Raw genomic sequence first — 71,844 nt, 5'->3', positions numbered from 1 at the left:
GTTGCTGCTGTCTTCCTTATGCCCCACATGCTGATAACCACAGAAGTTCTTAAGGCAATAAGAGCCATCATTCACTACAGAACAGGCATAGCACATTGCCGTGTAAAGTATAGTAGAGAACAGTTGCCTACATACTTGGGTTCTAAGCCCAGATGTTTCTTCCTAGGTGTTTGACCTAAAGTCGGTTCCTTCCTCTCCCTCTCAACTTGGGCCAGGGGTCAGATGGTTAACGAGGGTCTCCAGGGTTATCTGGAGAATTACAGACTTTAGTGTAAATTGTTCTAGCCCAGCGCTTGGCTCAAGATCCTCAGTAAAGAGTAGTTACTGTTGTTAGTAGTATGAAGGAAAATTCCAGAATGCACCCATTCTATTTGATCTGGAGGATACATGACATGTTCAGAAGCCTGCTGTATGCAATGATGATGAGGAAACCGATGCCGGATGGTGACAAGTCGAGGCTGGATGGCAGTAAGAGGCTGCCATAGTTATCTTCATTCTCCTGCTTCCATTCCAGACCCTCAAGGGACATCACAGAGCAGAGGAGAAAGCAGTGCCTGCAATTCCGATTCAGGATGTGCAGCTCGTGGCTATGCAGCCTGGACAGGAACGAACAGAGGTCTGACTCCAGACACGCAGGATAATCTGGCTTCTGCGAGTCCCGGCATTCCTGGGAATCTAGACAAAGCTGTAGCCTGGTGGTCAGCGAGCGTCAACGCTTCAGAACGCTCCAGCTACCTTTCCATTTTCTTAAGTCAATGACCCACTCTTCTTCCTAATTATTTTCGTAGTTTTTAATGACCGCTGACCAAAAGCAATGTATTTTGTGGCACAGTGTTCTCTGCAACTTGCAAAAGAACCAAAGCCACGTCTGCATTATGCAAAAATAGACCTATCATTGGATGTGTTATAAAAGCTACTGTAGCCCTGAGCTGTGTGCCAGTCATTCCCTTCAAGTCAACAACTCACGCTGTAATCTTTATCTCAGGAAGACACATATATGCAAATATGTATATGTATTATTTTTTTATTTTTCTTTTCGGTCTTAATGGCCTTTATGCGGTCTTTATTTTGTTGGTCTACCCTTTTAATCACAAAATTTCCTTCCGTCTCTCTAAACGTCTCCTGGATCCTGGGTCAGGCTGTGCGCACTTTGTCGTATGACTTTTGTTTGGATGTTTCAGTAACCGTGGTGTGCGTGGCATCGTTTTACCCCCATAATGAAATAAGAAAATTATAATGGAGGGTTTTCCGAAACTCGTGGCAGCACTTCTGGTTCTGCCTGACCCTTCCTCTGTGCTACCATGGTCACCAAAAAATAAAATACAACTCCGGGAGGCTGCCATGGCACACGAGCATAATTCACCCCGTCCTTAGCTTTGCCGGTGCGTTTATTGTGATTTCGGCTCTAGCGTGACTCATTCTATAGGCATGCGAAAAGAGCTTTTGTGGGCTTTTGGTACAAGTGCAAGCTTTCGTGGGCTCCACCCTTAGCACTAAAGCCGCTCCCCAAGCCCGGACGAGCCCAGCTTGCTTTATTTATCCTGGAAAGTCGGATGACAGCTTGCGGTTGTCTTGCCAGGGCTAGGACCATATGAAGAGCGATGAAACTTTTAGGCTAATGCGAACGGGGCTCACCTCGTTGACCATCAACCCTGTGTGATCATGGAACCTGTACCTGCTGGGTCTTCCCTCCCTTGTTGGCATCCGGGTTTTGCAGAGGAGACATGTGATTCTTCCCCGCCCCACCATTTTTCTCTTGCTGGTTTCTGTGGTTGCAAGCCGTAGCCGCGGAGAGTCTGAATCACTGTTCTGGGCCGAGAGGCAAGTCTGGGTCCCACTGTTGCCTTCGAATCTCTGCAGTTCTTTCTTGCAGACACCTGGGCGGGGAAGGCTCGGTTTCCGGGCATCCTCTTGATGCCCCAGGGCCCTCCAGGCGACCACAAGTGCAACAAATCACCCCGGGTGCTCGGTTTTCCAGCACACAGCTTTGCAAGCCAGCTGGACCTCTGCCTCTGGCCCACGTTAGTCCAAGTGGACTTTACCGGCCTTTGTATCAATAGCCAGGTTTTCTTGGTTGGTGCTTTATTGCCTTAACGTGGGCCAACAACTGTAGGTTTTACAGGAGGCTAATAAACGTTCAGAAATCTGTAATCAGCACATGCTTGGGGTTATGATGATGAGATCTTGAAATCAAAATCAAAACCCCCCAGTTTTACCTCCTGGTAAAAACAATGTGTATCCACATTGTATTTGCGGATACACAATATCCCAAGATACTTGCCCCATACTTACACCTTCTTTCTCTTTGTATCTTTGGCTCAGAGCATATTAATGAATATCTAACTACCCAAAAAAGTTACTTTAAAATAGAAGTATCAGTAAAAAAAAAAATTGTAACGTAATTTTTTTCTGAGTCTGTTGATCTTAAATGGATATCGTGTCATTTCTAAATATCTGCTCAATACCTCCAGTTCACCATCTGGAAGAAAGCTTCCAATGGAGCAGCGTCCAAGTAGGAAACTTTCCACTGTCTTACTCTCATTGAAGGAGATACATTACTGTTAGTCCCTCAGATCCAAAGATTTTTTTCTTTGATATTGGTATTTCTTCCTTTCCATGCATACAATCACCAAATCCTTGCGAATCTTTCTCTCTGATACGTCTCAATTATCTTCAGTCCGTTCTATTTTTGCTCAGATGGTGTTAAACCAAACCTTCATTAATCCTAATCTAAATTATGGCAATTGCTTCCTAACTAATTGTACTGACAGCCCAGTTAATTTTCCCCAATGGGAATCCGTTGAAGTCTCCATTTTTTTTTTTAATTGCTTAATGGTCAAATCGTCCATGGTTGGTGGTTTAAAACAAGCAAAGCAAAAAACCTTACAACCGTTCCTTGTTGACTATGCAGTCCGTCCCAATATGGAGCAGACCTCACAACACAGCACAAGGGGAGGTCTCCGGCATTCTTTGGTACCCACACTCGATGAAATCCACGTGCAAGCTAAACTGAACCTCTCCCTGATTCCCAAAGCACCAGGACCCCACATCCTTCCCTTCCATCTGTTTGACTGAATCTTAAGCACTCTTGAGTGACTGTCTTCCTGAGTCCCCTTTTCTCATCCAAGATTATTCCCCATATGTAACTCACCTAATCCTAGCAATGAGCATTTAGTAGGTGGCCTACACTGTCCTTGGGGTCACTGGGATATCTGACTTTTTGTCTCCACCAAATAGTGACTTCTCAATAGCAGGTGTTCACTAAATATGGGGATATGTGAATGAACAAAACACATATATATCACTGAACTAGCCTGCCTCTCTAGCTTAAGAGCTCCGTGCAAGGTGGGCCAACCTTGGAACCCTGTACTGAGAATAAAGGTTTGATCTCAAAAGGAAACTCACTCTGCAAGCATGTGAGCCTGATATTTCACCAGCTATTACAATAGCAAAAAGAATAAAAACGGCACCTTTGTCACATAAACGCTTGATAGACTAAAACTGGTTGCTGCCTTGAGTTGCTTACAAACACAAGACAGAGTCCGGGAAAGGAAAAAAAAAAACCTATGTTTCCAAGAGGTTAAATGCACACACACATGCAGAATTTGAGTGGGAAGTGAAAGAATATGAATTATTCCAAGGTACGATTTTATTTTGTTCCTTTTTCAAACCGTTTGGGACGCCTTCATTGTCTTTTCCATAGAGCACTCTGGTCCGAAAAGAGAATGATTTATCTGGAAAGCAAAAGGGCCAGAGCTGGAGGTAAGTGGTCTTCTGAGGTGGTGAATGTGTGCAGCTTCAACGAGAAAAGGCTTCAGGGTGAGATGATGGGCACTGACGATCACCTGTGAATTCCGCTATAAATGTTCGACCCTGTCCCTTTGATCCCAGATCTCGCTCAGAGTAGTAAACCTTTATTACTCGATTCTGTGGCTTGGATATGCTTACTGAAGGAGGTTCTGTTTATTGTGCTTGAAGCTTTTTAAGACAGAGGGAGGAGCCTTTCTGTCTTTGATGTAGATACTCCGGTCAGGAAAGAGTTGCTTATATATTTGTGGGGTGGATAGAAAGTCTTGGGAAGTGACGAGGTCCAAGCCGATGCATCATTTCCTCAGGGAAACCTGGGAGCTCCTGGTCTGGCGATTTATGTGTGTTACAAACTCTGAGAGCGTCTTCCTCTGCATAATACCTATGGCAACTGTGTGCATCAACTGATTGCTGCTGAATCTTTGCCCCCACTATTAAAATTTTTATCTTTTCTTTTTCAACTTGTTGGGCACATAGAATATGCTCCAAAAATACTTACTGAATGAATGCATGAATGAGATATCCTTGATAGTAAGTGGCAGGCTAAGCAAACCAACTCTCCAACACACACACTCTGATTTGTAGAATTTGCCCATTTCTGTGGTGTAAACACTCCAGTGCGGTTGATTCCAAGCTACCTGTGGTTGAACACATGTCTCGCAGGATTCCTGGATGGTCTACCCCTGGCTCCTCAGAGCCATGGCGAGCTTCTCCAGCATGCAGCTCATGCACAGCTATGCGAGAAAGGTCTTTGGTTTATTCAATACCCCTTCTCAACCAAAGAACACACTTTGTAATTCAGAGTCCGAAAGATTATTCTTAGATGTTGTGGACTTTTGCTTCAGGCTGCCTGGTGCACAGTTGCTTGAGTAGAACAGCCCCCGTTTGTTTGGAGAGCATCTGGCAGAACCAGAACCTGACTTCAAAGCAGAGTTCTGAGGGTGACCTGGGAAAAGCTGTTCCTTAGACCTTTTCCTTCTGCAAGAGCCAGGAGCGTTGCCAACTGTTGCGACGGAACCTGTAGCCAGTGCACCATAACAAGAACAATAAGTAAGAGGCACCACTGTGGAGAGGGGAATACATTCTAAGTGTGCACAGACGATACAATCTGTTAAATAGCTCAAAATTAGGTAGATAACAAAATACCTCCACAAGATATGTAGCAAAAGGGTTCAAGATGTCTATGCAGACAAGATTACACCACTTCTTTCTTTCTTTAATGCTTATTTATTTGTTTGTTTTGAGAGAGACAGAGAGAGAGAGCACAAATGGGGAAGGGGCAGGGAGAGAGGGAGAGAGGGAGAGAGAGAATCCCAACAGGCTCCACACTGTCAGTGCAGAGCCCCGTGCGGGGCTCAGTCCCAAGAACCGTGAGATCATGACCTGAGCCAAAGCCACGAGTTGGACGCTTAACCAATTGAGCCAGTCAGGTGCCCCTAAGATCAGACCATTTCTGATCGGATGATCAGAAAGATGCTTATTAAAAGGGGCACAACTCATGACCTTGCATGGGAAGACACAATCTTTTATTAATATACAGTATATAATAACACCTAAAAAAAATCTGTAACATACTGCAAACGTTCATCTGTTTAAGACATTCCAGTTGAAATCTAATGACCTTTTTTTAATGAAAAATTCTAATGAAATGTATCTCAAGACAAAAGTGGGTAAGAATGCACATGATAGTCAGAAAAAAGTTTAAGAAAGTTGCACTGTCATATGAAAACGTGTTCTAAAACACTCTACAATAGGTCCCACATGTTTACGATCTTAATGTTTAGAAATGGAAAGTAGGGGCACCTTGGTGGTGCAGTTGGTTGAGCATTTGACTCCTGATCTCAGATCACGTTGTGATCTCACAGTTCATGAGTTCGAGCCCCACACTGGGCTCTTCATTGATAGTATGGAGCCTGCTTTCGACTCTGTCTCTGCTTCTCTCTCTCTCTCTCTCTCAAAATAAATGAATAAACTTAAAACAATTTTAAAAAATCTAAAAAGTATAAAAGAAGGTAGGGCAATATCTAATCTCAGAATGAAGAAAGGCTTTCTAAGCAAGGGTGAAAACAGGAGAACATGGGAAATACAGCTACTAACAAATTTTAAAACTTGTCTTCGAAAAAATGCAGTTCTGTAAACAAATTTGAGGGGAAAAGAATGACTACCAAAATGTAACAAAACACTTGCTCTATTTAGGACCTTAATGCCTCATAGAGCATTTGCTATATTTAAGATGTGTTAATGCCTTGTGATGTAAATTATTGTTACTGAAAAAGCAAGTCTAAACAGCTCAACAGAAATGTGGGGACAGGCTGATAAATGCTGCCTTTATGAAATTGCCAAGTTATGCAGTTTGTTCGTTAATATGCATGAAAGATAGAAAACACACACTTCTCTCTAAGTACCAAATTAGGAGTTATTAACATGATAGGAAATCTTGGGCATAAAGTGTGGGGAAATAGTACTGTCATATGCTAGATGGGAGCTGTAGAAATTGGAAACCCGTTTTAAAACATCTTTTAACGTTTATTTATTTTTGAGACAGAGAGAGACAGAGCATGAACAGGGGAGGGTCAGAGAAAGAGGAAGACACAGAATCTGAAACAGGCTCCAGGCTCTGAGCTGTCAGCACAGAGCCCGACGCGGGGCTCGAACCCACAGACCGCAAGATCATGACCTGAGCCCAAGTCGGACGCCTAACCGACTGAGCCACCCAAGCGCCCCTGGAAACCCGTTTTAGAGGGTACTTCCAAATGTTTGGCAACAACCTCACATACATTCACATTCTTTACTGGAGCAATCCTGTGCCATAGGATTTCGGAGTTTCATGGGAGACTGTGCAAAGTATGAAACAATCCAGACGTCCACCAAGAAATGGTTGAACACTTAATGGTGCATCCAAATCATGGGATATTAGTCCCACTGATGGCATTGGAGTATTAAAATCATAGATTGTTATGGGAAATAAATGAACCTTAAACCACATGGTTTGTCATACAAACAGAACTGAAATTACATATATAACTGATTTTCGTTTGTGTATACACTTAGCCAAGTCTGAGTATGTTCCGTGTATGTTGAGTAATGCAATTGTGAGTAAGGTTTATTTATTCCTTTTCTTCTATATTGCGATATCTTACCTATAACATTTATAATATGAAATAAAGGCTTTACAGAAACTCACTGTAGTATAAGCTTTATGTGTGGAAACTAGGAACTTGGTCTTTCTCTCCCAGATGGCCCCGGATCTGCCTTCCTTCTGGCCAATTCCTTTTGGCCCTCCAGAAACCTGGCCACATGGTGGGTGGCCTTTGGTGCACTTTTCTGGTTTCTGCCGGAAAGCTGTCAAGAAAGATTATTTTCCCCCATTTGAAATGTACTAAACCCAGTATTTTCTGTAGGAAAAAAAAAATCTCTGCGGTTACTTTTTTTTTTATTAGTTTCAATCCTGGCTTGACAAAAGTCTCATTTTCCAGGATCAACAAGAAGAAAATGAAACTGTAGTGGGTACTAATCCTGTCCTCTGAAACTTGTGTTTTTAATCTTTCTTTAACTATTTATTTAAAATAGACCTTGACCTCCTCCCATCATCCAGAAAGAAAAATAGAAAAAAAAAAGCTTTTACACATAATCTATTTTTATACTCATTGAGAGCCAAATCGTAAGGAATGGCATAAAACCCACTATCTCATTCAAAGTACCATTGAATTATTTTGACATATCGTACAAAAGCCTATACAACCTAAAATAATAAAAGGGACTTTGTGACTCTTCATGTTATATGTGAAATCCGTTAAAGATTTTGCTTATTTACTTTTTATCATTGTTTTAAAATTCACGTTGCCAGACATTAATGGAAAAGAGCCTGGTTTCTTCCTTCCCAAAGCACTGTGTCTACATTCTCTTTTTCATAACAGAAAAGTTGAATTCAGTTTCACTAACAACGCATTCCTGCTCTCAAGCCACTTTATGTATTTTTTTAAATGAAAATATACTTTTCTCTTTCTATTTCTTAAACAATCAGGAGGGGAAACCTCAGAGTCTGGTTGTTTTGACAAAACCGTTGTAGGAAATTTTAATGTATGCCATATTTACAAATCCAGCTGAAATATTGGCCTGGACTGCAGGCAGTGGTTCTCTACGGCTCACAGATGGGAGAAATTTGGGATCTCATGGGCCCTAGTTCCTTGCTCTAGAATAAATAATTAATACCAAAAGTCTTATCATGCATTTTAAATCGCAGCATATGAGAGATTTCGAAAATCACAACTCGTGTACAAATTTGAGTTATACAATCCATCCACAAAGATCATTGTAATAATGATAAAAGAAGTAGCCACTGGTTTTCCCCCACATTTCTAAAGAAAGCTCTTCCCAAGTATTATTTAAACATCACAGTGTTCTTATGGCTCATGGTCTTACGTGGGACTATGCTATGGGCAAAATAAATGGTTTAAGGTCTTATATGGGACCATCCTATGGGTAGAATAAACCTCAGACTTGCAAAGTCATAACCCAATAAGCATGAGTGTCTACTTGCCAGGGGGAGTGTGCTTCCCAAGAGTTATGGCGGCCATAAGAGGAAGGGTTTCAGAGCACGGTAGCATAACAGAGAGTCCACATGGCAGGCCCTGCTTTCTGAAAAGCCCCGGGGCTATTCAGAAACTCAGGCTCTTCCTATCTGCAGCCCCTCCGTCCTCTAGCACCTTATAATTTCTATATCCATCATTTTAGCCTGGAAGGAAGTCACCTGTTTGGTGAGAATTGATCACATGACGCCATCTAGAAGCAAGGGAGCCTGGGAAATGTAGTCTCAGCCTGCCTGGGAAGATGGACCTCACCAATATTCTGCAATGTGTCAGGAGATGCTTCAGGCTTCAAGGATAGCTAATCACCTTGGTGTTAGGGAAATGGCATTGCTGTCGACATTCTAGCAGGGGAAAAAACTCCGAGACTTAGTAACTGGACACCAGATCTACATCCAGGCTACAGTATGTGGTAGGGTAGCCTTTTAAAAATGTTTTCTAGGGGCACCTGGGTGGCTCAGTCGGTTAACCCTCTGACTCTTGATTTTGGCTCAGGTCATGGTCTCACAGTTGATGAGTTCGAGCCCTGCCATGCGTCGATGGCACCCTTGATGTCATGGAGCCTACTGGAGATTCTGTCTCTCCCTCCCTCTGCCCCTCCCCCACTCTCTTTCTCTCTCAAAATAAATAAACTTCAATAAAAATAAAAATAAAAGTGTTTTCTATGTAGTCAAATGGGAATAGGTACCAAAGAAAATAGTACCAAGATTTTTTAAATTTCATTTTTTAGGGTTGAAAGTGCTTCCCAAGTTATATTTTCCCTGCTATGTGTGACTTCTGCAATTCTCCAGCTTTAGCCTTGGAATCCCACCTGTTCATTTTTCTGTCTCTTCTTACCTAACTTTTAAAATAAGAAATAATTATTAAGACTTGTGTTAAGATGTGTGGGAAGGTCTGGATACTATTCAGGATTGTGGCATTTTGCTTTATGAATGGAAGACGTTTCATAGACCGATGAGAGTTATCTGCTCACATGATGTACAGTCACTGGGGCAAACGGATCCTGCAAGGTGCTAGGGATGATCATTTTATGGTGTGTCAAACGGGCAGCCAGGGCATAGTGTGCACAATGTGAGGTTTACGTAGACATTTTGGATACTGAAAGATTCAGCAGGAAATGTAAACGTTGATTTAATAGTCGGCTCAACTATGGTTTCTTGAATCTTGAATCCCAATATTCATACATATGTAATTTTATATTGATTTGTAAATATTTTATATATTGTGTACCATATCTATCTGTCTATCCATCTATCATCTATTATCTATCCATCTATCTATCTATCTATCTATCTATCATTTATCTATCATCTATCTATCATCTATCTATCTATCTATCTATCATCTATCTATCTATCATCTATCCATCATATCTATGTATCTACCTATCTATCCACCCATATCTATCTATCTATCTATCATCTATCTATACATCATATCTATCTAACCACCCATATTTATCTATCATCTATCTTTTTATCTATCATCTATCTATCTATCTGTCTATCTATCTATCATCTATCTATCCATCATATCTATCTATCTATGTATCTACCTATCTATCTACCTCTATCTATCTATCTATCTATCTATCTATCTATCATCTATCTTTCTATCTATCCATCATATCTATCTATCTATCTATCTATCTATCTATCTATCTATCATCTATCTATCTATATATCTATCTATCACTTATCTATCTATCTACCCCTCTCTCTTTCCTCTATTTTTCTGTTTGCGGCCCCTCACTTCTTTGCTCTCACACCTCAACATGTTTCTGAGAGTCCAAACTGGGGCTGGACTTTCTTTTCACATAATCAAAAGGTGTTGTAGAGTTTCTAAAACAACAAAAATATGTATATTTCTCTTTCAGATGATTTATGTTACTCTAATATGTGATAGGTACAGCTGTAGGATTTTTTTTTTAAATTGGACTTTTAACCATTGTCTCACTATCTGTATGTTATCTCAGTGGATTTCCTAGTAACCCTATAAAGTGAGGAGTGTTAATGTCCTCTGACATACAAGGAAATGGAAGCTAGATCATACTTAGGTTCTCATAGCTGATAAGGGGCAGAACCTAAATTCAAGACCGCGTCTCATTGATTTCAAAGCTTTGTTGTTTTTTTTTTCTGCCATATTCTAATAAGCCTCATAGTTGAGCAGAGCCCAGCCCAGTACACAGGTTGCTTCTGCTTCTGGTTCTGGTCCTGTTACGTGGCTTCGGATGGGCGGGTCACAGCCAAAGACTCATGGCGTAGGAGCAGACTATATCATCACGAAGACTCGTCCTCAGAATTCAAGCCTTCCATGTGCCTTTGTGAAGACTGAATGGAACACAGTGTGTGAACGTGCATTGGAAGCCAGAGCTATTTTAAAAGTTTGGGAAATAAAAGGACTAAGTATGGAAATCGCAAAGCATAGGAAACACATGCAATGGGTAAGTCTCTGTTCTAAGCACATTATTTTCTATCTGAACAATGACCCTCTAAGGTGGGTGTGCAGGGAGCTTCCTCTCTCTCCCAAGTCTGCAAACAGAGCACAGGAAGTTAAATAGCACGTACCAAGGCTCTGATGTCTATACAGGCAGGGGCCCTGCAATATGGCAGAAAAGAGCACATTAGATTGCCCCACAGAGCGTTAACCCATAAGGAAATGCAGAAAGGACCATGGTATAGATTTGCCAAACCACCTGATGGATCTCAGCACTACACCAGCCACTTGTTCACCTCTACCTTGACACAGATTATAATTACAGGGCCTTCTTCTAAGATTCTGAATTAGCTAGACATATGGGTTGGTGTATTAGGTTGAATGATGGCCCCCAAAAGATATGTCCACGTCCTAAACCCTGAAACCTATGAATGGACCTTATTTAGGAAAACAAGTTTTGAAGACATAATTAGGTAAAACATCTCTGGATGAGTTCATCCTAGATTACCCAAGTAGACCCTAAATCTAATGGGAGGTGTCCTTATAAGGGACAAAAAAGGGGAGACACAGACACAGAGAACGGAGGCAGAGATGGGAGGGACGTGGCCAAAAGTCCAGGGATGCCTGGAGCCCCAGAAGCTGGAAAAGCTGGGAAGGATCTTCTCCTGGAGCCTCTGGAGGGAGCACAGCCCTGCCCTGCCTGGATCTCTGTGGTCCTGCCCCTCCTGGGTCTCAGTGGTCCTGCCCCTCCTGGGTCTCCGTGGCCCTGCCCCTCCTGGATTTCAGTGGTCCTGCCCCACGTGGACCTCAGAAATAGTTCCCCAGAACTGGGAGAGCATAAATTTCAATTCCTTTAAGCCCTACCCATCCCCCTCCCAATTTGTGGTAATTTGCTATGGCAGCCCCAGGAAATGAACACACCAGGACATGAGGAATTTTTAATCTCCCCAGGTGATCACACCACAAAGCCAAGAAGGAAAGCCAGTGACTTCTCATGATGTAACAAGTTTAAGTCTGTTAGGAAGGCTGAATAGCCGACCCGTGGGATGCAGTTTCCTTTCCCAAAATATCAGGTCCTCCCGGAACCCAGAAACTCACCACACTGCCCATCTGTGGTTTGGTCTCACGGGATAAAAAGTGCAGAAAAGTCCTCTGCAGGATGTAGCATCCTACACTTTCCATTTAGTAGCAGGAGAGAGGCTGGCCTCACCAGATCTAGAGTCCTGTCCAGCTTCATTGGAACGAGAGCTCTATTTGCAATTGGAAACCAAATTGCCCGGTTTGGGTTCTCTTTTCCAGTGGAACCCTGGGAGCAAAGAGGGACACCTGTCTGCTAGCTAAGAGTTTTGCTCGTGCACCCAGATTTACAAGCACACGTACCCAATGTTAGAAGTTCGTGGAGGGCGGGTGGGGGAGACCTTCTTTAAGTTAATGTATTATGTCGTTAATATAGTATTTACGAGTCATGAGAGAACGATATGTGGTGCCAATTAACAATCTGAAATCACACACATCCGTATTGTGGGCAAACGGACTTAAATGTGTTTACTCCTGGGGAATAAGTCCAGCCATCCCTGTTATGACTTCCCATCATAAAAATGTCACTCACCCTTCCGTCTGATGTGGCCTTTGAGTCTCCTGGGTTCTGAAAGCTCTTTGAACCACGTGTAATGGTTCTGAATGTCTCAGGCTTGTGTCAAGCTGACCTGGGCAACTGTTTTCCATCCTTTGAGAAGACTGTGCGTGGAGACCACCAAAGGCGTCTTTGTGCCGTGCTATCTTGCCTCCGGCAGGACAGGGCAAGTCCTTAAGGATGCGTGTGGAGCCCACCCGTGTGTCACCAATCTATTTATTTATCACCATCATCATCATCATCATCATCATCATCATCTTCCTCTTCATCATCTGTCCATCTATTTACCTATGTATCGTTTTCATCTTTGTCCTCCACCATATATCTGGCATCCATGGCAGTGGTTCTCAAGCAGGGGCAATCTTAGCGGGCACGTTTGCCAATGTCTGGAGCCATCTTTTGGTTGTCACGCCTGGACTGGCACGTGCTACCAGCATCTAGTGGGTGGAGAACAGGGACCCTGCTCAACACCCTACAGTGCACAGGACACCCCACGCCAGAGAGTGGTGCACAGAGGGTCTCTCGTCTGTCCCTCATTAACCCAAATGGGTGCAGAGGTCGAGAAGCCCTCCTTTGGCTGAAGACTTGTCTACGGAGCATGAACTCTTGAGGCAAGACGTGTTTCCTGCACATGTGGTTCTCTCAGGGCCTGCCCTCGTATCCCGCACATGGTAAGGGCACTGCGAATATGTGTAAGCAAATAAATGGATTAATGAGGGACAGACGAGAGACCCTCTGTGCATCCCACAGGTCATGGAGAGCCAAGCACTGTTTTGCATCAGTGACTGCCATTCATTAAAGATTGGCAGCATTTCACTTGGTGTCAACGCTGAGAGTCATGTTCTTCCCAAATACTTATCTCGAGTTTTGTTTTTCCTCTTAGGGGAAACAGAAGAATGACAGTTTGGCATATTCGAGGAAGGCTGGGACATGTGCCCCAAATGTGTCTTTCCCAAAGAGAATTTCCTGAGCGATTGCAAAGGCACCACGTCCCCACCCCCTCGCCATTGTCTTGCTTCTTTTTTTTTTTTTTTTTTTATTTCTTTAACCTTTATTCATTTCTGAGAGACAGAAAGAGAGGGAGTGTGAGCAGGGGAGGGGCAGAGAGACAGAGGGAGACACAGAATCTGAAGCAGGCTCCAGGCCCTGAGCTGTCAGCACAGAGCCAGATGTGGAGCTCAAACTCATGAACCAAGAGATCATGACCTCAGCCAAAGTCGGATAGATGGTCAACCGACTGAACCAACCAGGTGCCCCTGATTGTCTTGCTTTTTACTGAACCAGCACCCCCTGGAATGGAAGGGTCCCACCATACCTTCCTGTAAAATACATGCTTAGAGCCACTCAGTTTCCTTGCCTGTTAAACCCTTGCAGATAATAAAATAATTCCAATGTGCTGGATAAAGGCAGCTCTTTAAACACTGCTTTATGCCCAAATTCATGTGAAATGCTCTTGCCCTGGAAAATAGGACTATTATCATTGCCTAGTTATTTGGAAAATATTATTTTATTATCAAATGTACATTATATTGACCTTAAAAATACAGTAAAGCAGTCATGGGGATAACATGTCTCCTATTTTCCATGAGCACACACCGACGGGGCGTTGCATGAGGGAGACACCTTTCCGGGCTTTTCCAGGAGGCTCTGGATTCATTGTTCAGGGACACGGCTTAGCTCTCTCCTACCCTCTCCTTCCCCCTCCCCGACTTCAGCTCTCAAGATAAATCCACAAACGAGGAAATCCAATCTCCCAGCGTCCCACACTGTAGGGTTGCTGGGGAAGGTAATATAATCATGGTTACTGAATTTGCTCAAGGAGGGTTGGAGGCTATTTTTTTTCGATTGTATTTCCATGCCTGCTCTCATGTATCCAAGTCTTGTAAAGACCAATAATTTATTATTTTTAATGAGACAGAAAGTGTTCCTTTCTTTCTAGCCTCATCGTCTGATTGGAAAGAAAACATAAAAAAAGTCTTTAGGTAAGACCTTATATAAAAAGTGAGTTCCAGGGAGAAAGTGAGTCCAATATATAAAAAGTGAGTCCCATATAAAATGGTAGCCATATTGCATGAAACTTGTACATTACAAAGACATCAGTCACTGTGCTTCTAAGCCCTTCTTGGGCAAGCTGGAGTTCTAAAGTGACAGGACATAAGTGAAAGATGGGTAGTCATCGTAGAACATTCTATCATGTTAAGACTGCAGCAGGTTAACTAGGGGATGCATCTTCAACGGGGTAGCAAGGCACCGGCAATCTCTATGGTTTATTTTCAGGGAGTTCTCCTTACGTCTGCTACAGACGCCCAGTAAGGCATTGGCGTGGTGTGTGCAAGTCAGCTCCTGCGAGCACACGACATCCCATAAACATGAATGAAAGTCCCTGGAGAAGCCAAACCATGGTTCTCGTGTTTGCCCTGCTTCCTTTTGCCGACAAGCGTAGGTCAAAGTCAACATGAACCTGAAACCCAGACGGGGGCTCCCATGCACCGTGACAGATCCGTTAAGAGTCCTGACCATCTGACTGAGGCGGCTTTCCTTACAAATGAGGCTTTGTTCTAACTTGCCAAGCAGTGGCTGTGTGGAGTCCACATTCTGGGGGAGGCATTTCAGTAGATGTGGATATAAGTAGTTTTCGAGTCAGTGCCTAGGATGTTTTTTGCAGTGCACTTGTAGAAACCCGCGTCTCTGTGTGTGGCCTGCTGGATGGTTAGTGAGCCCTGGGGGTGAAGGAATCTGTTCCCATACAGACGGGCCTGCGCCCCGGCGGTCAGGTGCGACTTGTCCGGCAGGTCCCAGGTGATCTCGGCCTTGGGAATCCCCATGGCCATACAGTTTATCTTGATGGTGTTCCCGGGCCGCGTGTAGATGACGGGGGTTGGCTCACTGGTGATGCGGGGCGGGTAAGCGATCACGATAACTGGAAAGTTCATGACCGAAGGGCCATACTCCGTATCCACCTTGCACACGTAGGTTCCCCTGTCGAAGACGGAGGCGTCGCGCACCGTGAGGGTGCCATTTTCCCAGAGGGAAAAGCGCCCCCGTGTTTGGGGGCCCTCCAACAGCATGGTGTTGGGGAGCGTCCAAGAGAGGCGAGCTGACCGGCCCCCCGGAGGGGTGCAGTGCAGCTGCAAGGTCTCCCCGTTGATGATGCTCACCAGATTGTGATACTGGTTGCTGATCTCGGGTTTCAGTCCCACCTTCAGAGAGACCAGCCTCTCCGTGTAGCCGGCTGAGTTGCGGGCCACGCAGCGGTAGGCCCCCGCGTCCACGGAGGAGAGGCCACTGATGTGCAACATGCCGTCACCCTTATGGTAGAATCTCTGCAGCTGTTGGCCGCTCTGGAGCTCTGTCCCATTGGGAAGGACCCACAGCAGGGTGGGCGTCGGGGTCCCTGCGGCCGAGCAGTTGAGACTGATGGTGTGGCCAGCCATGGCCGTGATCTTCTCGCTGACCGGGTCGTGGAAGATGGGCTTCTCCACGGGGTCCAAGACCGTGAGCTGGACAATCAACCTGGCTTCCCCTCCCTCGTTGCGGCCGATGCACGCCAGCTGCACGGAGTCGCTCTTCCTGAGACTCCTGATGTCCAGCGTGCCGTTGCGATGGATGGTGATCCGGTTCCCATAGTAAGGGGCCGGCAGAACCACGCCCTCGGGAAAGGCCCACAAGACCCTCGGAGTGGGGATGCCTTCCGCCTGGCAGTCAATGAGTTTGCGACTCCCCCCGGCCGCGATCTCCCGCACCGTGGTGATGGCGTTGGGGTTCCCGTTGATGGTGGGCGACCGGACGTTGACGTGGATCCAGACCGTCTTCCGGTCCTCCCCGGCGCTGTTCCTGACCACGCAGGTGTAATTGCCGCTGTCTGAGCGCTGGGCTTTCTGGATGAGAAGAGTGCCATCCTGGTATATGTGGTACTTATCGGAGGAGGCGGGGATCAGCCTGTTGGCTGGAGAGAGCCACGTCACCCTGGGCGTGGGCTCCCCTTTGGCCTCGCACGCCACGGTGACCACGTCGCCATAGGGCACCTGAACCACGGCGTACGTCTTGTTCCGGATGGCGGCGGGCTCGGTCACCACCTTCACTCGCACCGTCATCTCATCCTTCCCAACCTGGTTTTCGGCAAAGCAGGTGTAATCCCCTTCCTCCCGCATGCCGACTTCGTTGAAGTAGAGGGTCCCGTTGTTGAAAACCACGTAGCGCTTGGTGCGGCCACCGCCGTCGTCAGACTGCATGAAGGAGTTGACCAGGCTGCCATCCGGGAGGCTCCAGGAGATCTCGGGGTTGGGAAGCCCGGTAGCCACACAGTCTACTTTCAGGTCACCCCCGTAGAAGACCTTGTGGTCATTCTCCTCCTTGTGCTCGATCTTGGCCGGTCTCATGACCACATTCACCTTGAGCACGACAAAGTCGTCGCCAACCTTATTCCGGGCAACACACAGGTAATCCCCCGCATCCTTGTCCGTGACAGACTTCACCACCAGGGTCCCGTTGGCAAACACCTTGATTCTGGTGTCAAAGCTGGCCGAGGGGGACAAAAAGGACAGGGATGTCAGTCTCCCATATGCTCTATCCTGGCTTTAGGTCACCAGAATGAAAGGAAAACATGTGGTCTGGGGAACTTTCTGGGCACACGGCCGCGGCTGCAAAATGTCACGTGGTTTTTGCAGCCGGCAGGGGACTGCGTTCACAGGCGGAGATGATTGATTTGCCACAAATAAGAACTCTGACTCGGTAGAGCCTGACCTTTGGCTGGCCTGGCCACTGATCCCAGGATGTGCAATGCAGTCAAGGACTTGTGCCCAGTTAGGCTGGGTGGGTATTCACTGCGTATTTGCAGGGAGCTCAGGGCAGAGCTTATGGTAGTGATAAAAGAAGCTACAGCCATGGAGAGAATGAATCTGTGTTAACCCAAATAAAGAGGCAGAGTTCTTCCCGAATAAAATGCTTCGGACGTAATTTCTACTCTTGACTATTCTATATTATACTATATCCCATTATGAGGCAAGGAGCTGCAAATTGGCCAGTCTATGCATTGAGTAATTGGAGGTATTCCCACAGTAACAAGTGGAAAGATCTGGGAGATTCTCCCTCAAAAAGTGTCCAGATTGAAAATTTGCAATTACACATAATTTACCATGGTGGTATCAGGAGAGGAGGGGTTGAGTTTGAACCCATAAATATATCCTAAATTTTGCATTATTCGGACAGCGTGTCTGGAACTGTGTTGTACAGTTACCAAGAAAAGAGAAGAATGGGAAAGAAGAAAAAAGAAAAGAGAAGAAAAGAAGAGAAGAGAAAAGAAAAGAAGAGAAAAGAAGAGAAAAGAAAAGAAGAGAAAACACAAAACCAAACAGAGTCTGCCTACGGTTGAGTCAACCTGACTATTGTTAATAAAATACAAACAACAACTAACAATGAGCAAATACACCGTTTGGTTGGCCGCAAGTGTGAATCAGGCCAATGTGAGTCAGTAGAGAGGAGGAGACAAACATATCTCAGTGTGCCTTAAGAGTTTAGAATCCAAAACTCTGTGCAGTACCTTATGTCTGCCAGCTTTTCGAAACTTCGGAGTGGTGATTCCTAGCCTTGGTCATAACCACAATCATCTGGGCAACCCAGAAACATATACATGCCTACGCATCACAGGGGATCGGGAGTCAAGAAAAGCTGTGATATCTGTATTTTTAAATAGTCCCAATGTGTATGCGAGCCAAAGAGCCTGCTCTTTGATAAAACTCACATGGGTAGTTTAATTACACTCTACTAAGAATGCAATTAGTCAGAGTTTCGTACTAATGAAGATGCCAAGACAGTGATTTATGATTTATAGGGACATACTAGCAGAGTGGCTCATATTCGTCCTGGGACCACATTCTTTAACTGCACGTTCATTCAGTACATCTGCCCAGCTGAGAGATAGTTCAGGGAAAACTGGGTGCATGGTATTCTGGAAGGAGAGTGCAAGGTTCACCAGGCACCACCCCGCCATCTAAAGTTCACATTCAGGCTTCAAGAAAGCGTGTTCGCCCTTTCCCTGCATTGGAAAGAAACTGCAGAGGCCAGGCACAGCTGCCCCGAGGCCCCGGGTGCTGGCTTCCCTCCTCACGTGCTGCGGTGGGACCCACGTCCACATGCATTCCTGCCTGAGCTGCTGGGCTGTGGATGCTGAGGACGCGCCGTGAGCCAGGGTTTCTAAACCACGGCACCACTGATGTTTCCTTGGTTTCATTTTGGCAACCATTGTCTCTTTGCTCTGTATCTTGAGATGCTTCCTGAAGAGACATTGGCTCTTCTGGATGTAGCCCATGGTATCTCAGACTCAGCACGGCTGACATCTGGGAGGGGTGGCTTTCTGGGGTGGGGTGTCCTGAGCACTGTAGGGTGTTGAGCTGTGTCCCTGGTCTTCACCCACCCAATGCCACTAGCAGCCTCCCCTCTAGTGTGACAACCAAATATGTCCCCAGGCATTTATGGGTGTTCCCTGGGGGAATAATCTGTCTAGCTGAAAACCACAACAGATAGCTCGTGGATGGATGGATGGATGGATGGATGGATGGATAGATAGATAAGTACATAGATGATAGACAGATAGATAGATATAGATGATAGATAGATAAATAGATACATACATACATACATACATAGCTGATGGATAGATGGATGGATGGATGGATAGATACATGGATATAGATGATAGATAGATACATACATACATAGCTGATGGATAGATGGATGGATGGATAGATAGATAGATACATGGATATAGATGATAGATACATACATACATAGCTGATGGATAGATAGATAGCTGATGGATAGATGGATGGATAGATGGATAGATAGACCAATAATAGATAGATAGATAGATAGATAGATAGATAGATGAGTGGACAGATGGATGGATGGATAGACAGATAGATACATGGATATAAATGATAGATACATATATAAGTGATGGATAGATAGATAGCTGACAGATGGATGGATGGATCAAAGATAGACAGACAGATATGATAGATATAGATGACAGATAGATATGTACATACATGCTTACATAGCTGATGGATAGACAGATAGCTGATGGATGGATGGAGAGATGGATGGATGGATAGATATATAGACGATAGATAGATAGTTGATGGATAGATAGATAGCTGATAGATGGACAGATGGATGGATAGATACAGATGATAGATATAGATGATAGAGACATACATGCATACATACCTAATCGATAGATAGCTGATGGATGGATGGATACACTGATGATAGATAGAGAGATCGATAAATAGATGATGGATAGATAGATAGGTGATGGATGGATACATCATTGATAGATGATAGATGGATGGATGGATAGATAGATAGATAGATAGATAGATATGATGGATGGATAGATAGATAGATAGATAGATAGATAGATAGATAGATAGATATGATGGATGGATAGATAGATAGATAGATAGATAGATAGATAGATAGATAGATATGATGGATGGATAGATAGATAGATAGATAGATAGATAGATAGATAGATAGGATGGATGGATAGATAGATAGATGGATGGATGGATAGATAGATAGATAGATAGATAGATAGATAGATAGATAGGATGGATGGATAGATAGATAGATAGATAGATAGATAGATAGATAGATAGATGGATGGATAGATAGATAGATAGATAGATAGATAGATAGATAGATAGGATGGATGGATGGATAGATAGATAGATAGATAGATAGATAGATAGATAGATAGATAGACGGACACATAGATGATAGAAGAATGGTCTTTCATGCTAGGTTAGTGTCTCAGCCTGGGCACTACTGAGACCTGTGGCTGGATGACTGCCTGGAATGGGGTGTCCTGGGCAGTGTAGGGTGATTACCAGTGGGATCGTCACTTCCTGATTCCTGTCAATCAAAAAGTCTGTCAATATTGTCAAATGTTCCCTGGGGCCAAAGCCACCTACAGGGGAGAACCAGTGATCTAGGTACATCTGGGAACTTAAGGCACTGGATGAGACCGTGACTCTCTTTGCAGCCAAAAGAAATGTTTGGAATATTCCAACATGGTGCCCTATTCATGTCTTTAACTTCTTCTGTGTTCACCGCCTTTCTCTTCCGCTAAGGCCACTTTCTCGTAAGACCTGAAGCTTCTTGTGTGTGTTGGGTCAAAATCGTACAACCTAGGGGACTACAGGCAATATTATCCCTGTAAATACAGTCCATATATAATCATTAAAACAGAAGTTATTGGTTCATTTTTTTTTCCCTTGGGAGGGGGGAACAGGAAAGGAGAAGGAGAAAGGCAGATGTTTCTCCCACATCCCACTTTCCAAAGACAAAAACTCACTGTGCAAAGAAAGAATTGCCCGCTCCCTGCGCGGAGCACACGCAGGGATCCAGGTGCGAGCATCTTTGTCCCGACACGGAGTCACTTCCCTCCCCATCTGACCCCAAGGAGAGGGCTCCCGCGATGGCTCCAGGGCGGATGCAGGAGGGGACCCCAGCGCCCAGAGGGGAGGCAGGGCCCCGGAGCGCAGCGGGAGGCAGGAGCGAGCACGTACCTGAACAGCGAGTCCATCATGCGCTTGGACGGCAGGCGCCAGAGGATGCGAGGCCAGGGGTCCCCGGACGCGCTGCAGTCCAGGCGGAGGGTCGCGCCGTAGCGCACGTCGGTGCTCTGCGGGGAAGTCCCGGTGATGCGCGCGTTGGCCGCCGCGCGCTGCACCGTCAGCTGCACGACCCTGCGCGCAGATCCCACCACGTTGGCGGCCACGCACTCGTAGCGGCCGCTGTCCTTGGGCGCCAGGTTGCGGATGTAGAGCGTGCCGTTGGGGAAGACGAACAGGTTCCCGTTGATGAACTGCGACGGCCGGATCTGGGTCCCGTCCCACAGCACCCAGCGCACGCTGGGCAGGGGCGCGGCCTTGGCCGTGCAGTGGATGTGGATGCTGAGCCCCGGGGGCAGCGAGATGTTCTCCAGCTTCTCCTGGTGGATGACGGGTGGCAGGGCCGCCACGTGCAGCCGGATGGCCAGGCTGTCCGCGCCCGCCGCGTTGCTGGCCACGCACTTGTAGACGCCTCTGTCCGAGAAAGAGGCCTCTTTGATGGACAGGGTCCTGTTTTCGTGCAGCGTGACCCTGCCCTCCACGGGGGACACGGTCTGCCACACCCTCCTGTCCGGGAAAATCCAGGAGATCTGGGGCGCCGGGGTTCCCTTGGCCAGACACTCCATGGCAATGGTGTCTCCCAGGTACACGGTGACGTCTTGGTAGTGGGAGGCTAGGATTTGGGGCTGCTGCACGGTGACAGACAGCAGGACCACCATCCTGTCCGCCCCGTGTAGGTTCTTGGCCGTGCACATGTACTGGCCACGGTCCTGCACCTGTACCTTCCGGATGACAAAGGTGCCGTTCTGCAAGACCTCGAACCGCTGGAGCCTGGTGTTGGGGGTCATCAGGGCACCTGGGAGTCAAAACAGGTACAATCAGGTTCCAGGCAAACGCACCCTCTCCGCACAAGCCAGGGAGGACGATTCCTCGTTAAGGAGCTGAATCAATCCTTCTCTTCATGTCCGGACCCGCAGAAGCGAAGACCAGCCCCCAGCTCCACCACGGAGACGACAGAACGTTCAGGGTCACCATTTCTGGCTCGTATGCCGACCCCAGAATCGAGGGATATGCCACCTTCCGGCGAAGAGCAGCCAGCATGGGTTTGGAGGGCTTTCTGGAAGCTTCTATGAGATCCACCCCCCCCCCCCCACACCCCACCCCTGGCACCGGGGGATTTCCTTGTCACTTCTGCTACTAGACACACAGGTGCGGAGGCTGACCCCCCCCCCCCCCCCGCCCGGCCTGCGTGTGGCCAGGCTCCCGAGTCCAACGTGAGCGACATTGAGCTGGTCCCTCTCTGCCATGTCTGACCGACTTGGGTGCTCACTCCTGCTTCCACACGGAGTCGAGAGCCCTCCCTGCACTGCAGTCTGGGGGCGTGCTTCTCTCTCTCCTCACCCTCTCCTCCCCATGGTTTTTTAAAATATTTTTTAATGTTGATTTATTTTTTGAGAGAGAGACAGAGTGCGAGCGGGGGAGGGGCAGAGAGAGAGGGAGACACAGAATCGGAAGCGGGGTCCAGACTCCGAGGTGTCAGCACAGAGCCTGACGCGGGGCTGGAACTCACAGACCGTGAGATCACGACCTGAGCTGAAATCAGGAGTCGGACAGACGCTTAACGGCCCCAACTACCTACCCAGGTGCCCCAACCAAATGGTAAAATCTCTACGAGGAAGTTTGTAAACTTTAAATTTTGCTTTCTTTCCCTTTCTTTCTTTCTTTCTTTCTTTCTTTCTTTCTTTCTTTCTTTCTCTTTCTTTCTTTCTCTTTTCCTTCCTTCCTTCCGTCCTTCCTCTTTCTCTTTCTCTCTTTCTTTCTTTCTTTCTTTCCCTTCCTTCTTTCTTTCTTTCTTTCTTTCTTTCTCTTTTCCTTCCTTCCTTCCTTCCTTTCTTCTTTCTTTCTTTCTTTCTCCTTCCTTCCTTCCTTCCTTCCTTCCTTCCTTCCTTCCTCTTTCTCTTTGTTTCTTTTTTTCCTTCCTTCCTTCCTTCCTCTTTCTTTCTTCTTTCTTTCTTTTCCTTCCTTCCTTCCTTCCTTCCTCTTTCTTTCTTTTCTTTCTTTCTTTCTTTCTTTCTTTCTTTTTTTCTTTTCCATCCTTCCTACCTTCCTCCTTCCTTCCTTCCTCTTTCTTTCTTTCTTCTCTTTTTTTAACATTTATTTATTTTTGACACAGAGTGACAGAGCACAAGCAGGGGAGGGGCAGAGAGAGGGAGACACAGAACGTGAAGCAGGCTCAAGGCTCTGAGCTGTCACCACGCTCAGGATGTGTTAGCAACTAGGCTTTTCTGATGCTTTCACATCTGGGTTTTGCTGACCCTGGAGGGACCCCAGGCCCCTCCCAGAACTAGCCAGTCCCAGAGTTAGCAAGCAATTCACCTTTTAAATGCAAACTAATAGGGGCGCCTGGGTGACTGAGTCCCTCAAGTGATGGAAATGTCGATTTCAGCTCAGGTCACGACCTCAGGGTTCATCAGTTTGAGCCCAGCCTCAGGCTCTGTGCCTGGAGCCCGCTTCGGATTCCGTGTCTCCCTCTCTCTTTGCCCCTCCCCTGCTCACACGCTCTCTCTCTCTCTCTCTCTCTCTCTGCCTGTCTGAAAAATAAAATAAATATTTTTAAAAAAGAAGTATGCATTAGAAGTAGATCACCACTCTCAAAAATAAATAAATAAACAGTAAATAAATAAATGCAGGGATGCCTGGGTGGCTCAGTCGGTTAAACGTCTGACTTTGGCTCAGGTCATGATCTCACGGTTCGTGGGTTCGAGCCCCGCGTCTGGCTCTGTGCTGACAGCTCAGAGCCTGGAGCCTGTTTCAGATTCTGTGTCTGTCTCCCTCTCTACCCCCTCCCACTCACCTCTCTCTCTCTCCCTGTCTCTCTCAAAAATAAATGAACATTAAAAAATTACAAATAAATAAAAATAAACCACCCAATCCAGAGCCCATACCCCGACCCCCTTGTGTATGGGGCTCTCCCGTTCCCAGGCCACCACTCACCTGCTGGAAGTTTCCCAGGGCGGGACCACACATTCGGGAAGCCCCTAGGCCCCAGAGCCCAATGGTGAGATTCAAGCCAGCCAGCCCTAAGCCTCCTTGCACAAACTCCAGTCAAGGCTCCCGTCCATGTTTCCCTGACCCCTTCTGCCTGCTGACGGACCCTGGCCCCTCCCTGCGTGGTCCCCTCTTATTGCAAAACACACTGTCTTTCTTCAACGGTCGTCCTTCCCTGAGGTCGTGGCCTCACGATTTCTGAAGAATACCAAATCCCATGTATACAAAACGAAAAGTCCTGGCGAGCCCTGAGTTCTGGCATTCTCCTCGCCTCCCACACAGCTGGGCTCCTGGATCCCGCCTGCACCCACGGCTCCCTGTGCGCATGTGTGTCTAGTGAGGGGGGCCCGGTCCGGGGGGTGATCTGCTCTCACGTGAGGCACGAAGATTCTACGGGTTAATACAAATACGTTTTGCCGGGAGAGAAACGCAGGCACGATGCTTTCGGGATGAAAAGCCCTCTACTTCGAGCAACATCCCTCCTTAGATCATTACGCAAACATATGACATCAGTGTTGAGCGGATCAAAGAGGTCCTTAATTCCCCTGTGCGCGGAGCCTCTGCTGAACTTCAGAAGGTTTCCAAAACGCTGGTGAGATAAACCTAAGCGAGGAATGAATAGCTCCCTCCAGTGCGATTGCCATCAGCATAAATCATTCCTGTATCATCAAAATGGACAGAGGAAGGAAAAAACCCCTCTGATCAGAATCCAGGCCTGAAGGACACAGCCGCGTTGAGAGAGAAAGACAGGGAAGGGGAAGCAGTGGGCCGTTCGTGGTGTCTCGTCAGATGTTCCTTTCCTCCGTCACCTGGAAACTGTTTTGCCGCCCAGATGAAGTGGATGCTCACCCTTGCAAAGCCGAGAGCTCTTTGGGCATCCCAGCACTCCCAGCATGCACCCTTGTGCTGGGCTGAATTGCGTCCCCTCCCCAACTTGTACGTTGAAGAAGCATCCCTAGGATCTCAGGACAGGACTGTCTGGCGATGGGGTCTTTCAGGAGATAATTATGGCAACATGAGGTCGTTGGGGTGCATTGTATTCGGGGAGGGCGTGTGTCCGAACAGGGACAGGGGATGATGAGGACACAGACCCACACAGAGGGATGACGATGTGAGGACACAGGGAGAAGACGGGGTCTACAAGCCAAGCAGACAGGACAGAGGAGGAACTAGCCTCAGCCCCGCCTGGATCTCAGCCCCCCAGCCTCAGCCCTGCCTGATCTCAGACCCCAGCCTCAGCTCTGCCTGGATGTCAGCCTCCTCGACTCCACCCTGCCTGGATCTCAGACCCCCAGCCTCACCCCACCTGGATCTCAGACTCTCAGCCACAGCCCTGCCTGGATCTCAGACCCCCAGCCACAGCCCTGCCTGAACGTCAGAGTCCCAGCCTCTAGCCCAGCCTGGAACTCACGCTCCCAGCCTCAGCCTGCCTGGATCTCTCAGACTCCCAGCCTCAGCCTTGCCTGGATCTCAGACTCCCAGCCTCAGCCCTGCCTGGACCTGAGACCCCTAACCACAGCCCTGCCTGGATCTCAGACCCCAGCCTCAGCCCTGCCTGGATGTCAGCCTCCTCGTCTCCACCCTGCCTGGATCTCAGACTCTTGGCCTCAGCCCAGCCTGGATCTCAGACTCCCAGCCTCAGCCCTGCCTGGATCTCAGACCCCCAGCCTCGCCCCTGCCTGGATCTCAGACTCCCAGCCTCAGCCCTGCCTGGACCTGAGACCCCTAACCACAGCCCTGCCTGGATCTCAGACCCCCAGCCTCGCCCCCACCTGGACGTCAGAGTCCCAGCCTCTAGCACTGCCTGGAACTCTGCCTCCCAGCCTCAGCCCTGCCTAGATCCGAGACTCCCAGCCTGAGCCCTGCCTGGACCTCAGACACCCAGCCTCAGCCCCGCCTGGATCTCAGACTCCCAGCCTCAGCCCTGCTTGGACCTCAGACCCCCAGCCTCTAGCCCTGCCTGGAACTCAGCCTCCCAGCCTCAGCCCTGCCTGGAACTCAGCCTCCCAGCCTCGGCCCTGCCTGGATCTCAGACCCCCAGCCTCAGCCTACCTGGAACTCAGCCTCCCAGCCTCAGCCCGCCTGGGTCTAAGACTCCCAGCCTCTGCCCTGCCTGGACCTCAGAGCCCTAGCCTCAGCCCTGCCTGGAACTCAGCCTCCCAGCCTCGGCCCTGCCTGGATCTCAGACCCCCAGCCTCAGCCCTGCCTGGATGTCAGACTCCCTGCCTGGGCCCTGCCTGGATCTCAGACCTCCAACCTCAGCCCTGCCTGGATCTCAGACTCCCAGCCTCAGCCCTGCCTGGACCTGAGACCCCTAACCACAGCCCTGCCTGGATCTCAGACCCCCAGCCTCGCCCCCACCTGGACGTCAGAGTCCCAGCCTCTAGCACTGCCTGGAACTCTGCCTCCCAGCCTCAGCCCTGCCTAGATCCGAGACTCCCAGCCTGAGCCCTGCCTGGACCTCAGACACCCAGCCTCAGCCCCGCCTGGATCTCAGACTCCCAGCCTCAGCCCTGCTTGGACCTCAGACCCCCAGCCTCTAGCCCTGCCTGGAACTCAGCCTCCCAGCCTCAGCCCTGCCTGGAACTCAGCCTCCCAGCCTCGGCCCTGCCTGGATCTCAGACCCCCAGCCTCAGCCTACCTGGAACTCAGCCTCCCAGCCTCAGCCCGCCTGGGTCTAAGACTCCCAGCCTCTGCCCTGCCTGGACCTCAGAGCCCTAGCCTCAGCCCTGCCTGGAACTCAGCCTCCCAGCCTCGGCCCTGCCTGGATCTCAGACCCCCAGCCTCAGCCCTGCCTGGATGTCAGACTCCCTGCCTGGGCCCTGCCTGGATCTCAGACCTCCAACCTCAGCCCTGCCTGGATCTCAGACGCCCAGCCTCAGCACTGCCTGGACCTCAGACCCTCAGCCTCAGCCCTGCCTGGATATCAGACCCCCAGCCTCAGCCCTGCCTGGATATCAGACCCCCAGCCTCAGCCCTACCTAGATCTCAGACTCCTAGCCTCAGCCCTGCCTGGACCTCAGCCTCCCATCCTCAGCCTTGCCTGGACCACAGACGCCCAGCCTCGGCCTTGCCTGGACCACAGAGCCCCAGCCTCGGCCCTGCCTGGATCTCAGACTCCCAGCCTCAGCCCTGCCTGGACCTCAGACTCCCATATTCAGCCCTGCCTGGACCACAGAGTCCCAGCCTCCACCCTGCCTGGATCTTAGACTCTCAGCCTCCGCCCTGCCTGGATCTCAGACCCCCAGCCTCAGCCCTGCCTGGACCTCAGACTCCCAGCCTCCGCCCTGCCTGGATCTTTGACTCCCAGCCTCAACCCCACGTGGACCTCAGCCTCCAAGCCTCGGCCCTGCCTGGATCTCACACTCCCAGCCTCAGCCCCGCGTGGACCTCAGACTCCTAAACTCAAGTCCTGCCTGGATCTCAGACTCCCAGCCTCAGCCCTGCCTGGATCTCAGACCCTCAGCCTCGGTCCTGCCTGGACTTCAGACCCCCAGCCTCAGCCCTGCCTGGACTTCAGACTCCCAGCCTCAGCCCTGCCTGGATCCCAGACCCCCATGCTTGGCCCTGCGTGGATCTCAGAGCCCCTGCCTCAGCCCTGCCTGCATTTCAGACCCCCAGCCTCAGCCCTGCCTGGATCTCAGTCTCCCAGCCTCCCAGACGTGGAGAGAATAAACGCCTGTCTCTAAGGCACCCTGCATGTGGTCCGCTGTTAATGGCAACCCAAAGAAATGAATAGAACCCTATGTGTAGGTACCAGTCAAAGGAATGCCTCATGCACCCCAGACGGGCTGTGCTTACACCTGCCGGCCAATGGAAGGGCAGGGGAGTCTGCTCACTCCTGTCCTCACCCTCACGGCACCCCACAAGTGGTGGAGGACTTGTGTGCTGAGTCTCTCAGGGAAACGGCAAGTGGCTCCTTTCTGAAATGTCCCTGAGCCTCAGTCATTCCTTATCCAAAGAACCTACTACATGTTTCCATGGACCCACTAAAATCTCACATACGTTAGAGCCCGAGTAGGGGTTCTGGTTCCTTACTTCCGTTCCCTCTAAAGGAATATCCTTGTATCTAGGTTCTCAGAGGTCCCCTCCTGTCCCAACCATCTGCCCTTTGCCCAGAGTCTGCAGTTTCGACGAGGGTCACACGCCCAAGTAACCCCTTCCTACACAAGCCCCAGTTAAAACGCAGACACTTGAACGCCTTACCTGTGGAAACCTTTGTCCAGGTAATGAAAGGTGTGGGTTTCCCCGTTGCCTCACATGGGAACATAGCATCTGTCTCCGCGGTGACAGACACAGTCTGAGGGGATTTGGTGATGATTTGGGGCTTTTCCCCATGCGTCCAGAATTTGGATGCGGGCGGTCCTCCAGCAGAGAACAGCTTGGAGCTGGTCTGATGGAAGCTTCTGGAAGGCTGGCCAGATGATACCACGTTGGGGACGGAGCTCCGGGTGGAGTAGACCACAGGGATGTTCTGTGCATTTGTTGAGGGCGGCCCCGTGGCCCGGGGAGGGTGCAATAATGGAGGTGCGGGGGGACCAAAGTCCATGTGGATGATGCTCTGGGAATGTAGCCTATTGTAGGGACCTGGGTTGACTTTTTTCTCTCTTACACTGGGGGCAGGGGATGTAGGCGTCTGGGGCTTGAGAGTAACTCCCAACTGTGGGAAAGAGAGAGTCCTGTTGAAAAAGAAAGGGAATCTTCCATTGGGATAATGGGGTACGCTTGAGCTTGGAAGCTTGCCACCAGGTTCTCTTAGATCTGGGATGTTGTTATTCCCAAACACTTTGGGGTTGACACTGAACCGGTCCATTCCTTGGTCAGTGAACTTACTAGGAAGGCGAGGTTTGGGCTTCTGCGGTGAAACCATGGGACTGGTCGTACTTGGTAATCTCAGAGTCGTAAAGTGCTTATTTTCTGGCAAAGCCCTTGAAGGGTATGCCGTTATTTCCGGTTTGTTGGTCAAGTGACGAGGGGGCTGGAGAGTTACAAAGTACCTAAAGGAGCCTTCTGTGGCCACATGTGGTGGCCTCACCGTTCCCCTCGGTGGGATTGGTTGGGCAGGAACTCTGGCTGGCTGGTGGAAAAGTTGGACTCGCCCAGCCTTGCCGTCGGGGCCACGTGGAAGACTGTTTTGGGCCTTTCCATCAAATGCTTCCTTTCCCAACTCTTGCTTTGGAGTTAAGTTAAATTTATTCTGGTTGGAAGAAGGGGTGGATAAATCATGTGGCCTCAATACATGCTGTGTTCCCCCGTTATTCACAGGGGCTGCTTTGGTTTCTGGGATCCCCACGTAATTCAAGAAAACGTTTTCCTTGGAATCTGTTAACGGTGGTGTCTTTGAAGAAAGAGAGGTGGGCTCCGTGATGGTCTGTGCCCAGGACACAAGAGTGGTGGCCAGGAGAGGGGATGCAGTCCCCTCCGCAGGGGCAGGAGTCGAGGCAGGATTCCAAGGTGTGATTGCAGCTGGAGTCGTTTCCCGATGATCATGAGCACCAGTGGTGGTTTCTGCCTCAGTTGAAGATGGCTCTACTTTTATGCTCAAGAGAGGGGTTGAGACACCCCCTTCTTCTGGTTGAAACAGTGTAGATGCTGTGACTGACGGAGGAAACTCGGAAGGAAAACCCATATCCTCCGACCGTTTAAGAAAGGGTGAGTTTGTAAGGGTTTCCACAGAGCTGGTAACAGGTGTGTCTGTCTGTGGCTTCCCAGGCCGGGCTGTCCCTGGGGGATTCCAGGGTGAGGTTCCGGGAAAGCTAGACGGAGCAGATTCCTCCTGAAAGTCTCCCACAGTGGAGACCTCAGAGCCGGAAGGTGATGCAGCATTACTCGAGGGGTCATCAGGGACTGGGCTGTCCGTTTTATGCTCACTGATGTTTGTGACACCATAATTCGTCATTTCCTTTCCGTCCGATATAGGTTTATAGGTGACTGGAATGGTCTCCTGGAGTTTATTGGGTGACAAGTGTCTTTTTGTGGTGGTTGTCACAGAATCTTCCATGGTAGTCCTCTCACGTGGGTCCCCAGTTGTCAGAGAAATGGTTGTAGATAAGAGTGGAGTTTCTGGACTGGGGACAATGACATTTTCATGTTTGCTTTCTGGGGAAGGGCTGGGTGTCGAGGCAGACGTGGGAAAGCTCGCTGTAGAAGTGGAATGCCAATGTTTATTTGGCCTCTTCCCATGTTTCCTTCTTGGGGTTCCTTTGGGTACTGGTTCTGCCTGCTTCTCCGTTTGCGCCTGCTTGGGGACCCCAACTGTGCGGCCAATCCAAGATGTCGGCACCGGTGAACTCTCCACGTGCTCTGGAACCTTCGCCTCAGGTACTTGAGTAGGTGGAGTAGAAAAAGTCTCCGTCGGGGCAAAAGTCGTGGGCGGGGTTTGTTTATGCCTGTGTCGGAATCTGTGGGCGCGTAATCTCTTCCTCCCGTTGGGTCTCTTTCGAGAAGGGTGAGTGGCCGGCCCCCAAGCCGAAGTGGCCTTTTTGGTTGGCATCGCTGCTGTTACCGTGGTGGGGTCCTTGTCAAAGAGAGCACCCAGTGTGGTGTCGCTGGGATGTTCCGAGGGAGTGATGCCATTCATCACTCCGGGGGCAGAGTCCAGCGGAGGGGTAGATTTGACTCGCTTTCCCATACTATTAGGATCTCCGGAGTTTGTGGGGTCTCTCTCGGGCATATCTCCTTCCTGCGGTGTCTGAGAATTCTCCTCTGTGCCCTTTTCAATCAGCGGGTTTCCCTGAGTGCTTGAAGCACCTTTCACAAGCTGGGTGTTGTCTGTTTGTCTCCGTGGATGTCCTTGTCGTTGGACAGCTGGCTCCCCTAATGCGACACTATCTAATGGCTCAGATGTCCTGGAGTCATCAACCCACACGATGGGGGTTGGCGTAAAGTGATCGAAAGTCAATTCTTTCCTGTTCTCTTCATCTGGCTGTGAGTCAGCCTCCACATCTGGGTCAACGTAGGACACAGTCTCAGACTCAGCCAAGGCGATGGCACCCAGTGGAGACTCATACCCATTTGACGTAGGCTCTGGCACGGACCCAACATCTCCTGCAGGCCAGCTCTCTGTGCCTGTGTTTTCATCGGTGGGCTCTTCGTAGACCATGTGCAGGGTCTGGAGAGTAGGAGAAGATTCATAAGGGATGGATATCAGTACATTGGCGGTAGCCCACTTTGGGTCAACTTGAGTGGGAGTTGTATCCTCAGTCTTAGAAAAGTCATGGTCAGTAAATTCTTCCAGATGCGTGCTTGTCACTTTGGGTTCAGTGACAATCACTCCATCATGTCCACTGTCCGGTCCCATCCTGGTTGAGGACACAGTGCCGGAAACCTGATCGTCCTCACCAAATGGAAATGCATCTGCCGAGGTTTCTTCAGCGCTGGTTGTGGTCCGTGCAGGACCCTCCTCCCCTACCGAGGGGGGAGGGACGGCAGGCAGGAGGGGCGTCACCTCCGGACCCACGGATGGGGGAGTGGTGGTTTTAATGACCCGGGGCATTTCGGTTCCCTTAGGGAGATTTTTCCCACGTACTCTGGCTAAAATGTCTGCCCAGTGCTCTGGATTAATCTGTTTGTTTGCCATATTTATCCTTCGTCTGGACTCAAACGCTCTGCGACCTTCTGCGATGTTCGTCTCTGGTTCTTTTTCAGAATTCTTCCAGGGTTTGAGTTTTCTTCGCCCTTTCTTGGTTTTCTGACCTCCAGCGACGGCATCGTCCTTTGTTTTGAGGAGCTCCTCTTGGTCCTTTGCATGTAGAAATCTCCTTGAAGTGCTCTCTCCGTCTCCTATGCCTGAGCCACCTTCGTCCTCTACGACATCTCCTGGCACTCTGGAAAGAGTCTTCGCAGCTGGGTGTCTGCCTTTTTTGGATGACCGGCCAGATCCTTTCCTACTCACAGTGACCCCCACAGTAAAATGATCAGCCCCTTGCCGGTTGACAGCCACACATCTGTAGTAACCGCCATCACTGACTTGGACCTTTGGGATGGAGAGAGTTCCGTTGGCCAACACGGATGCATGGGACGTGTTAGCCAGATTATTTACTATCCTTTTGTTTGGAAGGATCCAACTGAGCTGGGCTTCGGGTATGGCCAGCGCACTGCAAGGCAGCATCACAGGCTCCCCTACGTTCTTTGGAATTGTCAGTGTATGTCCGTCGGGAGGCTGAGTGGCAGGTGGTTGCACAAAGACCCTGTACACCATCTGGTCCATTTCATCCCTCACCTGGGCGATGCACTGGTACAAACCCGAGTCTGACTGCTCTGTTGATCTGATCCTCAGCCAGCCGCTGGTGACGATGGAGAACTTGCCATGCTGGTCCTCCATGGGTGCTTTCAGCACGGAGCCATTCGGGAGCACCCAGGAGATGGATGGACTCTCAGAAGCCTTCACGTTACAGCTTAGCTGGCACGGATCCCCTTCCAAGACGATCTGGGCTGTGTGCACTGCTCGGCTGGGTTCGATCATGACCCAGCTTCTGCTCCGAGACTGCCTGGCCTCTTTGGCGGGCATTGTTAACGAATAGTGGGAATGATAGGAGAGCAGCACCTTTTTGGCCGTACTCTGACGTCGGTTGAGTTGGATATCTATGGACGGCTGCATGACCCATTCTGGTTCTGCGAGAACGTGGGCTCTGACGCCCGTGTAGTAAAGGGCATCGTCATCGGCGTCTTGCCTGTACTGGTAGCTGACCTTGGGGTCTTTGCCGAGCATGAGCTCTCGGTTTAGCCTCACAGGGACCTCACTGTAATACGCGATCAGTTTCCACAGCTTCTCATAGTTTTCCCGAGTCATGGGACACTCAAAGTCCAAAGCAACCGTTGCATTTATATCAATCTCTTGGGGATCTGTCTGGTTCAGGTGGATTTTGTACACGTCCGTTGGCTTCTTGATGTCACAGACCAAGTTCACTGTGTTCCCGTGTTCGTCGGTCATATTCAAAGAGATGTTCCACGGGGGGAATTGGAACCTCTCCAGGGACAGCTGGCCGTCACCGTCTTCTTCTTGTTCCTGGTCTTCCTCACTGTTCCTGGTCATGTTCTGTCTCAGAGGGGACTCTATGGAAGGCTTGAGACAAGTAATGTCCTTCAACTTGTGAATCTCTTGCTTGTACAATCTTCGGGGACTGGAGCACGTGGCACATAGCTGACCACCTTCATAGGCTTTGTCCTTTTTGCACTTCAGAGTCCCTAAAAGGAATCAACAAGCGTGCAGTAAGTCAGGGAACCCAAGAGCAGCATGCCTTGCACATGCAGAGGATGAAGGCTTTCAGTGTACCTTTATCTCCTCAGTGCATGTACATAATGATTCAACACTCACCCACTTCTGTGACTTCACCAATGACTTGAAATCCATTTAGCACAGAATGTGGTACGGAACCCCGGTGTTTGAACTCCCTGACAAGGAGTAATGAATGCTTTTTTTTCCAAAAGTATTTCCAAGTTATTTTTTTAAAAAAGTGACTCTGTTCACACACCCGATACAACTTACCTTCTCTGAAGGTCCAGGAGAATCTACATAAACAAATGCAACCAACCCATGAAAAGAGTTCGAGGTGAAAGGTCCCACTTTTGCCATGAATCACATCGTATCTGTCTTTCATGATTTTTTTGGTTGCCATAATTTTTCTTCTTTTTTAATGTTAATTTATTTTGAGAGAGAGAGTGAGTGGGGGAAGGGCAGAGAGACAGAGAGAGAGAGAGAGAGAGAGAGAGAGAGAATCCGAAGCAGGCTCCATGCTGTCAGTGCACAGCCTGCCTCGGGGCTCAAGATCGCAAGCCACGAGATCATGACCTGAGCTGAAATCAAGAGTCAGACACTTAACCAACTGAGCCACCCAGGGGCCCCGGTAATTTTGCATTTCAGGCCACGTTTATGTTTTGGATTCCCATTCTACTCTTGTCTTCCTGGACACCAAGTGTTCCAGAATGTTGTCTGTATCTGCCTCTTTCACGGCCTTCAGCCTTCTCTGCCCATGGACTCATTCATGATGAGTGCTCCAGGACTTGGCCTAGGTGGCCTCACCTACATGTATGGTTTTCGTCACCATCCATTTTCCGATGACGGCTGGCATACGCGCTTGTCCAGTCAACACACATCGTACAAACTCCACACCCGTTTTCTACTTGACGTGCCTGTTTCCAAGTCCCAGAGTCTCCCCCAGGTGACATTTATGAGACCGAACTAGCTTGATATCTGCTCACTTCTTTCCATCCCCGCTGGGAATAAACCAGTCAAAGGGCTATCATATGACTCAGAGCACGATAAACCTCCTAACTGGTTTCACGAGATCTGGTTCTGCCTCTCTGAATGCAGTTTTCCACGTGACTTTCAGAGTAAACACCTCAACATGCAGATATAATTGTGTCGCTCCTTCACCCAACACGCACAGATACAAATATATAGATACAGTGCATGCAGACACATAGAGACACATACGCACACACAAAAGATACACAGACACACATGTAAACACATGCACACACCAAATATCCACAGACATACGTGTATGTGCGTGCACACATAACACACACACACATGTATCTCCAGAATGGCCAAGACGGCCGTCTGTGCAGGAAAACATCATATTTTCACTTCCCTGATCCAATGTTTTGCTGGTAAAGGTCTACCCAAACTGATTTTCAACCCCCTGCCACATACCCAGTGGGGTTTGGGGACTATCTCCCAGCAATGAAATATGAATGGAGGTGACGGGTGTCTTTTCTAGTTAAGAGTATTAAGAAGCAAGGGGTGCCTGGGTGGCTCCGTTTGTGGAGCGTCTGACTTCGGCCCAGGTCATGATCTCGCGGTTCGTGGGTTCGAGCCCCGTGTCGGGCTCTGTGCTGACGGCTCGGAGCCTGGAGCCTGCTTCCAGTTCTGTGTCTCCCTCTCTCTCTGCCCCTCCTCCGCTCATCCTCTCTTTCTTCCTCCCCCTCCCTCCCGTCAAAATAAATAAATAAACTTAAAAAAATCTACTTTCTTGCAACTTCTGCACAGCCCTCCTGTTTTTTGTTCTCTGGATCAGTGCAGAACATCCCTGTCACCCATTCTCAAGAGAGACGTGTCACAGCCACTGGCAGCCTTCCCTTTTCCAAGCATCTTTGAACACCTCCTCATATAACAGGAATGCAGAGAAAGTCCCACATGTCGCCGTAACCCAGGGCTGCATGGAACACTCCAGATATTCAGTTTAGGACAACCATAGTCAACCATATAAAACTGAATGATCATGGCCTCACAATTGCCTGACGGAGACAGCCGTGAGAATTATAGAACCGAGGTGCCTCAGCATCTACGCTGCAACCCTTTCCACGGGAAGCTTCCTGCCGTGCTGATTTGGTGATGTTCTCTCCACAAGACAAAGCCATGGCACCACGCTGGACGACATCAGCTCTCCAGAAGGGTGGGCACCGTGCAGGTGGGAGCCACGTTCGCCGTGCTCTCCTCTTACCTTTGGATCTGGCGTCCCATTCCAGAAACCCCTTCATGTTGCAGTCACACGACCACGGGTTCCCATGCAGGTAAAGATTCTCCAGAAGAGGCATGTTCTGAAGCATCCCCGTGGGGAGAGTCGTAATCATGTTGTCCGCTAGGTAGAGGTGTCTGATGGTGGAGACTCTGAAATAATCCAGAAACGTGAACGTGGAGAACGTGCCAGGGTGTAGCTGCTGCAACTTGTTTCCTTCTAAGTGGAGCAGCCTTAGGGAGGTTAGGCCATTGAAAGCTTGTGGGTGGATGAACTCGATCTTGTTGTGGTCAATGTGCACCCTCGTCAAGCTCCGCAGCCCCTGCAGGGTCTGAGCCGTGATCACACGCAGCTTATTGTAGCTGAACTTGAAAACCTACAAAGGCAGGGGCGGAGCGGAAAAGCCTGTTTATAACAGACAAAGCCACAAGCAGGGACAGAAACCAGAACAAAGGGCAGAGAGGGAATGACGTGAAGCTGGTTTTTAACGGGAAGAAAAAATCGGCAATGTTATTAATCGTTGGGGAGCAGGATGTCGTTTCCCCTTGCTCATTAACGGTCGTAGAAGCTGCAATTCCCGATGCTTGTAAAAGCCCGGGTTTACCTGGAGAGAGCTGAGGTCTCTTAAAGCCCCGTCGGGGATGCTGGGGATGTCGTTGCCATGAATCATAAGCAGCTCCAACTTGCTCAGTCCCGCAAATGACGTTTCTGACAAAGCCTGTATACTATTAAATCTAAAAAAAAAAAAAAAAAAAAAAGAAGAAGAGTTGGAATAAGAAACAGTGAATACTGGGGCGCCTGGGTGGCTCAGTCGGTTAAGCGGCCGACTTCGGCTCAGGTCATGATCTCGCGGTCCGTGAGTTTGAGCCCCGCGTCGGGCTCTGTGCTGACAGCTCAGAGCCTGGAGCCTGTTTCAGATTCTGTGTCTCCCTCTCTCTCTGCCCCTCCCCCGTTCATGCTCTGTCTCTCTCTGTCTCAAAAATAAACGTTAAAAAATTAAAAAAAAAAAAAAAAAAAAAAAAAAAGAAACAGTGAATACTGAAGCCCCATCTGGGAAAGATTCAGCAGTCTGCCCAGGAACCATTTACCCAATGTTGAGTCTGAGGTGTACTGGTGCCATTTCTTGCTTTGTATCCTTGTCCGTTTCTAGGGTCGAAAGGAAAATGACCTACTCTTACTGGCCTTCACTCGGTTCAGGAATATTCGCTGGATATTTTGACTAAGAATGTGCTAATGCAGCTAGAGGTGATTTCAGGGACACAAGTAGGATCTGGAGTCGAAAGGAAGCTGGTCCAATGGCCCCTTGTTGGAAACGTCCAATGGAAAGTGTGCATAATGATGGATGACACATGGGTCATTGAATGCAAAGAATGAGCATCGATGCCAGGGAACAGGCAGCTTGGAAAGGAGCTTTGCATCATGTAATGACAGGAGGAGGTACTCCAGGCTAGGAAAGACCAAATTAAAGAACGAACACTAACACCAGCTCTCTGTTTCACCAGGACCAGTGGCCATTTCTGATGGATTCTCCAAATTAGTTGTAAACATTTTGGTGTCTTTTGGTTTTCGTGTCGCGTCAACATTGGTAAAGATGTTTTCTTGGCCAGTTTGAAAATTCTTCATCTCCGGGATGCCTGGGTGACTCAGTCAGTTGAGCGTCTGATTTCGGCTCAGGTCATGATCTCGCAACGTGTGGGTTCGAGCTCAGAGCCTGGAGCCGGCTTTGGATTCTGTGTCTTCCTCTCTTTCTGCCCCTCCCCTGCTCACGCTTTGCCTGTCTCTCTCTCAACAGTAAATAAACATGAAAAAAATTTTTTAAAAAGAAAATTCCTCATTGCTACCTTACTGATGGCACAAGGGAATCCCCAGAGTCAATGCCTAGAGAAGGCATTCTAAAATGAGTGAAGAATTCTGTATTGGAGGGCAGTTGCTTTGTGCCACTGCTTCTGCTGAAATACAACACATGTAGCCTGACATTATTTATGACTTCCCCATAGCACCTAAATAAAAGGAAATAGATGTTGTAAGACAGTGAAGGTGAATGCTCATAGCTAAATACAACAGACAACGCCAATTTCTTTCCTTTTTAAAAATAAGTTTTTAATGATTATTTAATTTGGGAGAGAGAGAGAGCATGCGAGCGGGGCAGGGGGCAGAGAGAGAGAGAGAGAGAGAGAGAGAGAGAGAGAGAAAGAATCCTCAAGCAGGCTCCGCACAGCCAACACAGGGCCCGACTCGGGGCTTGAACTCACGAACCGTGAGATCATGACCGGAGTCAAAATCAAGAGTCAGACGCTTAACTGACTGAGCCACCCAGGTGCCCCATTCTTATAAACACATATGTGCCCAAACCCTGATTTCGAAGTCAAGATCTGGTTAATGACTCCTCTAAGAGCCAGCCTGAGGAAGCATCACTTTTCAGCTATAAATTCCAGGAAGAATAACCTCCAACAGCAAAACCACTCAGCTTGATCGCTTGGACGTCTACAAAGAACGACTTTAAACACTGCATTGTTTTATAAGACCAACTTAGGCAAAGGAAACACTCGATGCAATGAAATGTATCCTGTCTCGTTAGGAAAACGCAATAGGGCTTTGAAGTGATGCACGGGTAAAATACAGTAAAAAGTAATCATGGCTGCTGTTTGCATTTAACTCACAGAGTCAACGGACAATTACATAGAAAGGCTCCCCCTTCTGGATTAGACAGCATGGATATTGGACAGTGCCCAGAGAACCATTTGGGCATCACAGCTGAGTGGGGATGTGTTAGTGGCATCCAGTGGGTAGAGACCACGGGTGCTGATGAACATCCCACAATGCACAGGATGGCCGCCCACAAAGAATGGCTCAGCCCTTGATATCAAGAGTGTTGAGATTTGGAAACTGCCCAAGTGGAAGAGATGCTGACTGTTGGTCTATCTATCCATCCACCCATTATCTATGTATGTATGTATGTATCTATCTATCTACCTACCTATCTATTCACCCATGCATCCATCCATCCATCCATCATCTATCTACCTATCCATCATTCCATCAATCCATCCATCTTCTACCTATCCATCCATCATCTATCTATCTATCATCTATCTATCTATCTATTCATCCATCCATTAACCAATTCATCTGTTCATCCATCATATACCTATCCATTGATCCATCCATCCATCATCCATCTATCTATCCATCCATCCATCCATCTGTCCATGCATCATCTACCTATCCATTGATCCATCCATCCATCATCTATCTATCTATCCATCCATCCATCCATCTGTCCATCCATCATCTACCTATCCATTGATCCATCCACCCATCATCTATGTATCTATCTATCCATCCATCCATCCATCTGTCCATCCATCATCTACCTATCCATTGATCCATCCACCCATCATCTATTTATCCATCCGTCCATCCATCCATCCATCCATCTGTCCATCCATCATCCAGCTATCCGTTGATTATTGATCCATCTATCCATCCATCCATCCATTCATCTTCTATCTACCAATCCATCAATCCACAGATCCATCCATCTATCATCTATCTATCCATCTATCCATGCATCATTTATCTATATACCTGTCTACTGATCCAGCAATCCATCCATCTATTGATCCATGGATCATGTGTCTATTATCTATCTATTATCGTATATATCTATATACCTATCCATCTATCCATTCATCCATCCATGTATCCATGTATTATCTATCTATCTATCTATCTATCTATCTATCTATCCATCTATATATATATAATCTATCTATCTATGGTAGTTGTTCAAGCCCCGCGTAGGGCTCTGTGCTGACCGCTCAAGAGCCTGGAGCCTGCTTTGGATTCTGGGTCTCCCTCTCTCTCTCTGCCCTTCCCCTGCTCATGCTCTGTCTCTCTGTCTCTCTGTCTCTCTCTCTCTCTCTCTCTCTAAAATAAATAAATAAATACAAACATTTAAAATATACTTGGAAAGTAATTTTTGAAAAAGCTCTGGGGCTGTGTCCAAACAGGAAACAGCAGATCTCTGTTTCAATGCCGACTAAACACCCTGCAAAAACATCTGTGCGGGAATGGGAGAGTTCAGTAGCGCTTTGCCAACAATCCCTCATTCCTTGAGAGCATGCTGCTCCTTCCAGATGGCGAAAACACAAATCAGACCCTGAGTCCTGTCTGTATTAGACATCGCCCTTGGTTCTTCCTCCCTCCCCCCCCCAACAAAACACACAAAAACACACAATGACACTAACATCATCTCCTTGCAGACTGATTTCCCGAGACAGTGCTGGGATATAAGACTGATCTAGTGGGCACCGGGCTGGCTCAGGCAGTTAAGTGTCTCATTCTTGATTTTGGCTCAGGTTCACGATCTCCTATTTCATGGGTTCGAGCCCTGGCACTGAGCTCCACGCTGACACCATGGAGCCTGCTTGGAATTCTCTCTCTCTCTCTCTCTGCCCCTCCCTGATCATGTGTGCACTCTCTCAAAAGAAATACATAAACATTTTTTAAAAAGAGTGATTTGAAAAGTGGCATGTCGATTCCTATGACCAAGTTAGCCGGCTGGATCTTATACACTTGTGTGCAGTGAAGCCATACCTTAGCTGTTTTGTTTTTTTCTTTAATATTACAGAAAACACCCGAAAATATTATTGCCATCAACAGGGAAAGGAAGGACCTCAGTATCTATGTACCGCTCCAGTGGCAAAGCTTTTGGGACCCAGTCATTTATAGTCTTTACCATATAAAGTCAGCTTAAAATGGGGCACCTGGGTGGCTCAGTCCATTAAGCATCTGGGTCTTGATTCTGGGCTCAGGTGGTGATCTCACGGTTCATGAGTTTGAGCCCCACGTCAGTCTCTGTGCTGACAGTGTGGAGCCTGCTTGGGATTCTGTCTCTCTCTCTTTCTCTCTCTCTCTCTCTTTCAGAATAAAGAAAGCTAAACAAATAAAGTTGGTTAAAATGAAGCCACCAGAAACTATGCTCCAGCTGAGAAGCTAGGTTTCACATGTACAAAATACTTCACTGTAAAGAGGAGTAGGGGACAAAAGCCGCGGAAATCGTAACTGCGATAAACGCAGCCTGACAGGTCGTAGCCCAGTGCTGTTGTCTGTACAAAGCCACCGTGTACATCTCCCCTGCCCTGTTTTCCCACCCCACAGTCCAGAGCCCCAGTATACAGCAGGCGGCACACGCATGCCTTGTAGGCAGGAGCACAGCAGAAACCTGTCGTCCTGCTCGTCACTGTCACGCTTTCTAGGGGGCTGCACGATGCCCTGTGGGATGCCACGTCCTACTGTGTGCACTGCCAGGGGTCGGGCTGGAGGGACCAGGGGGCTAATCACAGCTGGTGGGACCATAGGCTGAGAAAGACAGCAACGGTGCGGAGACAGGAGACTTGGGCTCAGGTCATGATCTCATGGTTCGTGGGATCAAGCCCCGCGTGGGGGCTCTGTGCTGACAGCTCAGAGCCTGGAACCTACTTTGGAATCTGTGTCTCCTTCTCTCCCTGCCCTTCTCCCCGACTCGTGCTCTGTCTCTCAAGAATAAATTTTAAAACAAAATTAAAAAAAAAAAAAATTTAACCCCCTCTTCTGGCAAAGTCAAACTATTTCCCCTACTGAGTTATCATGATTCTGGTTGGATTTTCAGATACTCATATCATAAGGTCTCTCAAGATCTTACTGAGAAAATTACTCAATGGTCTACTGCCTTCGATTAGGGAACTTTCTATCTTACTGTCTTAACTTTTCATTCTCTTTTTCTGCTACAGGACTTTACAAATACAAGATTTTTTTTAAGCTTCTGCTAGAAGATGCCAAGTGCATTTACAATTATTTTGTTCATTGGCCATTGCGTTTCACTTAAAACATCCCGTCTGAGGCTAGTCACCAAAGCCTAAGTTATTTTTGTTGTTTTGTAGGTGGTAGAAAATAGCTTACATATTTTGTTGGGTAAGTCCAAATAATTGTTTATTATTTAATTTTCACATGAGTACCTGCAATTTAAGGCAACTAATATTTATGTATACAAAGCATTTATGCACATGAAACGATATTTTAAAATACAAAAACATATGTCTCTACATAAATCTATATAAATATAAATCTATATGAATATAAATCTACCTGAAATGCTGCATAAAACCTCTCATAAAAAATATTCATATTTTATTTTATTTTTTTAAATGTTTTTATTTATTTTTGAGACAGAGAGAGACAGAGCATGAGCAGGGGAGGGGCAGAGAGAGAGGGAGACACAGAATCCGAAACGCGCTCCAGGCTCTGAGCTGTCAACACAGAGCCCGACGCGGGGCTCGAACTCACAGACCGTGAGATCGTGAGCTGAGCCGAAGTCGGATGCTTAACCAACTGAGCCACCCAGGCGCCCCAAAATATTCATATTTTAAATAGGTAAAAACTACAAGGCCTTTTTATTCCCCCAAGAGCACAAGTGCATCATCCAGATAACTTACAGAATGTCGGAGAAGTCCAACTGATTTTTAAGTTATTTTTAGTAGTTTCTTTTTTTTTTATTTTTTTATTTTTTTTATTTTTTTATTTTTTTTTAAATTTTTTTTTTCAACATTTTTTATTTATTTTTGGGACAGAGAGAGACAGAGCATGAACGGGGGAGGGGCAGAGAGAGAGGGAGACACAGAATTGGAAACAGGCTCCAGGCTCCGAGCCATCAGCCCAGAGCCTGACGCGGGGCTCGAACTCACGGACCGCGAGATCGTGACCTGGCTGAAGTCGGACGCTTAACCGACTGCGCCACCCAGGCGCCCCAATAGTAGTTTCTGAAGTCTATTGAAGTAATGTTTATATATTTATGTGTGTATCAGATACATTTGTGTCTACTCTACGGTAGGCAATTGTTTTCAAGGGAAATCTGTAGATACGTTGAAGTTATCCAGGATGCCTGGTTATTAAATCATACGACTGTGGTTCCAGTTGACGGAGCAATTCAGATAATCGCCCCCAAAGGACTGCATTTACAGAAAGTCGTACACGCATCGACAGTTTCGTAAATGCACGTACATGTGTGAAAAAACAAACACAAAACCAAACACGCAACGGAAGAGGCTGAAATTGTTCAGTAAGAATGTGGTACAAACCCCAGATTGATTCTTTCCACATGTTTAGAGATGCCGGCGGGCACAGACGCCAGGGACCGAAATGCGCAGTGGACCTCGCTGGGGACGTAGCAGGCGCACGGGTGAGGGCAGGCGAGCGCGGCTGGTGGATGGCCCCAGAGCAGAATCAGCACCACGGACAGGGCTGGCCACCGCGCCCGGGATGATGGCATCTTGTCCTGATTCGTTATCCCTGGACACCTGTCGTGGGACCACAGAAGGAGAGCCGTTTATTGTCGGGTAGCGCGCGCACGTGCAGCGAACGTTCTTCCAATTGTGCAAGATGGTTGGGGGGCTTCCCAAGACACCACCGCATGGTGTCCTTCACTGACACAAGATATTCGGGCCAAGAGACTCGAAACTTCTTTTCCTGATCTTTCCCCGCGATCTGGAACCATTATTTCGGAGGTCATCTCAATTCCTGACTTTGACGCTCCCATTTGGAAATCTGACGCTGTGACGAGCGACGGCATGGAATGGATGGAGACCAGACACACAAAAATATACGTACATGTGTGTTCATATATACAAATGTACAGATATTCGTGTATACATTTGCTCATCCATATAGAGAGAGGAGAGAGATACTGGCGTTTCTATAATAATAAAGTAACTTATTAAAGTAACTATAATATATAGTTTTATGTCTATAGTAACATAATATATATTATAATATTCTTATAATAATAAAGTATCTGATTAAAGTAACTATAATATATAGTTATATATAGTAATATATATATATTATGTTTCTATAATAATAAAGTAACTGATTAAAGTAACTATAATATATACTTATATATATATAGTAATATAATATATACCATAATATTCCTATAATAATAAAGTATCTGATTAAAGTAACTATAATACATAGTTACATATACAGCAATATATATATTATGTTTCCATAATAATAAAGGAACTGATCAAAGTAACTATAATATATACTTTATATATATAACAATATAACATATATTACTATAATGTTTCTATAATAATAAAGTAACTGATTAAAGTCTCCGCCTCCAATGTTCATTCCGAGCCATTATATATTGTACATATTTGACTGAAAATAAACTTCTCAACAAGGTCGTTATTAAGAGTATACCCTTCTTTGAATGACATTCCTTGAGGTGTTGCATATGTCCTCTTACACTGTTTAAGGGGTGCGCGCTCACTGAAGCAAAATGTATTCCACTACATGTGGGTGCGTGCGCTATAGGGGAAGAAGTTGGTGAAATCCGACATCAGATAAAGAGGAAAGGAATTGACCCACAAAACATGTGCAAAGAAACGCGATCAGTGAGGCCATGCGCGCAAACATGGAAATGCGCGGATATTTCAAGCAACAGTTTAGAATATGCGTGGTTATTTTTTATTATTATTATTATTATTATTATTAGGTCCATGCTTTGCGCATCCGTTAATCATGTTATGTGTTTCTCACTTCTTGCAACGACTTTATTTAAAAAAAATAATACACGTGTAAAGTGAGCAAAAGACACGCGCGTGCTCTGGGAAGGTGATAACCGCGGGCAACACGCTCTGATCCGCTCCCTCAGGCTAGGAATCCGGAGCTGTTGGTCCTTTAAACAACCTCGAGATAGACACCTTCTTCGGCCTGAGCGCGTCCTCTCTTGCAGCCTTTCCAGAGGAGGGGCTCAGCCTCCTGCAGCCTCCCCCGCCGACCGCGCCCGGAACGCGCGCTGTGCCCGCGGGCCACCCGGGCCCCCGCGCGCCGACGCCTTCTGTAAAGCCTCGGCTCTGGCCGGGTCGTCCCCGGAGACCGAGAGCGCGCGCCCCAGGGAAGCCCGGGCCCGGCGCCGCGCGCGCGGGGAGGTGCCCTGAGCCGGAGTCGCCGGAGCCGCCCGAGCCGCCCGAGCCGCCCGAGCCGCCGGAACCGCCGGGGCCGCCCCGGGGAAGGGGGGGGGGGGGGCGGGGGAGGCTGGCCCCCGCCGGACCAGCTGGCCAGCTTCCAGCGCCGCTCCAAGGAAAATACGGGGTTTCCCGGAACGCGGCTCGGCTGGCCTTGCGGGGACCCGCGCAACAGGCGCCGTCCCTCCCGGGGGGAAGACTTGTCCGGCTTCCGTGCGGCTCAGCCGCCAGCGGGCCGAGGGTCACCCACATTCCAGAGTTCGAGCAGGAGGCGGGGGGACTTTAGCGCCCTCCGGGGAGGCCCCGCGGCTCTGCTGTCCCCTCCCACGCCAGGAGGGCTCGGGTTCCCTCGGGGGTCCCACGGGCGCCTCCCTGGAAAGCAGGGATGGGTAGGCGCGAGGTGGCCCGGGAAGGGAGCGGAGAGGTTAAGGCGACGGGGATCTTCCCGCCAGATTCAGCCTGTCTGTCCTTCCCAAAAAGGCCCCGCAAACCCCCGGCCTAGTGGCCTGTGCGCCCTCGTCCTCGCCCCCACCCTTGGCCGACCCCCAACTGCCCCCGCGCAGCAGACACCGCGCCCCCTTCCCCGCGGGCGCCCAGGCCGCCCTCGGTCCTCACCTGTCCTCCGGAGGCCGCGACACACGGGAGCGGGGCGCCCTGACTCACCGCCGGGGGTCCGCCGGGGCCATGCCCTTCCCGGGCCGGGGGCGAGGCGGCGAGGCTTCCCAGCTCGGCGCGGCGAGCCGGCGCCCTTTTATTCGCGTCGCCGAGAGGCTTCCCCGAGTCCACGCCTCGGCCCACCCCCACCCTGCCCTGCCCCACCCCGGGGAGACGGGGCGCGGGCCCGAGCCCAGGGACCCTGGCCGCGCGCGCTGCGCTCAGCCCTCCTCGCGCCTCTTCATCGCGCCTCGCCCGCTGCGGCTGCGGGAGCGGCCGGGGCCCAGCGCGCAGCGGCTTTGGGACCGAGTCCCGCCGATCCCGGAGCCAGGCCGGGGACTAGGGGCCGGGGGCGCGCCGGGGTGCCGAGCCGGGCTGCAAAACGGCCGCCTTTCCTTCCGGGGAAGGGACAAGGCGCGCGCTTTGCACCCCTCCGCGCGGGCCGGAGTTTGCTCTGGCGGCTTCCCCCGAACCCGTGTGCGGGCGGGAGCCCCCTCCGGCAGGCCCGGCTGCAACGTGAGACCCGCAGCCACGCCCTCCCGCCTCTCCGGTGGCTCCTGGACGCCCGCCTCTCCCGGCCGCCAGACTCGGCCTGCCCGGAAGGTGGGAGCGCGCTCCTCCCGCCCCCACGAGCGGCCTGCGGGGGCAGGGCGGGGGCGGGGAGCCGCGGGGAGCCTCGGTGCCGGCTGCGGGAAGCTGGGGGCCACCTGGGGAGGGGGCGCGACAGCACAGCTGGAGAGCGCCGTGTGTCCAGGAGCCAGATGGGGACGCAGGAGAAGGGCACCCAGCTTCCAGAAGGAATGAGGGCCCTAGAAAGTTAGGAAGGGATCAGGTGAGGACATTCCGCGCAGAGACACCCCCCCCCCGCCCCCCAGCCCCTGGAAGAAAGGACAGAGCTTCTGTGAAGAGAGAAAAAAAACTAGGTGTCCAAAGGCCAAGATTCAGGAAAAGAACATTCCAGAGGTCCTGATAGAGCCTTTGCAAGGCCGGCCATGAGACGGGGAGTCTTGGGACGCGGCCGCAAAGGAGCCCGGCGCTCGGTTGCTTCTGATGCCTGGAGTCCGGGCTGCCTCGGTTTCTCCCAAGAAACACAGTGTCCGTGGGTTCCTCCGCGTCCCTTGTCCACGGTGGTATCCACAAGGTAGGTCATCAGTAGACGCTGGTTCACAAGTGGCTTGATTCACTTCCTCTATAGCTTTACTTTTCAGTAGTAAGTGCAGACCTATTTGGTGGGACTTGTTCTATGAATTTGTAAAAATCTTGTCCCCACAACATCTTCTCATGTTTGTTAATGGCATTGCCATCGTCTACTGAGCCGAACTGGAAACTCACATCATTCTGCCCGTGTGCCTGTCTGGGGGGACCTCACAGTCACCCGGTAGCCCAGTCTGGTGGATCCTGGCTCCTAAGATTGGTTGGGCCCAGTGGATGGGGCTTTATACCCACCTCTCTAGCTGCCTTGGGAGGGACGCTCATTTCCAGCCTTCTGGGCCTCCTGCCAGCCTCTTCCTGCACCAGTCCCTTGTTTTCTCAATGCCCAGTGGGTCACCCAAGCTGGGAAGGTTGCCAAGGTGCCCGGAGGTGACATTCGACGTGCCAAGCTCTTCCCAGACTGTCCCCACCCCCTTGCAGCTGCTGTTCTGAAGAAATGGTAGAGATCGTGCCTTCTTCTCTTGCCAGTGACGGGTGAACTGAATGAATGAGCGAACGAGGTTCAATTCTGCCAAGGAACGTGTAGATCGAAAAGGTCAGTCTGCAACTCACACAACAAATCCTTGCATATGGCATTACGGTTCTCAATGACTGTGCCACGAAAAAAAGAAATCAGTGCTTTGATGTGTTCAATCCTTTTGTGTGGACGCTCACTTTGGCAGCTTTGGTTTGCTTCGCCGGGGGTTGAGTCCATGGGTTGGAACCGTGTTTTAGGCATTGTGGAATCACCACCAGTGCCAGCAAAGTTCCTTGAATCCACCAGAGGTAGAAACGCATGTCGGTTGAGTTAAAGTCACGTGTTTGATCGCTGTTCTACCACGTGGAGGGTGGGGAGGAAAGAGAACGCTAGCTCCTTCGAATGTGCTTGGGGCAAAGGAGTGATATTGACGTCCATATTGCCAGGGGTCCATGGGATTCGTGCTACTGTCCAAACGGCATGTGTCTGGATGGATGCATGGTGTACCTAGTGATTTCGCCAGCTAGTGTTTTCCTTGTCCCCATTTCAACCAGAATTTTGACAATAGCTATGCTGTGGACTGGGTGGTGTCCCCTCGAATGCCCTACGCAGAAGCCAGTCCCCTCCATGGGGTTTGTATCAGGAGGTGAGGCCTCTGGGAGGTGATGAGGAAGGGACTCGTGCCCTTGTGCGTAGAGATCAGACGTCGCGATGTCTCTGTCGACCATGGGAGGTCTCGGCAAGAAGGTAGCCATCTGTGAGCCACGGAGAGGGCTCGTTCTGGAAGCCAGAGCCACAGGCATCGTGATCTTTGATCTAATGGCTTTGCCGGCTCAGTCCCCAGCCTCCAACTCCTGCCCTTGTCCTAACTGTTCTTTTAAGGACACGGGGATAAGACAAGCTCATGGCTCAGAGGCTCCCTACAGTCCTCTCCTGTGGGGGACCCACCATCAGTGTGTGTCATCTGAATTATTGTGAGAACCTTAGGACCCGTCTTGTTAGAAGGGTACAGATGTCCCAGCGGTCGGTAACTGAGTCACACAGCAGGGCTGAAGCCACTCCCTCCTCCTGGTTTCCTGGCTGGGTGGCCTGGAATATGCTATTCGGCCTTCCTAACATCAGCTTTTCCACATGTGAAATAAGGACAGTGATGCCCCCTTGTCAGTGCTGTGCGAGGCAGTAGGGTATCTGTCCTTAATGCGGATGATCCGGTGAACCGACCGTCATTTATTTTTACTGCGTTCTTGTGTCTTTTGTGTCCCTTCCCCCAGCCCTTCCCCCTAATCAAGGCAGGATCCCTGCAGGGACGGATGGGCTGTTTCTGGCTGCAGGGACAGACGGGCTGTGGCTTTTGAATGGGAAAGTTTAATATTCCAAGCGGGGCCGTGCATGAGCAAGGAGTGACGTGGCTCTTTGCTTGACAGGGATTTTCAACCTCACTTCTGAGTCACATGACTGCCCTGGCCGGCTGCTGTCAGGCTCCATCACCCCGGGAAGGACTGACCCTGAATCCTGTCCCATGACCAGGAGACAGAGAAAAGAGCCTACACAGGAAACGTCTCCTCGCGTAGCTGGGAGTGAGGAGGCTTGTTTCCTTTGTTTGTTCACACACCGCGCGCTCGGAACTCTCCTGTTCCATTGCCTGGACGAAAATGCTTCCAGATTTTCTCGGCAGCATAATTTAAAGGGGAAAAGACATCAGAGGCTCAGGGCAGATCTCCCGAGCACAGTCGAGTTAGTGTCTCTGCCCACGAGGCTGGGGAAGACTCTGCTCAGCCAGTAGGGCAGCGACATGCAGAAAATGCATCGTGTGCAGCTGGGAAGTCAGTCGGGCCCGTGGTGGGGACTCCGCTCCCCATGACGCGTGTCTAGAAGGGATTCTGGGCAACAGGAAGGGTGTTGACCCCTCGCCGCCCGTTAGGTGAGCAGAAGCCCCTTGAACAACGAAGGTCATGGGCACATGGTCCTTCACGCTGGGTCCCCAAATGCTGCCGGGTGGAAAACCACCGCAGGGGGATGAGGTCAGGGAATTATCAGCCTGTCCTCCGTCCCCACCACGCAGGCCAGTGACAGGCAGACGGGGGGGGGGGGGGGGGGGCAGGCGAGGGGGCGTCTGCGCATTCCAGAGCATGGCCTCCAAGGCCTCTGCGCTGGATGGCACTTTGGTAAACACCAAGCCCTTTGTCCCTTTGCAAAATGAAAACCGCGCAAGGTCTCGACCTCAACGTGAAAATATTCACTGGAGAAAGGGGTCCTACAGACGATGAATATTCAAAGTTCTACAAAGTGTTGTAAAGACTTTTTAAAAAAAGAATTTTTTTTTTTTTGGACGACCCATTTTGGCCATGCGAGCTGTCTCTAGGAATGCAAACCCAGTAGCTTCTAGGGTATTTCCGGGGGAAGCTGGCCCAGACGCCAGAATGAAGGAATGTCATTAAAAAGCTCCTTCTGAGGCTGAAGGCTGCTGAGACCCAGCCCTTCAGCGGGTCCCCTAAGGACATTTCTCTGGGGATTCCTTTTGCAAAGTAGGTTGCGTAACCTCATTGATGGACACAAGATGCCTTCTGGACACAGTTTAGGCCATTCTGAATCCTACAAGTAGGAAGGAATCCTTGTGCACAGTGGCCCTACCCTGCACGTCAGGGAATAGAAATGTGCTGATTTTCCCCATTGGTATAAAGGCAGGTGTGTGTTTGTCTTAAACATCCGGAAACAACGAAATGAAACAAAACAAAGCAAAACCCAAGCAAAACAAAACACCCAAGTGAAATCCAAAGAAATTATCCACATGCCTTGGAATGTGGTGTTAAAAGATGTAAATACAAGTCATTTATGAATAAACTGGGGGAAATACATGACTCAAATGATTATATAAATCTCTGGAGGAGAAAATGACACGCCCACACAAGACACTGAATTCTTACAAAGGGAAAAAAAAAGGCTAAGAAAAGATTTAACTGAAACAGAAACTGTGCCGTGTGGTAACCATTTCTAATTAGGCTTCAAACTCGGATACCTCCTGCAAGAGTTTCCTGGGGCTGCCTTAACAAATTAGTACCAAAAACCAGGGGTCTGAAAACTACAGGAATGGATCCTCTCCCAACTCTGAACATCAGAAGTCTGAGATCCAGGCAGGGCCCCTGAGATCCAGGCAGGGCAGGGCCACTGAGATCCAGGCAGGGCAGGGCCCCTGAGATCCAGGCAGAGGAGGGCCCCTGAGATCCAGGCAGGGCAGGGCCACTGAGATCCAGGCAGGGCAGGACCACTGAGATCCAGGAGGGGCAGGGCCACTGAGATCCAGGCAGGGCAGGACCACTGAGATCCAGGAGGGGCAGGGCCACTGAGATCCAGGCAGGGCAGGGCCACTGAGATCCAGGAGGGTGCAGGGCCACTGACATCCAAGCAGGGCAGGGCGACTGAGATCCAGGAGGGGAAGGGCCACTGAGATCCAGGCAGGGCAGGGCCCCTGAGATCTAAGAGGGGCAGGGCCACTGAGATCCAGGCAGGGCAGGGCCCCTGAGATCCAGGCAGAGCAGGGTCCCTGAGATCCAGGCAGGGCAGGGCCACTGAGATCCAAGCAGGGCAGGGCCACTGAGATCCAGCGGGGGCAGGGCTGCTGACACCCAGGCAGGACAGGGCCGCTGAGATCCAGGGGGAGCAGGACCACTGGGATCCAGGCAGGGCAGGACCCCTGAGATCCAGGCAGGGCAGGGCCACTGAGATCCAGGCAGGGCAGGACCCCTGAGATCCAGGGGGGGCAGGGCCACTGAGATCCAGGGGGAGCAGGATCACTGGGATCCAGGCAGGGCAGGACCCCTGAGATCCAGGCAGGGAAGGGCCACTGAGATCCAAGCAGGGCAGGGCCACTGAGATCCAGCGGGGGCAGGGCTGCTGACACCCAGGCAGGACAGGGCCGCTGAGATCCAGGGGGAGCAGGACCACTGGGATCCAGGCAGGGCAGGACCCCTGAGATCCAGGTAGGGCAGGACCCCTGAGATCCAGGCAGGGCAGGGCCCCTGAGATCTAAGAGGGGCAGGGCCACTGAGATCCAGGCAGGGAAGGGCCACTGAGATCCAAGCAGGGCAGGGCCACTGAGATCCAGCGGGGGCAGGGCTGCTGACACCCAGGCAGGACAGGGCCGCTGAGATCCAGGGGGAGCAGGACCACTGGGATCCAGGCAGGGCAGGACCCCTGAGATCCAGGTAGGGCAGGACCCCTGAGATCCAGGCAGGGCAGGGCCACTGAGATCCAGGGGGGGCAGGGCCACTGAGATCCAGGCGGGGCAGGGCTGCTGATACCCAGGCAGGACAGGGCCAATGAGATCCAGGAGGGGCAGGACCACTGAGATCCAGGCAGGGCAGGACCCCTGAGATCCAGGTAGGGCAGGACCCCTGAGATCCAGGCAGGGCAGGACCACTGAGATCCAGGCAGGGCTGCTGAGATCCACGTGGGATAGAGCTGTGCTCCCTGCAGAGGCTCCAGGGGACGGTCCTTCCTGCCTCTTCCAGCTTCTGGAGCTCCAGGCGCCCCTGGGCTCATGGCTGTGTCCCTCCCATCTGTGCCTCCGCCTTCATGTGGCTTCTCCTCTGCGTGTGTGTCCCTCTTCTGTGTGTTACAATGGCACCTGTCATTGGATTTAGGGTCACCCTGATCCCGGATGAACTCATATTGACTCATTTCATCTGCAGTGACCCTATTTACAAATAAGGAACATTCTGTGTTACATTTTGAGGGGACACCATTCACCCCTGTACAGTAGCCGTCTGCTCTATCCGAGGGTTAAGTATGTTGCATTACAATGACAATAGAGGTAATAAGCAACCTTATAACAACCTTAGAATGTCATGTTTTTCAACTAATAATAGAAATATTGCAATTTGGGAATAGAACCATGTCGTGTTTTCTGGTTGAACATGTCGGCTCCTGATTTACTATAAACTGATGTGGCTGGATGCGTTTTTCTTCGTTGGCCTGGAGCCCTTCTTCTTTCTTTTCCTCCTTGGAACAAGGGCCTTCCCGTGGGATCGGCCAGGCTCTTGCAATCCTTCGATGGCTGGCTGCGATTGGCCGGCACAGAGACCGTCCGTCCCTTCCGACTATACAGAGTGACCCCCTGGGGCTGCCTGCCCATCTTGGCTCATGGCTCCTTCTCCTGTCTTCCGAGCCACCGATGTTGGGTCAAACCTGTGACCTCTTTTGGTGACCGTGGGAGAGCAAATATGGCACGTGGGGCAGGGTCTTTCCAGCCTCCTTGGGATTCTCTCTCTCTCTCTCTCTCTCTCTCCATCTGCCTCTCTGTCTCTAAAATAAAATTTAAAAAAAAAAAAAAAAGCTTTCTTTTTTTGAATATTTATTTTGGAGACAGAGAGACAGAGAGAGAGAGAGAGACAGAGCATGAGCAGGGGAGGGACAGAGACAGAGGGAGACACAAAATCCCAAGCAGGCTCCAGGCTCTGAGCTGTCAGCACACAGCCCCACAAGGGGCTGGAACTCACGAACCGTGACATCATGACCTGAGCCGAAGGCTTAACCGACTGAGCCACCCGGGCGCCCAGAGAAACACACGCACCGAACGGCACAATCTGAGCCCCTGGGACCGCCAGCCTGACACGAAAGGGCTGAGAGCACACGGAAGAGGATCTTAACGGATGAGACCCGTGTTCTGATGAGCCACCTCCCACCTCCCCGCACGGCCCGAGGGAGCAGGAAGGAGGGGCTGCTTTTGTTCACTGAGCCGCACTGATCCTGGATCCTTACATGACACGCGCCAAGCCGTGAGGTTGTGTAAGTTTCCAGAGGAGACTAAACATTTCAGGACCGTGAAGCGAGGAAAAAGCAAGTAACATGTTCCTACATAAACCTCAACGCTGGGGTGAAACCACCTATTCAACACCTGGAAAATGAGAGCTTCTTTTTTTTTTTTTCTTTTTTGAAGGAACACAGATACGATACACATGCTCCCCACATATGGAAACAATAGCCTGTATATATCATCTACGCGGCGAAATTAATCGCAGGTAAGGACGCTGTTGGTGTAATGGCAGCGTGACCTTGATGCGGGGAAAGCGTGTGTGACTCCAGAAGCCAAGTGACCTGAGCCTTTGTCTAGCTCTGGTTGTTAAAAACTCCCATGTCACAGAAATCACAGCTCGTGGGCTTAACTCAGGAAGGACTGAGTTAACAGATATCACTGGGCATCCCTGTGCTTCCTGTGTATTATTTTCTTTAGAATCAATACGTGTCTGTGCATGTTGTGGTTGAGACACCTCATGACAGGCTTTGCTCGTCTACAGCCTTTTACAATGAAGCATTCGGGGCTCATGGGTATCCATCCAGGTGGACCCAGGTAGGGAAGACGGTTGGTTCTCCCCATCGGCAGATAGAGACCATCCATTCACATGTCTGAAATAAAGCATATACACCGTGCTTTACGGGAACAACAACAAAATAATGTAATATTCTTTTATTCGAAGCCAACCCAGTTTTCTGGCTGTGCGCTCAGGCATGAAGGGCCCTGGCAGAGTCTAAGTCGTCCAAGAGACTCGTAATGGAAATGGAACGTAATGAAGGAAAAGTTAGTGGGTACGTCGTATTTGCCGGTTCACTCTGAAGGGGAACAGGGACTAGTTTTCTGTGCAATGCCAGCCTCAGGAATGCATGCTGTTCCATTTTCCAGAAGCCACCTAGAAAATCATGGGACCCCCCCACGACGGTCAGGCAGTCGAAACAAAAGACTGGGGCTAAACGTAGGTCTCTGGCATCTCTGCCCAGGGTCCTACACCATTACAAGACTCGAGAGCAGCTGAGGAATATGTAAGAACCACGCTGTGCCTTTTCTGTAGAACCACGTGAGGGAGAGAGGGTGCATTTGCCAAGTGAGCATTTTGCAACTGGCACAAGGCCCTGGAATAATTCTACAAAGAAATATCACGGGGAGAAGAGCAGGCAAAGTTTATGTTGCCTCCGTATGGGCAGAAGTCTGCAAACTATTTACACACCATCTCTCAATGTGTCAAGGTCACGGATAAATAGCATGTAGGTTTGTCTGCGAACGTTTGATGGGAATCAAGGGACACCTTTCTAACTGAAACGGGTTCGGTGCCCAGTTTGAGGACTGCTGTTTTAAGCCAACCAGGATTGCACCATATCTCCTGTCACCCACGGGATAGACCAGGACAGGTTTTGTCCGTCTCCTGTGTCAGGGACACGCGGCTGTGTTACCATCCAAGAAATAAGAAAATACAAGAAATAAGGAGAATGTGGAGGAAGCAAGAGTGCCTGGAAGGTGCGAGAGGAAGTGTAGAGTGACCCCATGGGCTGCCTGCCCATCTGGGCTCATGGCTCCTTCTCCCATCTTCGGAGCCACCAATGTTGGGTCAAACCTGTGACCTCTTTCGGTTGCATTGGGCCCACCTGGATAAGCCAGGACCATCTCCTTATTTTCTTAAATTTTTTTTTAATGTTTGTTTATTCTTGAGACATAGAGATAGAGCACGAGCAGGGGAGGGGCAAAGAAAGACACAGAACCTGAAGCAGGCTCCAGGCTCCGAGCCATCAGCACAGAGCCTAATGCAGGGTTCAGACCCATACACCATGAGATCATGACCTGAGCCGAAGTGGAACTCCTAACTGACTGAGCCACCCACGTGCCCGCCCCCCCCCCCCCCCCCAATCTCCTCACCTGCCTGGCAACCTGAATTCATCTGCTGCCTTCATTCTCCAGTGCCATGAAAGGGAACATATTCCTTCCATTCAAACTGTTTGCGTTTCTCTTCTAAGAACCATTTTTTGGGGGTGCCTGGGTGGTTCCGTTGGTTACGCATCCAACTGTTGATTTTGGCTCAGCTCATGGTCTCACAGTTTGTGGGTTGGAGCTTGGGATTCTCTCTCTCTGCCCCTCCCCCACCAAAACAAATAAATAAACAAAAAATAAGAACCATTTATCTCCATACATTGCCCCATCTTCTGTTAGATTTCTTCTCTGTTTTAATAGACATCCTTTGCATATTCTAGATATTAACCCCGTGTATAGGGGGTGGAGGGGTGTACCTTTCTGTCTAGTTTATATGTTCCTTTTTTTCTCTGATTTCAAATGCTTCAGGGGGATACATTGAGGCACACTTTTCTTTCAATGACATACATGTGGGAGTCATTAAAAACCACATTGCCGGGCGCCTGGGTGGCTCAGTCAGTTAAGCGTCTGACTTTGGCTCATGTCATGATCTCACAGTTTGTGGGTTTGAGCCCCACGTCGGGCTCTGTGCTGACAGCTCAGAGCCTGGAGCCTGCTTCGGATTCTGTGTCTCACTCTCACTCTGCCCCTTCCCCACTCACATTCTGTCTCTCTTTTAAAAATAAACGTTAAAATTTTTTTTTAAAAACCCAGATTGCCAAAAAGTTCATAGTCTTAAAATAAAATGAGGTTCATTTTGTCAGTGTGAGAAAAACACAACTGATTTCCTTTCAGAGAAGTCAGTGCATTCATTTGATTATGTTTGTTACCCCCAGAGTTTAGTCTGTAGGCACAAAATCGTCAGAGGACCACTGAGAGCAGAGCCGGAGGCCAAGGCTTCTGTGCAAGTCATTTACTTGAGGACAGAGAGCCAGGAACAAACTTCAGGAAGTGGGGGGAGGGTGACGCGCAGCAGGAGGGAAAGCCAATTTGAGGACACGGTGGTGAATTAGCCATCGGTGTTGGCAACTGGACCGGACTTTCTGAGGATTTTAAATAATCTCAGGGCTCTGCGCTAGAGAGAGGACAGAGAAAGATCTTTATACATCTTTATACATCTGCCTATGTCTCCCCATTGGTCCATCCCTTCGGAATGAGCTGGAAAGATTCATATGACAGCTGCATGACTCTAGCCAGGATAGATTCTTGAGAAGCGAGTGAAGCAACAGCCACTGGCTTCTGATATATTGGATCTTCTTCCATAGCATTGAAAATTACAATAATGCCAACCGTAATGATTATTGTTCTTAGTACAAGAGTCCCATAGGTATGTCATCACTGCTTGTCTACTTTTGTTTTTCCAGGATGCGATGACCTCGCCCACATTCTGGGGCAGCATAATCTCCACCTCTCCCAAAAAAAAGAGAACAAAATAAATGTAATGACTTCTGCAGTCAAGAAGACTGGATAAAAACTGAAAACTTGTCACCGAGAATAGATGTGACATGGTGTGGGAACATTGGTCCCACTTGCTTTAACCCAACTGATGGCTTGGACTGGCTTATAAGAAAAAATAAAATTGGGTAATAATCTAACGTCAGACTATGGGGGTGGTTTGGGATGGTGTGGTGGTTTTGTGAGGGGAAAGTAATGAGGATCTTGGAACCTAAGTGAGGGGATAACCTCACCATGTTAATCCATGGGGGTAGGTGGGTAGACAGATGGATAAGTAGGTAGGATGATGGATGGATGGATGGATGGATGGTTGGATGGCTAGATGATAGATAGATAGATAGATAGATAGATAGATAGATAGATAGATAATAGATGGATAGGTGATTGATAATAGATGGATAGATGGATGGATGGATGGATGGATGGATGGATGGGCAATAGATACATATATCTATAGATAGATAGATAGATAGATAGATAATATATGGATGAATAGGTAGATGATGGATGGATGGATAGACAGGAGATAGATAGATAGATAGATAGATAGATAGATAGATAGATGATAGGTAATAGATGGATGGCTGGATGGATGGGTGATAGATAATAGATGAAGAGATAGATGGATAGATAGGTATATGGATTGGACAGATGATAGATAGATAGATAGATAGATAGATAGTAGATGGATTGATAGATGGATGGATAGGTGATAGATAATAGATGGAGAGATAGATGGATAGATAGATACACAGGTAGATACATAGATAGATACATACATTGGATGGATGGATGATACACAGATAGATGATAGATAGATAGATAGATAGATAGATAGATACCTAGATACATAGATAATATATTAGATAGATGAATGGATGATAGATAATAGGTGGATACATGGATACATGGATGGATAGGTAATAGCTAGATAATAGATGGGTAGATAGGTAGATAGATAGATACATAGATACATACATACATACCTAGATAGATAGATATCAAAATTAAACGCATTACTATGTGCCAGCCAAGTACACTGGAGTTTTGGGATCCATGTAAATCAGGGATTCTCTACATAGGCGATGCAATTTCATATTAAATTCTCCTGCATTGATTGCCCAACTCTCCACTCAAAGCCAGCTAGGACCCGCATGTCATTAGTATTGCATTAGCTTCGTGAGAGAACAGAAGAGGACACAGAAGGTCAAAGAGAAGCCAAATGAAATGAGACAGAGAGAGAGAGGACTTGGCAGGAATGGAAGACGTTTTGCTTTTCCCCTTAAACTTTATTTTGCTAAATCACCAAGAGCATGAAGCTCATGGGGCGAGACTGGATGACAGAGGAAAGGATAACCTGGCCTAAAGTGCAAGTTAGGGGACGGGTGGTTAGGGGACCGAAGGACTTCAGGCATGCAAGGATAAACTTGTCAATATGCATTTGTTCTTGGGAGCTCCCAGCAGACATCTCAGGAGTTCATTCTGTGGCCCCCGTATCTTCAGTGAAGGGAGCAGGTAGCATTGATCTGTCGGGATGGTCCTGGCAACAAGGCTGGCTCGGGACCGAGTGATGGACGGGGCAGAGTTTCCCAGGACGCCTTTCTCCTTCCTCATGGCGACCCATCCTCAGGTGCCACCTCCTACCTGGAGCTCTATGTCTGCAGATGGCTGCCCAGCTCTCCTCCCAGGTAGACCCAACCTTGTGCTCCCCTATTTTTAGGGGCACTGAAGATACAGAATCCCCTGTACCCATTGTTAATCCAAAACCACCCTTTCACTGGACGTTCTGTATTCTTATTTGCTGAATCTGGCAAGCCCACCACTGGCCATTTGCATTTTCAGAAGTAAAAGGTAAGGAGGTTGGTTTTAGACCAAATACCTGGCTCTTGAACATCAGAATTATTATTATTCATTCTTCTTATTCTTATTCTTATTCTTATTTATTTTCTTGTTGTGATTATTTTGGTGGCTTTGGGTGGGAGAATGTCCCCGTCTGCCTCAAATCACACTCTGTTAGGGACTATAGGGATACCCGTGCAAAGTCAAAGCTGGTTGCTGAGTTCTGTGCCTCAGCACTTGGGTCATTTCTCAAGGTCCGGAAGCTCAGGGACAAAGATAAACCCCCGTCCCCACAGGAAGTGGAGGCTTTTCTTTGAAAGTAGAAATGCAGACTGAATGTATTTTTGAAAATTCGTCTCCATATGTGATACTCAAGTATTAATCCTAGTGTCCTTTGATCATCTCCGCCTCGTGCCTTCTGGGTGTTTCTAAAGTATGTTCCACACATTTGCAAACAATTACATGACCAGCATTTGAAAATACAACTGACGAGAGTTCAAAAGACTCGAACTTCTTCATCCTGGTGCTGGAGTCAGAAGTAACCTTTGATGATATCAAACCCCTTTGGATCTTCAATCCAGCTACATCCAAAACGGGGGGAGGGGCCTGGGGAAGGAAAGTTGGCATTTTTAGAAATTTTCATTTGGACTGTTCTTACAGAGACCACAGCCCAGAAAAAAAAAATCTACTGTGATTTTGGTATAAGAGGATACACTATAAATGGGGAATATAACACGTTTTAGGTGAATCATGCACGTGGCGAATACCCTTTACAGCTGGAAATGAGGTTAGTAGAAATGAGGATAAACCACGGTCAATGGCACATCAGAGCTGAAAGCAAAAAAAAAAAAAAAAAAAAAAAAAAAAAAAAAAAAATTAGCTTAATAAAGAAAGACAAGTGCATCTACTTATATAATTTTGGCAAAGACCTTGAAAAGTGCAGCCGCTTCCCCCACATGCACCTGGTAACTGTGGCTAAGCAGGTAGATTAGAAGGAGGAGAACGCAGTGGTCAAAGAACACGTTGATTAGAGGCGCCTGGGTGGCTCAGTCGGTTGAGCGTCCGACTTCGGCTCAGGTCATGATCTCACGGTCCGTGGGTTCGAGCCCCGCATCGGGCTCTGTGCTGACAGCTCAGAGCCTGGAGCCTGTTTCAGATTCTATGTCTCCCTCTCTCTCTGACCCTCCCCCGTTCATGCTCTGTCTCTCTCTGTCTCAAAAATAAATAAACGTTAAAAAAAAAAACAACACGTTGATCAGAGGCATTTCAAAGCGAATGAAGCACGTGGTGAGTAGCCAGCCGTGAAGTTGATCCACCTCTTGGAAGAGAAACGTGATAAAGAAGCCAGTTTCCACATGAGAAAAGAAAGCCTTCGCTGGAAGAATGTCTCCTTTCTTTTTCGTTTCTTGTTTCTTCTTTTTTCTTTTCTTTGTAAGTAACTCTTACAGTTACTGGTCATCTGGGAATTTGTGGTTGCAAATTGTTAACGTATAATTTGTTTCTAAGATTTCACATGGTGCCCTGGCGTTGGAGCACATGCCCTTTGGGGGTTTAGCTTTGGTTTTGAGGGGGGGGAACGATGAGCCACTGTAGGAGTCTTTCTGAATACTGTTTACTTTGAAAGAGGGCTAGGGTTCCTCTTTGGCTCATAACTTAACCCGCATTGAGTTAATGGATTATGAGAGCAAATCTGTTTAAAAAAAAAAAAAAGAATTAAAAAAAAATTTTTTTAGTGTTTACCTATTTTTGAGAAAGAGAAAGAGAGAGCACAAGCTGAGGAGGGACAGAGAAAGAGGGAGACACAGAATGTGAAGCTGTCAGCACAGAGCCCGACGCGGGGCTCGAACTCACGAACTGTGAGATCGCAACCTGAGCCAAGGTCAGACACTCAACCGACCGAGCCACCCGGGCGCCCCTAGAAACCCAAAAAGAAATTTTAAGTGTAGAAGTAGTATCGGGGTATATGGAGTAATCTGGGGTGAATGTGTTTCATGGAATCCTGGTAAGAGCTTTTGAATACAAAATGGGTGCTTTCTAATTTCAGTATATAGGGTATCATGTGTGTTGCTTTGCAACGATAAGAACCATAATATAAGGATGTGAGAGGGGCGCCTGGGTGGCTCAGTCAGTTAAGCGGCTGACTTTGGCTCAGGTCATGATCTCACGGTCCGTGAGTTCGAGCCCCGCGTTGGGCTCTGTGCTGACGGCTCAGAGCCTGGAGCCTGTTTCAGATTCTGTGTCTCCCTCTCTCTGACCCTCCCCTGTTCAGGCTCTGTCTCTCCCTGTCTCAAAAATAAATAAAAATGTTAAAAAAAAATTTTTTTAAAAAGGATGTGAGAAATCCTTCTAGAGCAGGCTTTTTAAATAAAGCTGTAATGTGCATATGCATCACCCAGGGATCTCGTTTCAGTGCAGATTCTGGCCAGTATCGGTGATCTGAGGAACTTTGCGTGATGGAGAAAAAAATCAACTGCTCATGGCTGAAGAGTTCCAAATGCAAGAAATTCAGTCACAAATATATTCTTTCCATCGGTCCGTTGGTGGTGACCTTGCCTGTCCAAAGGGAAGACGCCATTTTTTGAGCCCGTAGGAGGAGGCGATGTCATGGTGAGGCAGGAGGTAATAGGGAATATGAGGAAGAAGAGAAGAGACCCAGACAGATGGTTGAAATAGAGGCATTCAGCCAGGACTCCACTGGGCTCCAGCCTATTCAAGAAATACCCTTAGAAAGTCTCGTTGTTCGCTGGGTAGATGTCCTACCAGCCGTCTGCCTTTCCTGACACACCCACTCCACTTTATCTGAAAGACGCTCTTATTGGTTCTAAATATGTGTCTTTTTCTTTTTATAAAAGTAATTTCTTGAAGAGCCACTAGAACCAACCCGACCTGAAGCCCAACCAGTAACAACCACACACTTCGATCACTCCTTCCTCTCGAGGCCATCAGCAAGAGACGACAAATTTGTCACCACACGGTGTGATGGGAACATAAAATGGCCAGGGGTAAAGAGGGAAAAACAGAAGTCTGGGAGCTTCAACCCGCACTGTCCCTTTGCAACTGAACAAAATGAGGAAGTCACAGGGCTACCCCCAATTCTGCACTTCCAGAAACAAATGATTTTCTTTTTCACAGCTCTGAGGCCTTCAGGAGCACGTGGGAAACAGATATGCACAGAGTCTCTGGTTGAGAAACTTCACATTGAGAAAAAGCCGTTGGCACCTTGTAGAAACCACCAATGAAAAATACCTCGACAGAAGTCATCGATTCCAAGTCGAGGGGCCCAACTGGTGGCTGAGAACTGGTTTCTCCGACGGCCCCGCTCCCAGTTTGTGTTGGAACAAAGTCACAAGGGTGTTTCGTATCTTCTTACACATAATCAGCTATTCCTGCTTGAACGGGTTCACCATTTTCCCCTCAGTTATAATCTTCTGCTTGGAGAAAGATTAAATAGAAAAAGCAAAAAAAATTTTTTTTTTCTAGCAAAAAGTTTCTGTTTCACAAAAAAAATTCCCCATTTATTTATACTTTGAAAGAACTCCAAGATCCTGATGTGAAAAGAAAAAAAAAAAACCCACATATAATGATTATGCTCAGTCCTGAAATGTTCTGTTGTATAGACTAGTGGTTAAGAACTCAGAGGCCAAAGCCAAACCCTGAGTTCAGACTCCAGCTCTCACTTGAATAATCCCAATAGCCCTGACTCACTAGTTTCAGGAAGATAAGTCTGTGAAGCAATTAGCACAGGACTTAGCACACAGATAACATTCAACCAATATTATCGTGATAGTTTTATAGCACTTTCCTTCTTTACAATGGAGGAGTCAGTTCATGGCCATGTTTCTCTTCATTTTTTTTTTTTTTTTTTTTTTTTTGTTTCATCAACCAGACAAGTAGCTTTCTTTTATGCCTTACTATTCCAGACATGCTACCTACGAACAAGATGCTGAAGCCATGAGATAGTTTTAGATAGATTTGTGTGCAGAAAGGGGTAAACCATTAGCATGTGAAAACGTCCCCCAAGGAATGATAGAATACCACATGCAAACAAAAACGACCACCAATATGAAGACCGGGGAATAATGATTAATCATACTCCATGGCTCTTGCCAAAAATGATCTCAACAAGCAACGTTTTTAGGTAAATAATGTGTGGGAGGTTTTTCATTGGATAGAGCCAACACATCCATTGGAATTCAAAAAGCCAGTTCATGTGTGGGAAGGGCTCTGTACTCAAAGACCTTTGATAGACTTTGCCAGCCCCCTCTATCTGCATGAGCAAAGCCAACCTCTTGCCAGGCCTAACTCACTGTCTAGACACGGAGATAATCTGCTGATTAGACCCAAGCATGGAAGCTTTGTAAGGATGCCAGCAGCAAATGTAAGGTGCCAGATTACGCCCGCCATATCTCACCTCCAGTAGTCACCGCGATCCAACTTACAATGGCTTCTTTTGAAGCAGGCAACATTAGCCGCTGACCGTGATGTTTTCTTCGCAATCTAAAATGGCATGCCTCTTGCAACAATGAGTCGTGTGTGTGTGGGTGTGCGCGCGTGTGGGCGCGTGTTGCCTTATTTGCCTGGCTTATTACTCTGGCCCTAACAAACACTTCACCCTGTATTGGTGGTTGTGCAAATGTGACAAAAACGTGAACACATGCAGGGCTTGAACTCAATTGATTTTGCACATTGTTAGGAGGCTGTAAAAATGCTACCTTGCTTGTGTTTATGTTTCTTGTGTATCAAAAGGGCTCATGACTTATGAGTTTCTATGAACCTATTCAAGGGTGTGATACTTCCTGATCACCTTTGTGATTTACTTGGGAATCCTTTAAGTGACTGGACATTTGCTGTTACTGAGATTTGATTCAATGAATATTTGTTACAAGTTAGTAATGAATGGCAGCTTTTATTGCTCATGGGAAAAGAGACACACAAAATCTATTAATCTCTCAAAATTGAAACCCACTGTCATGGACTGTCTATGTCAGAGTTTCAAAACTCTATAAACCATTGTTTTAAAATAAAGCTTTACATGAGTTAAAGATCATGTCTTCTGCCCATTTTTGATTGGATTATTTGGGGGTTTTTTTTTTTGGTGTTCAGTTGTATACATTCTTTATATATTTTGGATACTAATCCTTTATCAGATATGTCATTTGCAAATATCTTGTCCCATTGGGTAGGTTGTCTTTTCCTTTGCTGGTTTCCTTTGCTGTGCAAAAGCTGTTTATCTTGACGTAGTCCCAATAGTTTTTTGTTTTGTTTTGTTTTTGCTTTTGTTTCCCTTGCCTCAGGAGAGACATCTAGAAAAATGTCAGAGAAATTATGGCCTGTGTTTTCTTGTAGGATTTTTATGGTTTCAGGTCTCACATTTAAGCCTTTCATCTGTTCTGAGTTTATTTTTGTTACATATAGTGGAATTAAAATAAAATAAAATAAAATAAAATAAAATAAAATAGATCATGAATGTAAGCTGAAAGTTGAGGTAAGGCGTAGAGCATGAGATAAATACGTTGAAATAAACTGCCTTGGTTCTCACTGACATGGAAAGGCCTGGAAAGATGGACACTATCCCGTTCAAGTATGTGGACAAGGTGGGCAGGTATGACTGGTGCGCTAGACAGATGGCCTCTACACGCCAAGAAGAGAGGGCTCGGGAGGAGCTGAGCCTCGGCCCCACCTGAATCTTGGATGGCCAGCCTCCAGGACGGTGGGAAATCAATGTCTCTTGTGTCAGCCCCCGATTCTGTGGTTGGTAGAAGATGAAAAGCTTGTTGCTTCATTACGGCAGCCATAAGACACAAACACTCACATGGACGTTGGTGTTCTGAGCCGTATCCTCAAGCCCCGGGGGAGGTTGGGGGTGCCTTTGTGGCTCGATCAAGTCACCCAGAAGGTTTCTTCGGATCAACACTCTGCTCAGCTGTCCCTTCTCGAAGGTTGCAGCATTGAGCCATCTTGGGTGTAGTGGCCATGTGCTTGGAAGAGACGGTGGGAGAAAAGAGAATGAACTGTCAGTCGGCTGAAGGGAAAGTCATTCTCTGGGAGTAGGGGATGGAAGGAGAGGAGAGGCGGGTCTTTGGGGAAATACGGTGGCGGGGAGGGAGCCTGGGAGGAGGAAACTGGGGTCAGGGGGCAGCCTGGCTCTCCCCAGCAACCTTTCCCGTGGCGTGGCCTCCGAGAGACCAGGAGACCACGGTGTAAACTCCCATCCTGGGTTTCTTTCTGGGAGGGAAGAAAAGTGTGTCATCTCCTGGTTGGTGGTTCCTTGCCTCCCCCCTTCCCAGACGATTCCGGCTGTCTCCTGTCCCCCTGCCCCCACCGCCCAGCAGGACTGGCTGCTGGCCACACACTGACAGCGCGGGAGGGGGGCCCCGTGCATCTGGACAAGAGGGCCTTCAAAGCCCTCCAGCCTGGTCAGCAGGCTAGGCGTGGAAATCACATTTGCTGAACATGCATTTCCATCCAGGAAAACTCAGCCACTTCCCACTGATGAGATGTTGAGGACGGGGGTGGGGGGGTGGGGGGGGGGTGGGAGGGGGCTGGCTGCGACCCGCCTCCTGACTTCTCCAGGAACGGATCCTGCTTCTTTCCTGAAATCGTGAACACGTATTTTCAGGAGCGGTCTTCTGCTTTTCCTAGACTTGGTGACTTTTGGAACGTTCAAAGAAAACAAAACAAAACAAAACAAAACAAAGGCTGCGTTTTGGCAAGTGGCCGCGATGCTAAATGGGAGAGAGCTGCTTCTGCTTATGAATGATTTCAGTTCCAGTTTCCAAAACTGCCTGGCACGTCCTCAGCGTGTCTTGTCTCATACTTTAGTAAGCTCATCGAGACCAAAAAGCAAACTTGTGCTCCAGCCAGGCGGGTCCAGGGTGGATGGCACCTGGAGGTTTCCATGCCACCTTCTCTGACTCAGCTTCAGCCTTCATGGGTCACTGTCATTTGTGCCTATCTCTGCACGGCCAGCACGGTCAATATAGTGGAAACTACCATTGACTCTTACCTGGACACTTTCTCTGCTCCATAAGTGGCCACCTTGTGGACCAGGTCCGATCCATATTGCTTATCCTGCTGCCACAGTGACATTTCTGAAATCCCCTTGCCCTGGAGACAGCCTTGCTTCTTTATGCCATGTAGCTGCTGGCCGTTGCTCTCACAACACACGATATCCTTGACCTGGTGCACAAGACTCTCAGCTCCGGCCCTCCTCGCGTCCCTGGTTCCATTTCTCACTTATGTCCCGTTTGCATTGCCCTCCAGGCACCGTGGCTTTCCCACACTTGCCCTGCTGGAGATGCGTGGCTGTACCCAAGTCTTCCCGGAAGAGCCTGAAGCACAGAAGAGCCATCTCCGACCTCCGGGACCAACACACTCCCTCCTTCTCCAGAAGGATCCTCACTTGCATCATGGCACCTCCCACAGCCTGCCATCACTCATCTGCTGGCCTGTTTTGTGACCACCTGCCTCCGCTAGACTGTGAGCTCCACAACCACACTCGTCTGGTTGTGTTCTCTCCCTAATCCCCATCACCTAGCCCTGTGCCTGGCCGGGAGCACGCAACGGCCCATGAACAGATGGATACAGGGACTGCACTACCGAGCTAGTTAAAGATTAAGCTACCAGAAAGCCTGTCTTGGACGGGAACGTTAAACAGGAAACTCTGTCCCCCAGGAGTGGTTGTTCTGGCTCTTCCTGATGATAGTGAAAAGCAAAGAATGTGCTTGGGTAGCTCCCACAGCAGAGTTCACGAAAATGTTGAAAGAGGTTCCTTATTTAGCTCAAGGCAACACATTGAGTTTAATGTCGTTCGACTACGTGGCTTTCTCTCCCCTCTGAACTTCAGACTCCTGAGGGTGGGACTCTCCAGGGGGCATTGCTTGCCTCACATCACATGAATCCTAAGAACTGCTTGATTCGGGTGATGACCCCAGGCTGGGAAGCATGTGGAGATCTGTCTTGTGAAGCTGCGGGGACTCGGGTCCAAGATGCCTGGTAGGGAGCCAGGCGGTTCCCAAACACACGAGTGAAATGTCCTTCTCCAGATCAGATGCGCTCATTCATTTGAAAAGGCAAAGACTTGCATCAACCATTGACTTCGGGCGATATCCCTGATTGACGTGTTCCTCGTACAGGTGATCGTTGAACAACATGGCGGTTGGGAGCCCACTGCTGAATTGTGGAAAACCCGTATTTAACTTTCGACTCTCCCCAAACCTTCACGACCGATAGATTGCTGTCGACTGGGAGCCTTACCCATATATAAACGGTCGATTCACACTTATTTTGTGTTCCGTGTTCTCTACACCATATCCTCGCGATAAAGTAAACTAGAGGGGGAAACATGTGACCAAGAAAGTCATAAGGAAGTGAAACTCCCTTTACAGGACTGTGTTGTTTTTACTGGGGGGAAAAAAAAAACCTGTATAAGGAGCCTTGCGAAGTTCCAACCCGGGTTGTTCAAGGGTGAGACCCATGGTATGTTTCCAGCTGCTGGCCTGTAGGACATAGTACATGACAAAGGGAGTGGCTTCTGTGAGTGGCATCTCACTGGATCGGATCCAAAGCCCAACAAGGTCCAAAGATGCTTCATGAGAGAGAATATCTCGAGAACTGAAGTCAACCAGCCTGCAAGTCCTTGCTTTACCTCGTGCGCATTAACGACACACCCTGACACCTTCAGCTCTTCTGACTTTTGCAGAGCAGGGCTGGGAAGAAAATTCACCCAGTGAGCAGAGGGCAAGTCGAGAACCCAGTGCCTGGGGTCTAACTCAGCTTATGTAAACCTTTCAAGCTTCAAAAAAACAAAAAAGAAAGAAAGAAATGGAAAAGGTCAATTCTTTCTACGATTACGATTTAAAAATTTTTAAACATTTATTTATTTTTTAACATTTATTTATTTTTTTTAGCGAGAGAGAGAGAATATGCTGGGGAGGGGCAGAGAGAGAAAGGGAGACACAGAATCCGAAGCAAGCTCCTGGCACCGAGCTCTCAGCCCGGAACCCGACGCGGGGCTCGAACTCACGGACCATGAGATCATGACCTGAGCTGAAGTTGGATGTTTAACTGACTGAGTCACCCAGGTGCCCCTACAAGGACTATTTTTAAGATAATTACAAATGGGAAAAAAAATATTTAACTTGCGTGAGGCAAATTGGATTTTTTTAAGTGTTTTTGTTTTAAGAGCAATTTTAGGTTCACAGCAAAATTGAGAGGAAAGTACAGAGATTGCTCGTATACCCCCAGCCCCCACACAGGCACAGACTCCCCGCTATCACCATCTCAGCCAGATGGAATGTTAGGTACAACCGATGACCTCACGTGAACAATCATCATCACATCTCTCTCCCCTCTCTCTCTCAAAAGTAAATATTAATTTTGTGTTTAAAAAAATGGTTTTTAAAAAAACATCTCCATGAAGCTAGTATATGAATTGATGTGAAATGCCAGATTTAATTTTGATCATTCACGGCGACACGGGCAAATACATGTTACGAAGACCTCAAGGTGAGGACCTCCAGCATAGTCCTGAACACTCAGACATGTCAGAGTTGGCCACAAGCAGATCTTTTGAAAAATATTATAATGAGGGGCGCCTGGGTGGCTCAGTCAGTTAAGCATTAAGCGACTTCGGCTCAGGTCATGATCTCCCGGTCCGTGAATTCGAGCCCCGCGTCGGGCTCTGTGCTGACGACTCAGAGCCTGGAGCCTGGTTCAGATTCTGTGTCTCCCTCTCTCTCTGACCCTCCCCCATTCATGCTCTGTCTCTCTCTGTCTCAAAGATAAATAAACATTAAAAAAATTTAAAAAAGGAAAAAGAAAAATATTGTAATGAGGTAACTGGATGATTGATTAATGGCTTCACCCCTGGAGCCAACTTGATCGTGCATTGGAATCATCCAGATGTCTTTAAAGATACTGACACCCGGGACATATGCTAGGTGTTCTGTTTAACTGTCCAGGGATGCATACTGGACATTAGGACTTTTGCAGGCTCCCCGGGTGATGCCGATGTGCACCCAAGTTTGGGACCCTCTGTTCTGCGGAGGTCGTGTGTGCACGAGGCAGGCGTTTAAGTCACTGATGGCTTCCGATCGGCTTTGCTGAGAGCACGAATGCCAGGAAAGTTGGCAAATGCCGCACGTGTTGAGTTGGGCTGTCCTTCCAGGGCTACGTTCCTCAGACAATCAGGAGCACAGTGTCAGTTGATCCCAGTAAGCAGACGCAGCAAAGAAGGTGAAGGGGTGACCCTGGGGGACAGTGGAGAGCCCAAGGCTGGCTTCGCAGCCTACAGATCAGACGCCAAGGGGCTGAAGCTGATAAAAACACCCCACTCGCCCAGGATCTCATCTGTGACCTTCCAATCACTGCTTATCCAAACGGGCTAAAAGTCATTTTATTAGAAGGTGCAGGGCTTTGCTGGGACGCTGCACCCTTTTGTAGATTTTTACCCCAAAAACCTGAGTGACCTAGGTTTCCCGCTATACCCACATCAGGGCTCTAATTGGTCCCAGACAAAGAAACAGAGCCGGCAAGAGACTTACCACACCTACGTGTGCGTGTGCGCGTACAACGTCCGTCGGTTGTCTGCACTGTGTGTGTGCATATGTCCGTGTGTTTGCTTGATGTGCGTTTCATGTCACAAGAACATGTTAAAAGGAGTATATATAAAAAACAAGCAGCCTGTTTCACATGAGAGCACTGTTTTTAAACAAAGAGGTCCACCGACAGCAGGACTATCCTTGCAGAAGCGCCCCTTCCCATCCTGCGGGGAGAAGGGAGCAGGGCCAAGCCACTATATCTTTGTCAAAGACGGATTTTTTTTTTTTTTCCGCCCGGACGCTGACCCGGTAAAATCAACCATGTTGGAACGCTGAGCTTGCTTTTAAGGCAAGACGAGTTCTGATGGTTCGTTTTCGATGTTCAGTGTTGAAAAGCAGCGAACTTTTCTCGACAGCCCCCCTGGGCCAAGTGGGACATTGACTCACGACATCAATTGATGAAGGACGTGAGTGAACCTGTGGCTTTGATAAGGGTAAACAATGTGCGAATTCGTGCAGGGTAATCAGCGGTGGCCAACGTTCTGCTTCTTATGGTGTTGGGCACACTGTGAACATTGGTGTCAAAGCAGAAATATTCCCTGGGGAGATTTTCATGCCAGGCAACCTTCTTCCACGTGACGTGGTGGCGATGTTGGTTAGATGCACGACCCTGCTTCAGGTCCACGTGCTCATGAAGAGACACAACGCTGGCTTTCACTGGCCGGTTTGTTGTCAACATCGGGACTCTGGGTTCTTGCCGGAGAGGCAGCTTCCAAATCTGTATCTCTGCCCTGCGCAGAACTCCCGCTAAACGTCGCCATTCAACGATTGCTTGAGGGACACTCGGTCAATTGGCTTTTCTGGAGATCCGAAATTGGACCCTCCCGTCAACTCCGGGCGCTGAAAAGATTTGGAGTTGAAGACAAAGTATCCTGTTGAGCTCAGTGTGCTGGCGCTTTATGGGAACGTCTCCCCAGTACCGCTTCAGCTCCATGACAGAGGTTGGTATTTGGGCTGTAAAATCGAGGCGTTTTGAAACATCTAAGTGTTTTCAAGGATGTTTGCACTGAATCAACCTGAAGTCAATGAGGAAGTGTTTTTGCCCCTGTATCAAGTGTTTTTATTATATATGATGGACAGCATGGATTTTTTCTAAACTGATGATGCGTCCTTTCTCGCTTTACAAGGAATTGCACAGGGAAAGCGGGCGCATTCCCATAGCCAGTGGACACGGCCATACGCCTCCGAAACCCGGGTGTCTAAGACAGTATCTCCCAGTGGTTAGCTGCCTGGGCCATGGACCCAATAAATCCGCTCTCAGATTTAAGATTTAATAAATCTGCTCTTGCCCAAGACAAACATGATGCGAAGTCAATTTCAGTTTGTGTGCATGTGTGTGCAGTGGCCTTTGTATATTTCTACTTCGGAGCTGCTGTGAGCCCGTAAATCACCAGTCTTCCAGTCTGCCTGTAATTCTGTGCTCTGGTGATCTACTTCTAATGCATAATCTTTTTTTGGAATATTTATTTTATTTTTCAGAGAGGCAGAGAGAGAGTGTGTGTGTGAGCGAGGGAGGGACACAGGGAGAGGGAGACACAGAATCGAAAGCAGGCTCCAGGCTCCGAGCTGTCAGCACAGAGCCCGACACGGGGCTCGAACCCACGAACTGGGTGACCATGACCTCAGCCAGAGTTGGATGCTTAACTGACTGAACCCCTCAGGGGCCCCTCCAGTTCCATGAGTTTTTAAATAACCTCATGGAAGTATGTAATACCTATGCAATTCATTTCTCTCTCTCTCTCTCTCTGTCTCTCTCTTTCAGTGAAAAGTTATCCCAGGTAGGACAGACTAGATTCTGAGAGTTAAAATGGTTTTCGAGCTGCCAACGCCCATAAAGGGAATGTCCCACAGTGTGAATGAGGGTAGTACAAAGTCTTGCCTTGAAAAGTGACCTCTGAGTCATTTCGTTAAAGGTCCAGCAAGTAAGCGGCATTTCATTTTGCAATATTTTTTCGGTTTTCTGCCTTCTGTGTGCATGATGTAGCGATGGGAAAACAACGAAGCAGGCCAATGTTACCAGTGCAATGTAATGGCATTAGCTGTTTTCTCTTTTCCATTTACTCATGTTCCCCCTCCCCCCTCCTCATTGTTTGGGTTGAAACCATGTTTCCCCAGGGAGGGTAGAGTGGAAATGCTAAAGACAACTTGCTTGGCCTAAATCTGAATATGCCTGTGTTATCAGGAAGCCTAAACAGAGAACAATATCCTGATTCTGGTTGACATCATTGTTTCATATCAAGCAGCCATTTGGAGCCCTCTAGTATTTTGCTAAGGCGGCCATAACAAAAGTCCATCGACTGGGTGGTTAAATAATAGAGATTTGTCTCTCAGGGTTCTGGAGGCTGGGAGTCGGCGACCCCAGGCAGGCCTGAGGCTGATAGTCTGAGGTCCAGACAGGGCAGAGGCTGGGAGGCTGAGATCCAGGCAGGGCGGGAGGCTGGGAGGCTGAGATCAAGGAGGGGTTGAGGCTGGGGGTCTGAGATCCAGGCAGGGACTGACGCTGGTTTCTCCTGAGGCCTCTCTCCTCAGCGTGTCGATCCCGTGTTCTCCGTGTCCTCACGTGGCCGTCCCTCTGTGCGTGTCTATGTCCCCAACCCCTCTTCTTACACAGACACCAGTCATATGGGGTTAGATTGCACCCTAGTGACCTCATTTTACCTTAAACGCCTCTTTAAAGATCCCAGCTCCAAATACAGCCTCATTTTTAGGTCCTGGGGATGAGGGTTTCAATATAAGAATTTGGGAAATGACACAAGTTAGCCCATAATGTACACACAGAGATGGGAATATCCGTTGGGATACACAGAACCTCTCAAGGTAGTGATTTTCTTTTTAGGTTTGGGTATTGCACCTGGACTCACCATCAAGGGACACTCAGCCCCCAAGAATATCTTGGGTTAACGTCTTCAACAAACCACTACCACTCGCCAAAAGAGGCTTTCTTCACCGATTGTGCTTGTGTGGAAATCCTTAAGCCGCTCCTCTTTTTACCGTATATTTTATGATCTGGAGGTAAAAGTCATTTCAGCCCTCCATAAATTCCAGGGAAAGTAAGAACAATCATGAGAGAGAGGCAGTTGATGAAAAAAACATTATAATATTAGATACACCTGTTTCCGGGAAGACTGTAGTTCTTGCTTCCTTCACTCTTGGCTAATACTTTGCTAAAGGAGAAACATTCCATAAGAAGAAAAACACATACGCACTTTCCCTGCTTCCTGGAGTTCCTGTCTAGCAGGTTAAGAAATCTGGGAAACCAATTCTCTGGCTGCTCAACTAATTATTGTGGCAGAACTATGCACGTGGGCCTCTCGCCGTACCCACATTTCAGAAGACATCCACTTCCGAAC

At 48.6% G+C, this 71,844-nt stretch overlaps 1 protein-coding gene across 1 annotated transcript; it reads right to left on the bottom strand.

The window, feature by feature from the left end:
• Positions 1–13,950: 13,950 nt before the first annotated feature.
• Positions 13,951–45,331, bottom strand: LOC145714939 (matrix-remodeling-associated protein 5-like). The gene is made up of 7 exons (XM_081794483.1): positions 45,220–45,331; positions 42,709–42,927; positions 36,195–36,324; positions 35,576–35,966; positions 28,335–33,314; positions 21,036–21,936; positions 13,951–16,980 (listed from the first exon to the last, which is right to left on the bottom strand). The coding sequence occupies exons 2-7, from the start codon at positions 42,897–42,899 to the stop codon at positions 15,072–15,074; spliced, it is 8,502 nt and encodes a 2,833-aa protein (XP_081650609.1). The 5' UTR covers positions 42,900–42,927; positions 45,220–45,331; the 3' UTR covers positions 13,951–15,071.
• Between the last annotated feature and the right edge of the window lie 26,513 nt (positions 45,332–71,844).

Source organism: Panthera onca, chromosome Y (genome assembly GCF_046562875.1).
Source record: "Panthera onca isolate mPanOnc1 chromosome Y, mPanOnc1 haplotype 2, whole genome shotgun sequence".
In the NCBI taxonomy this organism is placed as follows: domain Eukaryota; kingdom Metazoa; phylum Chordata; class Mammalia; order Carnivora; family Felidae; genus Panthera; species Panthera onca.
The sequence above is the reverse complement of the archived record's forward strand: the minus strand, read 5'-3'. Positions and strand labels throughout refer to the sequence as shown.

What these genes read in the sequence shown, in the direction of transcription:
- LOC145714939 (XM_081794483.1), bottom strand. Translation starts at nt 42,899, where the DNA reads ATGCCATCATCCCGGGCGCGGTGGCCAGCCCTGTCCGTGGTGCTGATT. An exon ending in GAGACCTCAGCTCTCTCCAG is followed by an intron (nt 35,967 to 36,194) that starts GTAAACCCGGGC and finishes CTGCCTTTGTAG; the next exon opens with GTTTTCAAGTTCAGCTACAA. An exon ending in ATGATGGACTCGCTGTTCAG is followed by an intron (nt 16,981 to 21,035) that starts GTACGTGCTCGC and finishes CCCCTCGGCCAG; the next exon opens with CTTTGACACCAGAATCAAGG.